This window comes from Oncorhynchus keta, chromosome 32 (genome assembly GCF_023373465.1).
Source record: "Oncorhynchus keta strain PuntledgeMale-10-30-2019 chromosome 32, Oket_V2, whole genome shotgun sequence".
In the NCBI taxonomy this organism is placed as follows: Eukaryota; Metazoa; Chordata; class Actinopteri; order Salmoniformes; family Salmonidae; genus Oncorhynchus; species Oncorhynchus keta.
Window position 1 is genome coordinate 34,115,873 of NC_068452.1, and position 71,514 is coordinate 34,187,386.

At 47.5% G+C, this 71,514-nt stretch overlaps 1 protein-coding gene and 1 long non-coding RNA gene across 3 annotated transcripts; one reads left to right on the forward strand and one right to left on the reverse strand.

Annotated features, from left to right (window-relative positions):
- Window positions 1–1,892: 1,892 nt before the first annotated feature.
- LOC127914543 (neurexophilin-1-like) lies at window positions 1,893–22,312 on the reverse strand. Of its 2 annotated transcripts, none has more exons than XM_052491555.1 (2): window positions 21,832–22,312; window positions 1,893–4,606 (listed from the first exon to the last, which is right to left on the reverse strand). In XM_052491555.1, the coding sequence occupies exons 1-2, from the start codon at window positions 21,883–21,885 to the stop codon at window positions 3,839–3,841; spliced, it is 822 nt and encodes a 273-aa protein (XP_052347515.1). In that variant the 5' UTR covers window positions 21,886–22,312; the 3' UTR covers window positions 1,893–3,838. The 2 variants fall into 2 exon arrangements, with proteins under 2 accessions (XP_052347515.1, XP_052347516.1); XM_052491556.1 differs by lacking the exon at window positions 21,832–22,312 and adding an exon at window positions 21,312–21,808.
- A 4,322-nt stretch (window positions 22,313–26,634) lies between these two features.
- LOC127914544 (uncharacterized) lies at window positions 26,635–27,518 on the forward strand. Its single transcript, XR_008088825.1, has 3 exons — window positions 26,635–26,850; window positions 26,893–27,144; window positions 27,299–27,518. It is a non-coding gene; the product is annotated as an uncharacterized LOC127914544 (long non-coding RNA).
- Window positions 27,519–71,514: the final 43,996 nt, after the last annotated feature.

The following is a 71,514-nucleotide window of genomic DNA, read 5'->3' on the forward strand; positions in this document are numbered from 1 at the left end:
TTTTTTATACAGAGGGGACAATAGAAGGAGCTGAATTCTCTACATCTCCTTCTCTCTCCTCCACTTTAATTAAAAGAGCTCTCTGAATCTCTCATTTCTCCCCCTCTCCCTCTCCCACTCCCACTTTCATTCTCTCTCTCTCTCTCTCTCTCTCTCTCTCTCTCTCTCTCTCTCTCTCTTTCTCTCTCTCCCTCTTTCTTTCTTTCTTTCTTTCTCAATCTATATTTTCTTTGTCATAGAGGTTACATAATTCAGGGAAAGAGAGAGGTGATGTTTGACAGAATGTCATACCTTTAGAATAAACATAAACATAAAACATAAACACATAAACATTGGGTGGGATAGCCTATCAGGATGACATAGGGGTGGGATAGCCCATCGGGATGACATAGGGGTGGGATAGCCTATCGGGATGACATAGGGGTGGGATAGCCTATCGGGATGACATAGGGGTGGGATAGCCTATCGGGATGACATAGGGGTGGGATAGCCTATCGGGATGACATAGGGGTGGGATAGCCTATCGGGATGACATAGGGGTGGGATAGCCTAATCGGGATGACATAGGGGTGGGATAGCCTATCGGGATGACATAGGGGTGGGGAGCGAGGGGTGGGATAGCCTATCGGGATGACATAGGGGTGGGATAGCCTATCGGGATGACATAGGGGTGGGATAGCCTATCGGGATGAAATAGGGGTGGGGAGAGAGGGGTGGGATAGCCTATCGGGATGGGATAGGGGTGGGATAGCCTATCGGGATGACATAGGGGTGGGGAGAGAGGGGTGGGATAGCCTATCGGGATGACATAGGGGTGGGATAGCCTATCGGGATGACATAGGGGTGGGATAGCCTATCGGGATGACATAGGGGTGGGATAGCCTATCGGGATGACATAGGGGTGGGATAGCCTATCGGGATGACATAGGGGTGGGGAGAGAGTGTGTGGGATAGCCTATCGGGATGACATAGGGGTGGGATAGCCTATCGGGATGACATAGGGGTGGGATAGCCTATCGGGATGAAATAGGGGTGGGGAGAGAGGGGTGGGATAGCCTATCGGGATGGGATAGGGGTGGGATAGCCTATCGGGATGACATAGGGGTGGGAGAGAGGGGTGGGATAGCCCATCGGGATGACATAGGGTGGGATAGCCTATCGGGATGACATAGGGGTGGGATAGCCTATCGGGATGACATAGGGGTGGGATAGCCTATCGGGATGACATAGGGGTGGGATAGCCTATCGGGATGACATAGGGGTGGGGAGAGAGTGTGTGGGATAGCCTATCGGGATGACATAGGGGTGGGATAGCCTATCGGGATGACATAGGGGTGGGATAGCCTATCGGGATGACATAGGGGTGGGGAGAGGGGTGGGATAGCCTATCGGGATGACATAGGGGTGGGATAGCCTATCGGGATGACATAGGGGTGGGGAGAGAGGGGTGGGATAGCCTATCGGGATGACATAGGGGTGGGATAGCCTATCGGGATGACATAGGGGTGGGGGGATGACATAGGGGTGGGATAGCCTATCGGGATGACATAGGGGTGGGATAGCCTATCGGGATGACATTGGGGTGGGGAGAGAGGGGTGGGATAGCCTATCAGGATGACATAGGGGTGGGATAGCCTATCGGGATGACATAGGGGTGGGATAGCCTATCGGGATGACATAGGGGTGGGGAGAGAGGGGTGGGATAGCCTATCGGGATGACATAGGGGTGGGATAGCCTATCGGGATGACATAGGGGTGGGATAGCCTATCGGGATGACATAGGGGTGGGATAGCCTATCGGGATGACATAGGGGTGGGGGAGAGGGGTGGGATAGCCTATCGGGATGACATAGGGGTGGGATAGCCTATTGGCATGACATAGGGGTGGGATAGCCTATCGGGATGACATAGGGGTGGGGAGAGAGGGGTGGGATAGCCTATCGGGATGACATAGGGGTGGGATAGCCTATCGGGATGACATAGGGGTGGGGAGAGAGAGGGATGGGATAGCCTATCGGGATGACATAGGGGTGGGATAGCCTATCGGGATGACATAGGGGTGGGATAGCCTATCGGGATGACATAGGGGTGGGATAGCCTATCGGGATGACATAGGGGTGGGATAGCCTATCGGGATGACATAGGGGTGGGGAGAGAGGGGTGGGATAGCCTATCGGGATGACATAGGGGTGGGATAGCCTATCGGCATGACATAGGGGTGGGATAGCCTATCGGGATGACATAGGGGTGGGGAGAGAGGGGTGGGATAGCCTATCGGGATGACATAGGGGTGGCATAGCCTATCGGGATGACATAGGGGTGGGGAGAGAGAGGGATGGGATAGCCTATCGGGATGACATAGGGGTGGGATTGCCTATCGGGATGACATAGGGGTGGGATAGCCTATCGGGATGACATAGGGGTGGGATAGCCTATTGGGATGACATAGGGGTGGGATAGCCTATCGGGATGACATAGGGGTGGGATAGCCTATCGGGATGACATAGGGGTGGGGAGAGAGGGGTGGGATAGCCTATCGGGATGACATAGGGGTGGGATAGCCTATCGGGATGACATAGGGGTGGGATGGCCTATCGGGATGACATAGGGGTGGGATAGCCCATCGGGATGACATAGGGGTGGGATAGCCTATCGGGATGACATAGGGGTGGGATAGCCTATCGGGATGACATAGGGGTGGGATAGCCTATCGGGATGACATAGGGGTGGGATAGCCTATCGGGATGACATAGGGGTGGGATAGCCTATCGGGATGACATAGGGGTGGGATAGCCTATCGGGATGACATTGGGGTGGGATAGCCTATCGGGATGACATAGGGGTGGGATAGCCTATCGGGATGACACAGGGGTGGGGAGAAAGAGGGGTGGGATAGCCTATCGGGATGACATAGGGGTGGGGAGAGAGAGGGGTGGGATAGCCTATCGGGATGACATAGGGGTGGGACAGCCTATCGGGATGACATAGGGGTGGGATAGCCTATCGGGATGACATAGGGTTGGGATAGCCTATCGGGATGACATAGGGGTGGGATAGCCTATCGGGATGACATTGGGGTGGGATAGCCTATCGGGATGACATAGGGGTGGGATAGCCTATCGGGATGACATAGGGGTGGGGAGAGAGAGGGATGGGATAGCCTATCGGGATGACATAGGCTATCCCACCCCTATCGGGATGACATAGGGGTGGGGAGAGAGAGGGGTGGGATAGCCTATCGGGATGACATAGGGGTGGGGAGAGAGAGGGGTGGGATAGCCTATCGGGATGACATAGGGGTGGGGAGAGAGAGGGGTGGGATAGCCTATAGGGATGACATAGGGGTGGGGAGAGAGAGGGGTGGGATATGGGAGCATTGGGAAAGATTGGGACAAGGGTCCATACAGAAACAAATGGAAGATGCCCTTTTGAAAGTAGAGTGCTACCTCGCCTGAATGACAGTGTGCAGTAGTTCACGAAAACATTCATAGACGTTTGTAGGTGTTTTCTGTATTTAGCAAAGTAGGTAGCGAAATTAGAGGTTTGAGTTGAGGTAAACGTGTGTGATGATGTTGGGCGTGCTAGTTACTACTGTTTCTTTCTGTCGATGAATGCTTCGTGACAGCACTCTAAATATCAATGCCTCAATGTGCATACTGTAATTTTTGCATATATACGTTTTTACAGGGTACAGTAGTCTGGCTACAGCGAGGGGTTGTCTGGTGAGGAGTTGCAGCAAATTACATAAAAAGTTGAATTCAGCTCAATCTGGTGGCCCCTCACCCTACAGAGTCACTCCCCCCCTCGTCCCTCCTCTCCCCCTCCTGTGTGTCCCCCTCTAGCCCGAGGGCAGGTAGGGCATCTCGTTGTGGTAGTTGTAGTCCGGGCAGACCTTCTGGACCAGGCGGTAGTCTGTACTGTAGAAGGAGATGTAGATACAGATGACCTTGAAGGGCTTGGAACAGATCCAGGAGACATGGCTCTGTGTCTGCTCCTGGAAGCAGGTCTTGGACGGGTCGTAGTTGCACAGCGACGTGCGCTTGCTGCGGTCCACCTTCTCATAGTCCACGCGGCAGTTGAAGATCTTAGAGTCCTTGGGGTAGACCACGCTCTGGCGCTCCAGGTCAAACTCCACCGCCTTGACCGGCGGCACCAGGCTGACTGAGATGTTGCCCTGGCCCGTGGAGTTGTGGCGGAAGTAGACGCTGAACGTTCCGTTGCCATGGTCCACGATCTTGCCGGTAATCAGCAGGTTGAGGCGCACCGTCTTGATATTAGAGTAAAAGTCTCCCCAGCCAAACATCTTCTTGAACTTGCCCGTCTTGACGATGGGCCGGCGTTTGACGCGGGAGGAAGTGGAGGTGTCTGGCTTCATCAGGTCACTACCCAGCATCTCCCAGAACTCCTGCTTGGAGAAGGGTATGGGTGAGCGGTAGGGCAGCTCCAGGGAGGTGGCATTGGCTGCCCGACTTTTACTCTGGAGCATCCAGCGACTCAGGGGGGAAAGGGGAGTCTGACTCCCCAGGAGACCCACCGTCTTAGAGGACGACCCGTCTGCTGAGGAGCTCTTGGGGCTTGGAGAGTCATCTTCTTGACCCAGGGCCAGCTGGAGATAAAGAGGGATAGGGAGAGAGAGAATGAGAAAAAGAGGTTTAATGTTAGAGAGGGGGAGAGTATGTGTTTGAGAGAGCAAGAGAGTGAGAGAAAGGGAGGGGGAGAGTGTGTGTTTGAGAGAGCAAGAGAGTGAGAGAGAGGGAGGGGGAGAGGGTGTGTGAGAGAGCAAGAGAGTGAGAGAGAGGGAGGGGAGAGGGTGTGTGAGAGAGCAAGAGAGTGAGAGAGAGGGAGGGGGAGAGGGTGTGTGAGAGAGAAAAAGGGTGAAAGGAAAGTGAGAAAGAGAGAGAGAGAGGGGGAGAAGGTGTGTGAGAGAGAAAATGGTGTTAGGGAAAGTGAGAAAGAGAGAGAGGGGGAGAGTGTGTGTTTGAGAGAGCAAGAGAGTGAGAGAGAGGGAGAGGGTGTGTTTGAGAGAGCAAGAGAGAGAGGGAGAGGGAGAGGGTGTGTGAGAGAGAAAAAGGGTGAAAGGAAAGTGAGAAAGATAGAGAGGGAGGGGGAGAGGGTGTGTGAGAGTGAAAAAGGGTGAAAGGAAAGTGAGAAAGAGAGAGAGGGAGGGGGAGAGGGTGTGTTTGAGAGAGCAAGAGAGTGGGAGGGAGAGAGGGTGTGAGAGAGAAAAGGGGTGAAAGGAAAGTGAGAAAGAGAGAGAGAGAGGGGGAAAGGGTGTGTGAGAGAGAAAAAGGGTGAAAGAGAAAGTGAGAAAGAGAGAGAGGGAGGGGAGAGGGTGTGAGAGAGAGAAAAAGGGTGAAAGGAAAGTGAGAAAGAGAGAGGGGGATAGGGTGTGTGAGAGAGAAAAGGGTGAAGGGAAAGTGAGAAAGAGAGAGAGAGAGGGGGAGAGGGTGTGAGAGAGCAAAAGGGTGAAAGGAAAGTGAGAGAGAGAGAGAGAGAGGGGAGAGGGTGTGTGAGAGAGAGAAAGGGTGAAAGGGAAAGTGAGAAAGAGAGAGAGAGAAAAGAGATGAAAAAAGGGGAAAGGGGAGTTATTATCAAGGGAGTAAAGAAACAAGGACAGAAAAGGAATGAAAGATGTAATCGATACTTAATTTAGCTCCTGGTGCTATAGATATCAACTGTGACATTCTATCAATGTTGTACTCTTATAAATGAATGTTTGAGTATGCAGGTGTATATGTTGCTGCTGTTCTGGTATATGTTGCTGCTGTCCTGTTCTCATTCTGGTGTCTATTCAAGTTGAGAACAGATATACCTTAACGTCTGGTTTTCAGACAAGCTATATTGCTCCCCAAGCAGCAGATGAAATAGAAATCGACTCCTATACCTTCATCTACTTGAGAGGCCCGGGGGGATGAAGGTACAGATTTAAGCCCCATAGTGCAGGCCTGAGTGGAGAAACAATTATTGCTTCGGTGCCTTCTGTGTGGGGTTGGAGGAGGGGCAGGCGAATAAACCTTGATGTGCAATTAAGGTTTTTTATGTTTTAATTAAAAAATCTGTATTGGCACACACACAAAACTGTCAGATGTTAACAGTGAGTGAGGAGAAAGGAGAGAGAGAGATAAGACAGTCGTGCTCGGCTCAGCCGTGGCTTTGTGGAGTGTGTGTGAGAGCAGGCTGTAATGAGTAATTATTAGATGGTAATGATCTATTAACAGGTAGGCACTGTCGACTGTGGGAGCCCGGAGTGCTCTTCTGTCCTTTTGATCTAACCGTGGAGAGGAGTCTGTTTGTGTCGCCATTCCTCTGTTTGTGTTAGTGTCATTATGCAATGGATGGTTGCCGGAATGTGTGTGGACAGTACCCTATTAGCGAGGCATAAGTGTGTGTGTGGGTGTGGGTATTTGTGTGCATGCTCTCTCTCTCTTTCTTTCTCTCTATCTCTCTCTCTCTCTCTCTCTCTCTCTCTCTCTCTCTCTCTCTCTCTCTCTCTCTCTCTCTCTCTCTCTCTCTGCCAGATAGAGCAGGGTTTTTGTCAGTGATCCCACTGTTATACAGTGATTCATAATGCATGCTGCTCTGTCTGTGCTCTGATCCATCCACTGTTTAGAGTGTCAGGGCTTCCTTATACCGGCTTAGTCAGGATTATTAAGTTTTACTCATTCTTACTCCATTTTATCCAGATTTCTACAGGCTCACTCAGATTTGTTCTCTTGCATTTCAGACAGTCTTGTAATATTGATTTTCTGTCGCTCTAAAACATGTATTTCCTTTCGTAACAACTTGCATTGCATTGCAGCAGTCTGTAGAGGATTCCCTATTGATGTTGTTGTGTTATGGTCTAGCTATGGACTCTGGAGGAGATGAGGAGTCCCCAGACCTCAGCCTTTCTGTCTGGTCCCTCTACGGCTGTTTGAGTTACCTGGGCTGGGCCACAGTCAACACTACACACCCCTGGTCTGGGTACCTGGGCTGGGCAGTCAACACTACACACCCCTGGTCTGGGTACCTGGGCTGGGCCACAGTCAACACTACACACCCCTGGTCTGTTTACCTGGGCTGGGCAGTCAACACTACACACCCCTGGTCTGTTTACCTGGGCTGGGCCACAGTCAACACTACACACCCCTGGTCTGTTTACCTGGGCTGGGCCACAGTCAACACTACACACCCCTGGTCTGTTTACCTGGGCTGGGCCACAGTCAACACTACACACCCCTGGTCTGTTTACCTGGGCTGGGCCACAGTGAACACTGTCTCCCATGTTTCCCACAGAGAGCTGACCCTCATTCAGACACAAACACATCAGCCTGACAAGGAACCCTGTTGGCTAAAATGTGATATTATTTGGCATTTCTGATAGCGTCCCTGAGAATCCCTCATTGGCTTCTTTAATAATGAATAAATACATGGAGCAGAAGACATATTGATTTGAATCTATTCAGAAGTCTTCTCTTGCCTGAAAGTGCGTGCCAGGCGCTATGACTGTGATTGCAAATACACGGTTTCCCCTTGTCCCTGAATGATGTGCCACTTTGGGTTTGACTCCTCTTCCTTCATGGGACGGTGTCTGGTGGGCAAAGAGCAGCACGCTGCCTGTCTGCCAGTCTCCCTAGGTGGCACTGCAGAGTCTCAGTGGTGGCCATCACAGTGCCCTCCAGGGTTGTGTGGAATGTGCCACTATATGAATCTTTATGACACTCTTGTGTTTACACTGAGCTCATTTCCCAGACACACAGTGATTCAGTGACTCAGACAGGCAGTGCCGGCAAGGAGAAGAGCTGAACAACAAACACATTGTCCCCCCTATAATACAATCTCACTGAGCCATAACTTGCATGAGATGTGTTCGTTTAAGGAGCTGAATATGTAAACCGAGCATTCGGGGTGAGTCAGGACGTGTGTGTTAGAGGTTAGGGAAGAGGGAGTGCTGCTGTAGAACAACCGATTGAAGTGCACAGCGTCAGTGTGGGAGACACGTTAGAACAGGCTTCATGGATGATTACTGGGGTAGTAAAACAATGAGGATGAGATCCCCCTCGCTTTAGAGCAGATGGTTAACGGCTTGAAGGAACGCTTGTGTAGAGTGAGTCACCATGCTGAAGGTTATACACTGGCCTGCTTCTGTTGACGGATGTCTGAAGTGAAAGATGGAAACACATGCTATGAGGCTGAATAGTGCTGTATAAGACTGACATAGCATGGCACAGCAGTTTGAAGAAGATGAATAGACCTGTTTAACAGCAGCTGTATTAGGCCGAGTTGTAATCCGAGGAGCAGTGTTGGTGTTAGGTTTCAAAGTACTTATGAAGCTTCATAAAGAGTGCTTATCAGCCGATCTGAGCTACACAAAGCTGAAATGAGGGCGAAGGTGCAATCAGGTCAGAGTCTACGGTTGTTGGCGGGGGGTGATTTTGTCGTCTGTCTGTCATGTGTGAGTCAGTGAAATGGTTGGAGGGAATGTGGGGGGTCTGCAGGCTCCATCACTGTGGTAATTGTGACGCATTAAGCGTTAGTGAGTACAGGCCTGGGGCCTCTCTCGCGGCAGGGGGTAGAGGAACGGGAGAGGATGAGAGGGAGGAAATGATCAACAAGAGCCCACCAGCTCCACAGGAAATGTTCAGACTATTAAAGTGACAGGTACACCATTTTACCCTCCCGTTCCCCTGGCGTCACGGCACACAGTTGCTAAAAGCCAGAACAGAGATTATGGAGAAAGTTAGCTCAAATCTCTGTTCTGTCACAGTGCTCAGGTGGTGATGAGAGGCCATTGTGTCAACTAGAGAAATACTGATACTGAAAATAGAGAGTTTTACCTATTCAGATGTGTCTTCTCATCAATATCCACACGTATCGAGACGGTGTATATGGTATTCGATCATATAGAGACACACAGCATGTGTTATTGCAGCACATCCTTCTCCTGGGCAGCAGTTGGCTTCAATAAGCTCTCAATTTTCCTCTGGCTGTTGAGTTGAAATCTTCATCTCTAATATGACATACATTTTTAATTACAGGCTCAAGCGCCTGCTCATATTTCCAGAGTGTTCACTGACGCTTTGTGGGGGGGTTTCCCTCCCACCAAACTCCAGACCTAATGCGTTCACTGTAGGAATATTCTCCTTCTGTTACATGATTAAAATCGGAGAGCGGCTGTGCCCTTATAACTAATTATTCCACTGGCTAGCGTGGACGGGAGGGCCGGGGGAGGGAAAGGTAATTTCACAAGAAACAAGGCGTTTGACTCTTAATTAATAATTTACGTCAGCTTCAAAGGGATCACCGGAGCTTAGCTCTGCGCTGGGTGGATGAACTCACTACATTCAGCTCTATGCTGGGTGGATGAACTCACTACATTCAGCTCTATGCTGGGTGGATGAACTCACTACATTCAGCTCTGCGCTGGGTGGATGAACTCACTACATTCAGCTCTGCGCTGGGTGGATGAACTCACTACATTCAGCTCTATGCTGGGTGGATGAACTCACTACATTCAGCTCTGCGCTGGGTGGATGAACTCACTACATTCAGCTCTATGCTGGGTGGATGAACTCACTACATTTAGCTCTGCGCTGGGTGGATGAACTCACTACATTCAGCTCTATGCTGGGTGGATGAACTCACTACATTCAGCTCTATGCTGGGTGGATGAACTCACTACATTCAGCTCTATGCTGGGTGGATGAACTCACTACATTCAGCTCTGCGCTGGGTGGATGAACTCACTAAATTCAGCTCTGCGCTGGGTGGATGAACTCACTACATTCAGCTCTGCGCTGGGTGGATGAACTCACTACATTCAGCTCTATGCTGGGTGGATGAACTCACTAAATTCAGCTCTGCGCTGGGTGGATGAACTCACTACATTCAGCTCTGCGCTGGGTGGATGAACTCACTAAATTCAGCTCAGCGCTGGGTGGATGAACTCACTAAATTCAGGTCTGCGCTGGGTGGATGAACTCACTACATTCAGCTCTATGCTGGGTGGATGAACTCACTAAATTCAGCTCTATGCTGGGTGGATGAACTCACTACATTCAGCTCTATGCTGGGTGGATGAACTCACTACATTCAGCTCTATGCTGGGTGGATGAACTCACTACATTCAGCTCTATGCTGAGTGGATGAACTCACTACATTTAGCTCTGCGCTGGGTGGATGAACTCACTACATTCAGCTCTATGCTGGGTGGATGAACTCACTACATTCAGCTCTGCGCTGGGTGGATGAACTCACTACATTCAGCTCTATGCTGGGTGGATGAACTCACTACATTCAGCTCTATGCTGGGTGGATGAACTCACTACATTCAGCTCTATGCTGGGTGGATGAACTCACTACATTCAGCTCTATGCTGGGTGGATGAACTCACTACATTTAGCTCTGCGCTGGGTGGATGAACTCACTACATTCAGCTCTATGCTGGGTGGATGAACTCACTACATTCAGCTCTATGCTGGGTGGATGAACTCACTACATTCAGCTCTATGCTGGGTGGATGAACTCACTACATTCAGCTCTGCGCTGGGTGGATGAACTCACTACATTCAGCTCTATGCTGGGTGGATGAACTCACTACATTCAGCTCTATGCTGGGTGGATGAACTCACTACATTCAGCTCTATGCTGGGTGGATGAACTCACTACATTCAGCTCTGCGCTGGGTGGATGAACTCACTACATTCAGCCACTTTCTCTCTGTTTTGAGCTCCTTACTCATTTTGGACAAGTTCAGTTCTACCATCCCACTGGACCCGCAGCTTCATTTAGTATGCTGAGGGAGAGACCTTGCTCTGAATTGGCTATCAAATTTGAACATTATAAGATATCGACAAGGCGGCTGAGTGGAGTGCGGTGCTGGAGCAGAATAGAGCAGGAGGAGAGCGAGAGCAGGGGTTGATGGGATAGAACTGATTAAAGCAGAGTTCTACTACTGTATATGCCCACCTGTCTGAGAGGACCTGAGTGGGGACTGGACTCTCTCTCCCTCTCTCTATCTCTCCCTCCCTCTAACTCTCTCTAACACACTCTCTCTCTGTGGTGATGCACTGTGGAATACTGGGCTTAACTTTCATTTGAGGTCATATCAGTGTACATAGTTAGAATTAACTGTCTTTTCTGTCTGGTTATAGTTCAAACATCAACAGTGTGTGGACATCTCCACCGACATTGTCACGGCTCCAACCGACATCATTCATCTCCTGCTACAGTACAATCTCAGTCTGTTCTAGAACAGTAAACAGAAAACCCATCCAGAGCAGAGCACTACCCTTGGAGACATATAGTACTCTAGTCCTTCAGATCACTTCAACATCTCGGGACTATACCCTGGAGGTCCCTAAGTCAGCTGGTTGTTGGAGTGGGTAGATACGTGTATGTATTTTCTCCCTCCCTACTGTAACCAAACAGTCCGTCACAGACTGGTGAGGTCAGCAGAATCCCCATCACCCCCTGATGATGTCACCAGGAGCACCCATCACAGACTGGTGAGGTCAGCAGAATCCCCATCACCCCCTGATGATGTCACCAGGAGCCCCCATCACAGACTGGTGAGGTCAGCAGAATCCCCATCACCCCCTGATGATGTCACCAGGAGCCCCCATCACAGACTGGTGAGGTCAGCAGAATCCCCATCACCCCCTGATGATGTCACCAGGAGTGCCCGTCACAGCCTGGTGAGGTCAGCAGAATCCCCATCACCCCCTGATGATGTCACCAGGAGCCCCCATCACAGACTGGTGAGGTCAGCAGAATCCCCATCACCCCCTGATGATGTCACCAGGAGTTCCCGTCACAGCCTGGTGAGGTCAGCAGAATCCCCATCACCCCCTGATGATGTCACCAGGAGTGCCCGTCACAGCCTGGTGAGGTCAGCAGAATCCCCATCACCCCCTGATGATGTCACCAGGAGTGCCCGTCACAGCCTGGTGAGGTCAGCAGAATCCCCATCACCCCCTGATGATGTCACCAGGAGTGCCCGTCACAGCCTGGTGAGGTCAGCAGAATCCTCATCACCCCCTGATGATGTCACCAGGAGTGCCCGTCACAGCCTGGTGAGGTCAGCAGAATCCCCATCACCCCCTGATGATGTCACCAGGAGTGCCCGTCACAGACTGGTGAGGTCAGCAGAATCCTCATCACCCCCTGATGATGTCACCAGGAGCCCCCATCACAGACTGGTGAGGTCAGCAGAATCCCCATCACCCCCTGATGATGTCACCAGGAGCCCCCGTCACAGACTGGTGAGGTCAGCAGAATCCCCATCACCCCCTGATGATGTCACCAGGAGCCCCCATCACAGACTGGTGAGGTCAGCAGAATCCCCATCACCCCCTGATGATGTCACCAGGAGCCCCCGTCACAGACTGGTGAGGTCAGCAGAAGCCCCATCACCCCCTGATGATGTCACCAGGAGCCCCAGTCACAGACTGGTGAGGTCAGCAGAATCCCCATCACCCCCTGATGATGTCACCAGGAGCCCCCGTCACAGACTGGTGAGGTCAGCAGAAGCCCCATCACCCCCTGATGATGTCACCAGGAGCCCCAGTCACAGACTGGTGAGGTCAGCAGAAGCCCCATCACCCCCTGATGATGTCACCAGGAGCACCCATCACAGACTGGTGAGGTCAGCAGAATCCCCATCACCCCCTGATGATGTCACCAGGAGCACCCATCACAGACTGGTGAGGTCAGCAGAATCCCCATCACCCCCTGATGATGTCACCAGGAGCCCCCGTCACAGACTGGTGAGGTCAGCAGTGAGTCTGTAATACCTATGTGTTTCAAACAGACCACTATAGTCCCTGTGCCCAAGAACACTAAGGTAACCTGCCTAAATGACTACCGCCCCATAGCACTCACGTCTGTAGCCAAGAAGTGCTTGAACGGCTGGTCATAACTCACATCAACACCATCATCCCGGATACCCTAGACCCACTACAATTTGCATACCGCCCCAACAGATCCACAGATGGCACAATCTCAATTGCACTCCACACTGCCCTTTTCTACCTGGACAAAAGGAACACCTATGTGAGAATGCTGTTAATTGACTACAGCTCAGCATTCAACACCATAGCACCCACAAAGCTCATCACTAATTTAAGGACGCTGGGACTAAACACCTCCCTCCACAACTAGATCCTGGACCTCCTGATGGGCCACCCCCAGGTGGTAAGGATAGGCAACAACACATGTGCTACGCTGATCCTCAACACGTGGCCACCTTAAGGGTGCATTCTTAGTCCCCTCCTGTACTCCCTGTTCACCCATGACTGCGTGGCCAAGCACGACACCATCATTAAGTTAGCTAACAACACAGCTGTGGTAGGCCTGATCACCGACAACGATGAGACAGCATATAGGGAGGAGGGCAGAGACCTGGCTGTGTTGTGCCAGGACAATAACCTCTCCCTTAACATGAGCAAGATAAAGAAGCTGATTGTGGACTACAGGAAAAGGAGGGCCGAACACTCCCCCATTTACATCAATGGGGCTGTAGTAGAGCGGATCGAGAGCTTCAAGTTCATCACCAACAAACAATTATTTTACAAACACAGTGAATAGGGCACGGAAATGCCTATTCCCCTTCAGCAGACTGAAAAGATTTGGCATGGGTCCCAGATCCTCAACAAGTTCTACAGCTGCACAATCGAGAGCATCCTGACCGGCCTGGTATGGTAACTGCTCGGCATCTGACCGCAAGGCGCTACAGAGGGTAGTGAGTATGGCCCAGTACATCACAGGGGCCAAGCTTCCTGCCATCCACGACCTATATACTAGGCAGTGTCAGAGGAAGGACCAAAAAATGGTCAAAGACTCCAGTCACCCTAGTCATAGACTGTTCTCTCTGCTACAGCACTGCAAGCGGTACCAGAACGCCAAGTCTTGGTCCAAAAGGCTCTTTAACCGCTTCTACCCCCAAACCATAAGACTGTTGAACAATGAATCAAATGTCTACCCAGACTATTTGCATTGACCTTCACCCTCCTCCCTTTTGTATATTGCTGTTACTCGCTGCTTATTATCTATGCATAGTTACGTTAGCCCTACCTGCATGTACATATTACTTCAACTACCTCGACTAACCTGTACCCCCGCACATTGACTTGGTACCGGTACCCCGTAAATAGCCTTTGTTATTTTGTTGTGTTCCTTTTTTTACTTTTGTTTATTTGGTAAATGTTTCTTAGCTCTTATTTTCTTCAAACTGCATTGTTGGTTAAGTAAGAATTTCACGGCAAGATCTACATCTGTATAATTTGATTTGACAATTGCGTTTGTTCAGAAAAGTGTTTTCTGTCTGTGGACAGGCAGCTTTGTGCCTGTTTGGTGATGTGTCACAGAGCACAATCTCCCTCTACCCATCATGCCTCTCTCTACTGCTGTATGTCAGTCAGTCAGGCAGCAGGGGATGCTGAGGGCCTGGGGGGCTGAGGGTGGCCTGAGGGCCAGCACTGGGGTACTCGCTGGGTGGGCAGGAGAATGGTGCACCTCTAAGGTAGTCCATGCCATGCCTGCGCATAACTCAAGCTGTTTTATAACCCCAGCAGGAAGTGACAGCCTGTCCATAATAACACCTTTTCTCAGCCTCTTCTCTAAAGCTCCTCTCATTCACTGTAGTGTGTCTGTCTAGCTCTTGTTTGTTGGAGGAATTATTGAAGTACAATAAGAATCTATTGTCCACAGGGAGGTGTTTTAATGTCTGTAACCTCTTGTTACACCGTGACCCTGCCTGCTCTTGTCTTGGACCTGGTCCATCTTGTAAAAGAGTTTTGATCTCAATGAAACCTGGATAGACAAAGGTTAAACAAAACAATCAATACAGAAAATGAGAGACAGAGATATGGCTATAGCTTATCTGTGTTTGTGAGGCCATAGTATAACTGTACTGTTTGTGACTGATTGATACTTCTGGGGCGGCAGGGTAGCCTAGTGGTTAGAACGTTGGACTAGTAACCAGAAGGTTGCAAGTTCAAATCCCCGAGCTGACAAGGTACAAATCTATGATTCTGCCCCTGAACAGGCAGTTAACCCACTGTTCCTAAGCCGTCATTGAAAATAAGAATTTGTTCTTAACTGACTTGCCTGGTAAAATAAAAATAAAATAAAAAAATACTGTTTGAAGCTGTGATTGAACCTGGAGACAGCAAGACAGAGGCAGGACTATAATGTGTCATCTAATGTGTTTGTGTTGATACAGCATTGCTGTATTATACAATATTTCTGTGGCCATGTGCAGTATGTGTCTCTCTGTCTCAGTTTGGAATGCTTTGGATGTATTGTTGTTGTACAGGGGGAGCATGGCTGGTGTTGTCCTGCTTAGTGAGGAATGAATCTGGGTGGACAAGGTCACTGACTGTGAAGGGAGGGCTGAGTATCTAAGAAAGATGACTCAAAGACTTTCTGACAAGACAAAAGAGGGGAAAAGAGGTGCATGTGGTTAAAATGACCTTCAGCCAATCTCTTAACCTCAAATAACACAACACGCTGTGGAAAGATGCTCTGTTTAATATCTTTCTTCAATATGAAGAGATGAAAATACGAACACCTAAAATTGCACTGGCAACTAGATGTCAGATATGTAATGATCCTATAGACTTCATAGTGGACAGGGGTAGAAAGGCTGGAGTGAAAACAGATCAGTGAGAACAGACCCTGATGCTCAACATATACATAAAGCTCATACAACACACAGCTGTATAAACATAGATCAGTCGTGTAGCTGCAGATGCCCGGCCTGTAACCAGAAAACATAGAGCTGTATAGATCACAGTGCTGTCTGCAGCGTAACTTCATTGAGAGAAGCCCCAGGTAATACTTAAGACGTCACACTGATGTTTCAGCACCATGGACAGGAATCGCAACTAACACGGGAACATAGAAGACGTTTTCAACACCATGGAAAGGGAGCGCAACTAATGCTAAAACCCACGAAAGTCCAGAGCCACTCCAGATCCTTGGACAGCACCTCAGATCTCTTACTGGGCGAATATTCCACACAGCTCTGTTGGCCTATGGCTACTCTCTGTTGTTCCCATTCCATTTCCCCTTAAACTTAGAATTGTAAAACTATAGTTAATACATTGGAAATCCTGATCTCTGACTACTGTATGTATAGTGTGTGACAATCTGTGGAGTGTGGAGAACATATGCAACCTCTCAAGGTCTCTGAGTACCTGAGGCTTCTAGCCTATAGAAGACCTTGTTCAATACGTGCCTGCCTCTCCAAAACTGGGTAGAGTGTGAGTTCACTGAATGCGTGTGTGTGAGAGCAGAGCTCCTTCATCCCTGGTGATCCCTGCTGTTTGAAGGTTACAATGCACATTTCAGACCAGTGCTCCATTGCAAATAACCCCTCACGCGTCCCTGTGGTGTATGTGTGTGGTGTGTGTGTGTGTGTGTGTGTGTGTGTGTGGGTGTGTGCATGCGTGAGTGAGAAAGCGAGATTGTGAATGTGTAATATACAGTATTGTCTTAGTTTTACCAGTACAATTCACTTCTTATCACTTGCATACTACTGCACCGAAACCCTCATCCATGCCTTCATCACCTCCCGACTGCACTACTGCAGCCCTCTCCTCCCTGGTATCCTCACCAAAATCACCAACAGATTCCAGTTGGTCCAGAATCACACCAGATCGACTGAACACATCACACCAATCCTCATCAATCTACACTGTCTCCCTGTGCAATCCTGTACTGACTTTAAGACACTCATCTTCACCTACAAATCCCTCCACAACCTGGCATCCACCGACCTCTCTGACCTTTTCCTAGTCTATGCCCCCTCTCGCTCCATCCGCTCCTCCACTGCTGGTCTCCTTTTCACCCCCTCATTCTGCCTCTCCACCATGGGTGCCCGGGCCTTCATCTGCTCGGCACCCAGGCTCTGGAATTCACTACGCCCACACATACAACATGAAGCCACAGTCATCTTATTCAAAAACCTCCTCAAAACACACCTCTTCATAGGAAGCCTATAACCTGTAGCCTATGATTCACTCTGTCCTACACACCTTCTCAGTATCCATGCCCCCCCCCAAACCCAAACCCTTACGCTAAACCCGTCCCTTTGCCTATTCCCAACCCTAGCCCCTAAATCCAAACCCGTCCCTTTGCCTATTCCAAACCCTACCCCCTAAACCCTTACCCTAAACCGTTCCCTTTGCCTATTCCCAACCAGGCCCCCTAAATCCAAACCCTTCCCTTTGCCTATTCCCAAACCCTTACCCCCTACCCCCTAAACCCAAACCCAACCCCCCCCCCTTTGCCTATTCCCAAACCTACCCCCTAAACCCAAACCCTTACCCTTCCCTTTGCTTATTCCCAACCCTTACCCTAAACCCAAACCCAAACCCCTCCCTTTGCCTATTCCCAAACCTACCCCCTAAACCCAAACCCTTACCCTTCCCTTTGCCTATTCCCAACCAGACCCCCTAAACCCAAACCCCTCCCTTTGCCTATTCCCAAACCTACCCCCTAAACCCAAACCCCTCCCTTTGCCTATTCCCAACCCTACCCCCTAAACCCAAACCCTTACCCTTCCCTTTGCCTATTCCCAACCCTACCCCCTAAACCCTTCCCTTTGCCTATTCCCAACCCTTACCCTAAACCCTTCCCTTTGCCTATTCCCAACCAGACCCCCTAAAAAACCCTCCCAACCCTACCCCTAAACCCAAACCCTTACCCTTCCCTTTGCCTATTCCCAACCCTACCCCTAAACCCTTCCCTTTGCCTATTCCCAATCCGACCCCTAAACCCAAACCCTTACCCTTCCCTTTGCCTATTCCCAACCAGACCCCTAAACCCAAACCCTCCCAACCCTACCCCCTAAACCCAAACCCTATTACCCTTCCCTTTGCCTATTCCCAACCCTACCCCCCCAAACCCTTCCCTTTGCCTATTCCCAACCAGACCCCTAAACCCAAACCCTTACCCTTCCCTTTGCCTATTCCCAACCCTTACCCTAAACCCTCCATTTTGCCTATTCCCAATCCGACCCCCTAAACCCAAACCCCTCCCTTTGCCTATTCCCAATCCGACCCCCTAAACCCAAACCCTACTACACTTGGTTTATATCCTCTACCCAAGCCCTCCCTCCTCATTTTATTTGTCCTGTTATGTCTGGTCCTTTGATTTTTAATTGCACATTGATTGTTACACTTGATTTGATGTAGACCTACTGTTAATGGAAAATGTCCTTGAGTGTCCTGAAAGGCGTCCACCAAATAAAATGTATTATTATTATTATTATTACTACTGTATTATTATTATTACTACTGTTACTACTACTACTGTTACTCCTCCATCTATTCTACGCTCCATCCATTTCAATCCCTCTCCTTCCCTCCGTCTTTCTCTGCCCCAACTCTTTCATTTCATTCTGTCTCTCTCCATACTCTCTGTTCTCGTTGTATGCTGTTCTACACATTTCTGTCCTTGTCTTTTTCTGTCCTATCCACACTAGGCTGTCCCTCGCCCTGTATTTGACTGCTAACTCTCCCTTTCTGCACTCTCTTCCTTATTCATCCCTTTAGTAACCCCAGTCATTATGGGCACAAGGCACACAGTGGATATGCTAGGAGCCAGACTCCCCTTACCTGTCTCTCGCTCTGTCTTTCTCTTTCTCTCTCGATCTGTGTGTGTGTGGTGTGTGTGTGCGCGTGTGAACCTATAGAAAGCACAATAACCCCTGATATTGCCTGTCATACTGTAAGGATCTAATGGTATTGCTATGAGACTAGTGGTGAGTTAATAGCCCTAATATAAACATTTAACCAACACATTAGTTGTAATAGGCTCTTGACTGTATAACACTGAATGCTCGAGCCATTTAGTCCATTAAAAACAAATGAATCCCATCTCTGAGCTGCATGCCATAGAATGAAACATTGTTAAACCTTCGCCAAAAACGTACTATAATTTCTCAGCATGGCAGTCAATTTTAAAGCACTCTGACGAAGACTGTTTATATTATTCATATCAACCAATGCTTGGCATAGTAATTAACATTTGAGATGCTAAATCCATCACATCATTGTTGCTTTCTTCGTGTTGATAGAGTATTAATAACCTTATTTCCATCCAGACAGAGTGGGTTTATACACCCTAGAGACAAAGGCTACACACTGATATTGAGTGGGGCGGTACAATAGGGAAATCAGCTGAATTTAAATATAAATGCATGGTCTATCATTATTAATCCGAGCTCTATTGTGTAATACGTTGGATAATTTATTAATTGCTCTATAATTTATCAATGTCATGCTGCTAATGAATTACTCAAGATTCCCTGCTGAGAGATGTGATGCGCCACGGTTTTTATATAGGCAACATGGTAGAATATTGATAGAAACTGCACTCCAATTAATTACATCATTAGTGCAATTCTGCTACATTTGAGAGTATGTGGCAAGCATGTGTGAACAGACACCTTGAAGAGTAAACATGCTCTCCGACTCCTAAAATCTCTCTCTTAGATGGGAGGAAATGGAGGGGAACATTTATTCAATTTGTCAAGTAATAGGGCCAATATCCTCTATTAATAATATGTCTTACGACCCAAATCCTTTACAAATGTTCAATCAATGAATAAAAATAATTTTGAGACGGTGGTACATTTGGCCTGATGATGACTTTTATTTTGAAGGATTCATAATTTCATTTTAATTTCACGTAGACTAAACAGTGGCCTATGTCTTTATTTAAAATAGGTTACCTACTTTAAGATGCACTCTCAAACTTTTGTATCATTTCAGCCAGTAGTTTTGGCTCAAGAGCCAAAAGTTGTCCCCGTTTTTTGTGTACTACCTCATCAAATTGTGTACCAAGTCATCCATTTCTTATGTTACGTCAAAGACAGCACAGTATGTTGGCAGAAACTGCTTCTCCAATAGAAATCCCTAATCACACTTCTAGGCAATGTCATGGTGATGTTGGCTAGTGGGCTGAAACAAGTCACTGAGTCTAAAAGGAACTGCAATGTCAAATCAAAGGCAGTGCTTCGATATAATGTTGAAAAGAAAAGGTGTCAGTTTGTCACTTTCACGAGGTTGGAGTAAAAATATGTTCAACTACTTAAGACGTTGGCTCGAATCTAGGTTGTGCCTTTAGATTTCAAGAAAATTAACAACTAAGGAAATTATGTCACTTCTCTCACTGACTTCTCAAACCCCAGCCTTCTCTGCTTGGTTTGTTTCACAAGTGTTCGCAGGAAGTCTTGCGATGTTGCACCTCTGGGTTTAGAAACTCTGTGGTTACATGCCGCAATATTTTTTTTTAATCATTTTTTGCATTTCTGAAGTTGAAGTTATTTCAAATTCTTACTATATTTTACGAATTTGTTGTGCTTAAAATCCTGGATTAGGCAACTACCCAGTGGGCAAAAACTGATTTAATCAACTTGTTTCCACGCCATTTCAATCAAATAAATTAATGTGATGACATTGAATCAATGTGGAAAACTGATTTGATTTGAAAAAAAATAATCAACATAAGGGGATTTCGTCTTTTTTCACCCAACCTTTATAACCTAAATCCAATGACATGGTGGCATGTTTTGTTGATTTCACCTTGACTTTACATTAGTTGCCAACTCAACGATAACTAGACGTTGAACTGACATCTGTGCCCAGTGAGTAATAACTATTTGAATAGTTTATTATTAGCCTACATTTCACCTGTAGATTACAATCTTTGTTCAGTCAGAAGCGCCCAAGGTTATTCAGTGTGTGTGCCTTTACAAAGCCACAAGGTCGGCCGCTCTGACACAAAGGTGTCACAACAGAACAGAACACAACACATCGAAGAAGCAACCTTGCGACAACACTTGAATTTAGCCTCCGTCATTCAGATTTTGGTCTTGATGCTACAATTTGCCTCTAAATTTGCCAAATTACATTGTTGCTCTGTATATAGATATACATGTAAAGCATGATCACGTAAATTTGTTTAGAAAATTAAAGTCTAGACTAAAATTGTGCACGCAACATGGTCAATAAACATGCCCAATAAGGCACTTAGTTTCATCTTGATGTTAGTTATGTTTATCTCATTAAAATCGTTAAATTTACCAGGACTCTAAATCCTGTGGTAATTACAGATCATTAATCACAACATCATTTTGATTGCGTATACACCAGGTTGCACAGTGTGATACCTGAAATGGCAACGGCTACAGTGCACTAACGTCGAATTGTGTTGCCTGCAATAAACAGCTAGTGGTCAATATAAAATTCTAGAAATTCCTTCTTTTTTTTTTTTTACTCAACCTTGCACAATGAAACATTAAAATATTGACCAGCCATTACCTGTATGGGGGACACGTTGCACTGTGTCTCATGCCAGGTAGCCTATTCGTCTCGCCTTTGTACCGTTATTAAGTTATCTTTCAATTTTTATTTAATAACATATAGTAATGATCGGTCAAAGAGAGTCAGTCCTCTTTCGTTGTCCATCAATAAATAATTTCAGCAACGGATAGAATAGGCTTCAACCGAGGAACTCCAATATGGAGTTTCGAGGCACACTTAATGCACCGGACCGTTGTCCGTGGCGCAGCATGCTATCCATGGCAACCGCTCACAGCTTACTCACTGTCGCGGGTCTCTGCCCTGGGAGAGGGAACCTTGTCGGGTCCAGTAGCTCGTGCGACACCATATGCACGGTTAATTCCCTTCACTTTTCGCCAAACAAATGAGTGGCACATGTCTGAAGGAAAAGGTAGCCTATTAACGACGGGGTGAATGAACATGGAACTATGGACACAGACACACATATGACTGGTGTAACTTTTTTACACTGCTGGGCACCGCCGCCCCTTTTGCTTACCAAGCACGCTGTTCCGTTAAGGAGAAGCAAGATAAAGCCGTGGTTGGAACGCATTTTTCTGCCGCGCGCAGTGCCTCAGATTCCCGCTTCAGCCCGAAGTCAGCTTTCCTTCACGAAGACGCTATTCCTCCCGCACTGTATTCCCCAAAGCTAAGATAGGGTCCCATGTCCAACGCAGGCTCAGCTGCTACACCTGGGCACCTTCAACTACACCTGTCCTTTTACTTTTCCCGGGTTTGAGTCCAATCACTAGAACATTGGAAATCCATGAGAATGTACCGCATTACCATCCACGAAAAATAGTGTATGCAATTCCTGCTCAACCTGCAACCGTGTGAGTGAGAATGAAGTAGATGCTATCTGTTCGGCTGTATCAGTGTATATCCACCGCGGTGAAGCCGAGTTGATTAATGGAATCCTTGGCGTTGCTCATATCAGCGTGTGTGGACTGACAAGGAATCGTACACTGGCATTGACGTTTAAACAGTCTCTCAGTCTGTCTCTCTCTCTCTCTCTCTCTCTCTCTCTCTCTCTCTCTCTCTCTCTCTCTCTCTCTCTCTCTCTCTCTCTCTCTCTGTCTCTCTGTCTCTCTCTCTCTCTCTCTCTCTGTCTGTCTCTCTGTCTCTCTCTCTCTCTCTCTCTGTCTCTCTCTCTCTCTCTCTCTCTCTCTCTGTGTCTCTCTCTCTCTCTCTGTCTCTGTCTCTCTGTCTCTCTCTCTCTCTGTCTCTGTCTCTGTCTCTCTCTCTCTCTCTGTCTGTCTCTCTCTCTCTCTCTCTCTCTCTCTCTCTCTCTCTCTCTCTCTCTGTCTCTCTCTCTCTCTCTCTCTCTCTGTCTCTCTCTCTCTCTCTCTCTCTCTCTCTCTCTCTCTCTCTCTCTCTCTGTCTCTCTCTGTCTCTCTGTCTCTCTCTCTCTCTCTCTCTCTCTCTCTCTCTCTCTCTCTCTCTCTCTCTCTCTCTCTCTCTCTCTCTCTCTCTCTCTCTCTCTGCCCCTCATGCCTGTGCCCCCAAATATCTCTCTCTCATGCCCTCACACTATTGCTCATCAGCAGTCAAGCAGAATATAGTCAAACCCACTGTGGTTCTACTAAACTAATTGAATGGTTTGCACTTTTGCACACATTATGTCAGTGGAACCAACATGTCATTATGTATGACAATGATGGCTGCTGTTTGGAAACCCATTTAATGCATTTAGGGAATTAAGATATTGATGCAAATGATTGGAATCAACTTTTCTATGATCTTCTGTAGACTAACAGACTGTCTCTGACCATTGTGTTTCACCTGCTATGTGCAACAGGTGGTGATCATGACCATGTCACAGTCACATTTCAGTGTTAACCAATGCCAACACACATGGGGCATACATAACGTTTTCCTCAATGACATCTGAAGGACAGGAACTTCCCTTGTTGGTTAGGGCCGGTTCTGACTCTGTTATACCAGTCCCAAAGCTGAATGGATCCCTTTTCATTCTGATGGACACATGAACGCTGTGAGCAGCTTGCTTGGCCCTGATGTAGTTTCCTGCAGGGTGTCTAGTCAATCTACAGCCTCGTTGAAGCTTATTGATGTACACAGTGAGCCTGGAGAGCACACGTGTGTCACCCGGTGCTGTGTGATTAATAAAAACATTTCCTGTAACACAGTTCATTAGGAGCAGGTTAATGGGCCGGACTACTGGATATCTGGCCACTTCAGCATATTACTGCTGCTGCTCACTGCTCGGCTCTACTTCCACTTCATTAGATAGAAACATAATGTCTGTCTGTCTGTCTGTCTGTCTGTCTGTCTGTCTGTCTGTCTGTCTGTCTGTCTGTCTGTCTGTCTGTCTGTCTGTCTGTCTGTCTGTCTGTCTGTCTGTCTGTCTGTCTGTCTGTCTGTCTGTCTGTCTGTCTGTCTGTCTGTCTGTCTGTCTGTCTGTCTGTCTGTCTGTCTATCAGTCTACCTTTTTTTCTATCTGATAGATGATATCTTTTCCTCAGTTTCCTGCTTTCCTCTGGATCTCTAATGTTACTTTACCCTTTGACCATTGTGAACTTTGGAGTTGTCTTTATCTGTTAATCCAGCTTGTTTGGCTATCTATTAAGGTGATGTTACAGGGTTAATTGATCTCAGTTCAGGGGTTAATTAGCTATAAATGTGTGATGGCCAGACTCTACCCTCATACAAGACTGAGGTCAGAGGTGAGAGGTCACTGGAGGATAAGGTCTCTGTGGAGTGTGTCAATCAGCCATATGACTGAGACATCAAAGAGAAGGAGGTCTCTGACATTTGCTCTCCTTTATCCATCTGACACACACACACACACACACACACACACACACACACACACACACACACACACACACACACACACACACACACACACACACACACACACACACACACACACACACACACACACACACACACACACACACACACACACACACACACACACACACACACACACACACACACACACACACATTCAATAGTCCCCCTTTCTATTCTCATTACGTACCACTAAATGCTGATGAAGGTTAAGAATGAGTACCCAGGCTCAGGAGGGCTCTAGATGTCAGATTATTTTAGACTCTATAAACTTCCCTCTTTTTAATTGTATTCTGCCTCAGAGGCCTCCCTGTGTATCAGAGAGGGTCATGGAAGAAGCAGCAAGCCGTCCATAAAGGGATATCAGCTCCCCAACCCACTATCTAGTGGAACACCAGCCATAATAAAGTGTCTTTAAATCAGCACTGTTTCATTCATACACACGCATTCACAACCACACATTGTTATAGGCCCATAACTCAGTTTCTTTACTCACTCAAGATAAGCAGAGGCTGAATGCTAAAATAAGTCATCATGCTACACCAGGGAATAGCATGTGTACCAATATATTCTCCCAGTCTAGTTTTATTCAAGACGTGAATCAGAATGGGGCGGCAGCGTAGCCTAGTGGATAGAGTTTTGGACTAGCAACCGTAAAGGTTGTAAGATCAAATCCCTGACTGTCAAGGTACAAATGTGTCGTTCTTCCCCTGAACAAGGCATTTAACCAACTGTTCCTAGGCTGTCATTGTTCTTAACTGACTTGCCTAGTTAAATAAGACATGCCAGACAGAAATGTGTGTTTGTGTAATATGTACTGAGTCTACTTTTCTTCCAGACTCCAACAATAGTTCTCTATCATGTAATCCTATTTCACTGTGTAATTCAATTTGAATGAGGCGCTGCAGGCGACAGCCAGGCAGAGGGAGCATGGTGAGAGCTGGTCTGGGGAATACTGGTGTGATCAGTGAGGTGTGGGTGCCCTCTAGTGTCCTAGGTTTGGACACACCCTGTTGACATAGTGGCTTAATTAAGGGTCAAACTCAAGCTGTCAGATCCAATGTTTTGGTTAATACTATATACTGAAACATTTATAATTTTAACTGAATGTTGGCCTTACTCAGTACATTTGTGTCTTAGTTTAATCCAGTCAACAATCTTTAGAAAACAGTAGCCATTTAAACAGTTGACACTAGAGGGAGCTATTGTAGCATGTGAATCTGTCAGGCATTTACCGGCAGTGATGCTGATGTAGGTACAGGTAACTGACAAAATAATGAAAACACTTGAGTAAATGAGGGATACAAAGTATATTGAAAGAAGGTGCTTCCACACAGGTGTGGTTCCTGAGTTATTTAAGCAATTAAAATCCCCTTATTCTTTGGGTCATGTTTAAAAATGTTGGCAGGCCATTATTTTGGTTTCCATGGCTATAGGATGACAATGCCCCCCATCCCCAGTCCACGAGTGCTCAAATCAAATCAAATTGTATTTGTCACATGCGCCGAATACAACCTTACAGTGAAATAAATACTTTACAACCCCTTAACCAACATTGCAGCAAGTAAATCCCACACAAAAGTAAGAGATAAGAATAACAAATAATTAAAGAGCAGCAGTAAATAACAATACCGGGGCTATATACAGGGGGTACTCACTGAATATTTTGATGAGCATGAAAACCACATGCCATGGGCGTCTCAGTCACCAGATCTCAACCCAATTGAACACTTATGGGAGATTCTGGAACGGTGCCTGAGACAGTGTTTTCCAACACCATCAACAGAACACCAAATGATGGAATTGCTTGTGGAAGAATAATGTTGCATCCCTACAATAGAGTTCCAGACACTTGTAGAATCTATGTCAAGGCACATTGAAGCTGTTCTGGCTCGTTGTGGCCCAACACCCTATTAAGACACTTTATGTTGATGATCCCTTTATTATGGCAGTTACTTGTATGTATGTAGGTGCATCTGACATGGGATAATGTAATATGTTACAAGGTAACATTTTTATTTAACTTGGCAAGTCAGTTAAGTAGAAGTTCTTATTTACAATGATGGCCTAAGAACAGTGGGTTAACTGCCTTGTTCAGAGCGACAGATTTCAACCCTGTCGGCTTGGGGATTCGATCTTGCAACCTTTACGGTTACTAGCCCGACACTCTAACCACTAGGCTACCTGCCGCCCCAACATGTCTGTGTATATTCTGTCTAATAGTATCTCCTGCTGTTAGAAACACATCATCTGAAATAATAGGGGAGTTTTTATTTTTGGCTGGGCCTTGGGTGGTTGGTTGGGATAAATCAAACTTCAACAGTCTCTGCCAAGTCTTCCAGCTAAGTGCTTCCCTCATCAGAGATTCTGTTTCACCTGTAATCTACAAGTCCTTTTTTTGTGAAAGGAAAATGCTGAGGAGAAACAAAATATAACGTCAGTAGAGGGGAAGGTGGTCTGGTTGTCATCAGCAGCAGTAGAGGGGAAGGTGGTCTGGTTGTCATCAGCAGCAGTAGAGGGGACTGTGGTCTGGTTGTCATCAGCAGCAGTAGAGGGGAAGGTGGTCTGGTTGTCATCAGCAGCAGTAGAGGGGAAGGTGGTCTGGTTGTCATCAGCAGCAGTAGAGGGGAAGGTGGTCTGGTTGTCATCAGCAGCAGTAGAGGGGAAGGTGGTCTGGTTGTCATCAGCAGCAGTAGAGGGGAAGGTGGTCTGGTTGTCATCAGCAGCAGTAGAGGGGAAGGGGAAGGTGGTCTGGTTGTCATCAGCAGCAGTAGAGGGGAAGGTGGTCTGGTTGTCATCAGCAGCAGTAGAGGGGAAGGTGGTCTGGTTGTCATCAGCAGCAGTAGAGGGGAAGGTGGTCTGGTTGTCATCAGCAGCAGTAGAGGGGAAGGTGGTCTGGTTGTCATCAGCAGCAGTAGAGGGGAAGGTGGTCTGGTTGTCATCAGCAGCAGTAGAGGGGAAGGTGGTCTGGTTGTCATCAGCAGCAGTAGAGGGGAAGGTGGTCTGGTCATCAGCAGCAGTAGAGGGAAGGTGGTCTGGCTGTCATCAGCAGCAGGTGGTCAGCAGCAGTAGAGGGGAAGGTGGTCTGGTTGTCATCAGCAGCAGTAGAGGGGAAGGTGGTCTGGTTGTCATCAGCAGCAATAGAGGGGAAGGTGGTCTGGTTGTCATCAGCAGCAGTAGAGGGGAAGGTGGTCTGGTTGTCATCAGCAGCAGTAGAGGGGAAGGTGGTCTGGTTGTCATCAGCAGCAGTAGAGGGGAAGGTGGTCTGGTTGTCATCAGCAGCAGTAGAGGGGAAGGTGGTCTGGTTGTCATCAGCAGCAGTAGAGGGGAAGGTGGTCTGGTTGTCATCAGCAGCAGTAGAGGGGAAGGTGGTCTGGTTGTCATCAGCAGCAATAGAGGGGAAGGTGGTCTGGTTGTCATCAGCAGCAGAGGGGAAGGTGGTCTGGTTGTCATCAGCAGCAGTAGAGGGGAAGGTGGTCCGGTTGTCATCAGCAGCAGTAGAGGGGAAGGTGGTCTGGTTGTCATCAGCAGCAATAGAGGGGAAGGTGGTCTGGTTGTCATCAGCAGCAGTAGAGGGGAAGGTGGTCTGGTTGTCATCAGCAGCAGTAGCAGGGAAGGTTGTCTGGTTGTCATCAGCAGCAGTAGCAGAGTTACACCTCTGTCTCTCTCTCTCTCTCTCTCTCTCTCTCTCTCTCTCTCTCTCTCTCACTTCAAGTCTCTGACAATCTCCTGGGATTTCACAACTAGAGGATCCACTTTTCACTGACAGTGTGTTGTTCTGTTATAACTCAATAGTTATCCTGCCCTGTGGTATTCCACGTGTGGCTGACTTTAAAGTCAACAAGGGCAAGGGAAGGTAGCCTAGCGGTTAGGAGCGTTGGGCCAGTTACCAAAAGGTTTCTGGATCAATTCCTTGAGCCGACTAGATGAAAAATCTGTCAATGTAATCTTGAGCAAGGCATTTTACCCTAGTTGCTCTGGATAAGAGTGTCTGCGAAATAACTAAAAGGCACTAAAACTTAAGTCGTTTTTTTGGGTAACTTTACTATTTATTTTTGACAACTTTTACTTTTACTTCACTACATTCCTGAAGAAAATAATGTAATTTTTGCTCCATACATTTTCCCTGACACCCAAACGTACTTTACAGGAAAATGGTCCACTTATCAAGAGAACATCCCAGGTCATCCCTATTGCCTCTGATCTGGCGGACTCACTAAACAGAGAACATCCCTGGTCATCCCTACTGCCTCTGATCTGGCGGACTCACGAAACAGAGAACATCCCTGGTCATCCCTACTGCCTCTGATCTAGCGGACTCACTAAACAGAGAACATCCCTGGTCGTCCCTACTGCCTCTGATCTGGCGGACTCACGAAACAGAGAACATCCCTGGTCATCCCTACTGCCTCTGATCTAGCGGACTCACTAAACAGAGAACATCCATGGTCATCCCTACTGCCTCTGATCTGGCGGACTCACTAAACAGAGAACATCCCTGGTCATCCCTACTGCCTCTGATCTGGCGGACTCACTAAACAGAGAACATCCATGGTCATCCCTACTGCCTCTGATCTGGCGGACTCACTAAACAGAGAACATCCCTGGTCATCCCTACTGCCTCTGATCTGGCGGACTCACTAAACAGAGAACATCCCTGGTCATCCCTACTGCCTCTGATCTGGCGGACTCACTAAACAGAGAACATCCCTGGTCGTCCCTACTGCCTCTGATCTGGCGGACTCACTAAACAGAGAACATCCCTGGTCGTCCCTACTGCCTCTGATCTGGCGGACTCACTAAACAGAGAACATCCCTGGTCATCCCTACTGCCTCTGATCTGGCGGACTCACTAAACAGAGAACATCCCTGGTCATCCCTACTGCCTCTGATCTGGCGGACTCACTAAACAGAGAACATCCCTGGTCATCCCTACTGCCTCTGATCTGGCGGACTCACTAAACAGAGAACATCCCTTGTCATCCCTACTGCCTCTGATCTGGCGGACTCACTAAACAGAGAACATCCCTGGTCATCCCTACTGCCTCTGATCTGGCGGACTCACTAAACAGAGAACATCCCTGGTCATCCCTACTGCCTCTGATCTGGCGGACTCACTAAACAGAGAACATCCCTGGTCATCCCTACTGCCTCTGATCTGGCGGACTCACTAAACAGAGAACATCCCTGGTCATCCCTACTGCCTCTGGTCTGGAGGACTCACTAAACAGAGAACATCCCTGGTCATCCCTACTGCCTCTGATCTGGCGGACTCACTAAACAGAGAACATCCCTGGTCATCCCTACTGCCTCTGATCTGGCGGACTCACTAAACAGAGAACATCCCTTGTCATCCCTACTGCCTCTGATCTGGCGGACTCACTAAACAGAGAACATCCCTGGTCATCCCTACTGCCTCTGATCTGGCGGACTCACTAAACAGAGAACATCCCTGGTCATCCCTACTGCCTCTGATCTGGCGGACTCACTAAACAGAGAACATCCCTGGTCATCCCTACTGCCTCTGATCTGGCGGACTCACTAAACAGAGAACATCCCTGGTCATCCCTACTGCCTCTGGTCTGGAGGACTCACTAAACAGAGAACATCCCTGGTCATCCCTACTGCCTCTGATCTGGCGGACTCACTAAACAGAGAACATCCCTGGTCATCCCTACTGCCTCTGGTCTGGAGGACTCACTAAACAGAGAACATCCCTGGTCATCCCTACTGCCTCTGATCTGGCGGACTCACTAAACAGAGAACATCCCTGGTCATCCCTACTGACTCTGGTCTGGAGGACTCACTAAACAGAGAACATCCCTGGTCATCCCTACTGCCTCTGACCTGGCGGACTCACTAAACAGAGAACATCCCTGGTCATCCCTACTGCCTCTGACCTGGCGGACTCACTAAACAGAGAACATCCCTATTGCCTCTGATCTGGCGGACTCACTAAACACAAATGCTTTGTTTGTAAATTAATGTCAGAGTGTTGTAGTGTGCCCCTGTCTATCCGTAAATTTAAAAAAAAACTAGAAATTGTGCTGTCTGGTTTGCATAATATGAGGAATTAGAAATTATAATTACTTTTACTTTTGATACGTAAGTACATTTTAGCAATTCCATTTACTTTTGATACTTAAGTATATTTAAAACCAAGTACTCTTGGAATTTTTCTCAAGTCATTTTTACTGGGTGACTTTCACTTTTACTTGAGTCATTTTCTATTAAGGTATCTTTACTTTGACTCAAGTATGACTTTTGAGTTTGTTTTCTACCACTGGTAAAAGGGGGAAAAGAAGAGTGGAGAAGTGGATTTGGAAAAAGGAAAGAGGATGGAAGGAGTTGTAAATCTCCAGCTCTGTTGAGGCTCAGGCTCCATTAATCCTGATAGATCCCTCCTTTATTTATGTTTCATTTCCTCCTCTCTTCCTCTGAGAGAGCAAGGGGAAGAGAACCCACCAGCCGTGGTTCTGCCTCTACTCTCTTCCTCTGAGAGAGCAAGGGGAAGAGAACCCACCAGCCGTGGTTCCGCCTCTACTCTCTTCCTCTGAGAGAGCAAGGGGAAGAGAACCCACCAGCCGTGGTTCTGCCTCTACTCTCTTCCTCTGAGAGAGCAAGGGGAAGAGAACCCACCAGCCGTGGTTCTGCCTCTACTCTCTTCTTCTGAGAGAGCAAGGGGAAGAGAACCCACCAGCCGTGGTTCAGCCTCTACTCTCTTCCTCTGAGAGAGCAAGGGGAGGAGAACCCACCAGCCGTGGTTCAGCCTCTACTCTCTTCCTCTGAGAGAGCAAGGGGAGAGAACCCACCAGCCGTGGTTCTGCCTCTACTCTCTTCCTCTGAGAGAGCAAGGGGAAGAGAACCCACCAGCCGTGGTTCTGCCTCTACTCTCTTCCTCTGAGAGAGCAAGGGGAAGAGAACCCACCAGCCGTGGTTCTGCCTCTACTCTCTTCCTCTGAGAGAGCAAGGGGAAGAGAACCCACCAGCCGTGGTTCTGCCTCTACTCTCTTCCTCTGAGAGAGCAAGGGGAAGAGAACCCACCAGCCGTGGTTCTGCCTCTACTCTCTTCCTCTGAGAGAGCAAGGGGAAGAGAACCCACCAGCCGTGGTTCCGCCTCTACTCTCTTCCTCTGAGAGAGCAAGGGGAAGAGAACCCACCAGCCGTGGTTCAGCCTCTACTCTCTTCCTCTGAGAGAGCAAGGGGAAGAGAACCCACCAGCCGTGGTTCTGCCTCTACTCTCTTCCTCTGAGAGAGCAAGGGGAAGAGAACCCACCAGCCGTGGTTCTGCCTCTACTCTCTTCCTCTGAGAGAGCAAGGGGAAGAGAACCCACCAGCCGTGGTTCTGCCTCTACTCTCTTCCTCTGAGAGAGCAAGGGGAAGAGAACCCACCAGCCGTGGTTCTGCCTCTACTCTCTTCCTCTGAGAGAGCAAGGGGAAGAGAACCCACCAGCCGTGGTTCTGCTCTACTCTCTTCCTCTGAGAGAGCAAGGGGAAGAGAACCCACCAGCCGTGGTTCTGCCTCTACTCTCTTCCTCTGAGAGAGCAAGGGGAAGAGAACCCACCAGCCGTGGTTCAGCCTCTACTCTCTTCCTCTGAGAGAGCAAGGGGAAGAGAACCCACCAGCCGTGGTTCAGCCTCTACTCTCTTCCTCTGAGAGAGCAAGGGGAAGAGAACCCACCAGCCGTGGTTCTGCCTCTACTCTCTTCCTCTGAGAGAGCAAGGGGAAGAGAACCCACCAGCCGTGGTTCTGCCTCTACTCTCTTCCTCTGAGAGAGCAAGGGGAAGAGAACCCACCAGCCGTGGTTCCGCCTCTACTCTCTTCCTCTGAGAGAGCAAGGGGAAGAGAACCCACCAGCCGTGGTTCCGCCTCTACTCTCTTCCTCTGAGAGAGCAAGGGGAAGAGAACCCACCAGCCGTGGTTCCGCCTCTACTCTCTTCCTCTGAGATAGCAAGGGGAAGAGAACCCACCAGCCGTGGTTCCGCTCTACTCTCTTCCTCTGAGAGAGCAAGGGAAGAGAACCCACCAGCCGTGGTTCCGCCTCTACTCTCTTCCTCTGAGAGAGCAAGGGGAAGAGAACCCACCAGCCGTGGTTCCGCCTCTACTCTCTTCCTCTGAGAGAGCAAGGGGAAGAGAACCCACCAGCCGTGGTTCCGCCTCTACTCTCTTCCTCTGAGAGAGCAAGGGGAAGAGAACCCACCAGCCGTGGTTCCGCCTCTACTCTCTTCCTCTGAGAGAGCAAGGGGAAGAGAACCCACCAGCCGTGGTTCCGCCTCTACTCTCTTCCTCTGAGAGAGCAAGGGGAAGAGAACCCACCAGCCGTGGTTCCGCCTCTACTCTCTTCCTCTGAGAGAGCAAGGGGAAGAGAACCCACCAGCCGTGGTTCCGCCTCTACTCTCTTCCTCTGAGAGAGCAAGGGGAAGAGAACCCACCAGCCGTGGTTCCGCCTCTACTCTCTTCCTCTGAGAGAGCAAGGGGAAGAGAACCCACCAGCCGTGGTTCCGCCTCTACTCTCTTCCTCTGAGAGAGCAAGGGGAAGAGAACCCACCAGCCGTGGTTCCGCCTCTACTCTCTTCCTCTGAGAGAGCAAGGGGAAGAGAACCCACCAGCCGTGGTTCCGCCTCTACTCTCTTCCTCTGAGAGCAAGGGGAAGAGAACCCACCAGCCGTGGTTCCGCCTCTACTCTCTTCCTCTGAGAGAGCAAGGGGGAAGAGAACCCACCAGCCGTGGTTCCGCCTCTACTCTCTTCCTCTGAGAGAGCAAGGGGGAAGAGAACCCACCAGCCGTGGGCCTCTACTCTCTTCCTCTGAGAGAGCAAGGGGAAGAGAACCCACCAGCCGTGGTTCCGCCTCTACTCTCTTCCTCTGAGAGAGCAAGGGGAAGAGAACCCACCAGCCGTGGTTCCGCCTCTACTCTCTTCCTCTGAGAGAGCAAGGGGAAGAGAACCCACCAGCCGTGGTTGACTCTCTTCCTCTGAGAGAGCAATGGGGAAGAGAACCCACCAGCCGTGGTTCCGCCTCTACTCTCTTCCTCTGAGAGAGCAAGGGGAAGAGAACCCACCAGCCGTGGTTCCGCCTCTACTCTCTTCCTCTGAGAGAGCAAGGGGAAGAGAACCCACCAGCCGTGGTTCCGCCTCTACTCTCTTCCTCTGAGAGAGCAAGGGGAAGAGAACCCACCAGCCGTGGTTCCGCCTCTACTCTCTTCCTCTGAGAGAGCAAGGGGAAGAGAACCCACCAGCCGTGGTTCCGCCTCTACTCTCTTCCTCTGAGAGAGCAAGGGGAAGAGAACCCACCAGCCGTGGTTCCGCCTCTACTCTCTTCCTCTGAGAGAGCAAGGGGAAGAGAACCCACCAGCCGTGGTTCCGCCTCTACTCTCTTCCTCTGAGAGAGCAAGGGAAGAGAACCCACCAGCCGTGGTTCCGCCTCTACTCTCTTCCTCTGAGAGAGCAAGGGGAAGAGAACCCACCAGCCGTGGTTCCGCCTCTACTCTCTTCCTCTGAGAGAGCAAGGGGAAGAGAACCCACCAGCCGTGGTTCCGCCTCTACTCTCTTCCTCTGAGAGAGCAAGGGGAAGAGAACCCACCAGCCGTGGTTCCGCCTCTACTCTCTTCCTCTGAGAGAGCAAGGGGAAGAGAACCCACCAGCCGTGGTTCCGCCTCTACTCTCTTCCTCTGAGAGAGCAAGGGGAAGAGAACCCACCAGCCGTGGTTCCGCCTCTACTCTCTTCCTCTGAGAGAGCAAGGGGAAGAGAACCCACCAGCCGTGGTTCCGCCTCTACTCTCTTCCTCTGAGAGAGCAAGGGAAGAGAACCCACCAGCCGTGGTTCCGCCTCTACTCTCTTCCTCTGAGAGAGCAAGGGGAAGAGAACCCACCAGCCGTGGTTCCGCCTCTACTCTCTTCCTCTGAGAGAGCAAGGGGAAGAGAACCCACCAGCCGTGGTTCCGCCTCTACTCTCTTCCTCTGAGAGAGCAAGGGGAAGAGAACCCACCAGCCGTGGTTCCGCCTACTCTCTTCCTCTGAGAGAGCAAGGGGAAGAGAACCCACCAGCCGTGGTTCCGCCTCTACTCTCTTCCTCTGAGAGAGCAAGGGGAAGAGAACCCACCAGCCGTGGTTCCGCCTCTACTCTCTTCCTCTGAGAGAGCAAGGGGAAGAGAACCCACCAGCCGTGGTTCCGCCTCTACTCTCTTCCTCTGAGAGAGCAAGGGGAAGAGAACCCACCAGCCGTGGTTCCGCCTCTACTCTCTTCCTCTGAGAGAGCAAGGGAAGAGAACCCACCAGCCGTGGTTACTCTCTTCCTCTGAGAGAGCAAGGGGAAGAGAACCCACCAGCCGTGGTTCCGCCTCTACTCTCTTCCTCTGAGAGAGCAAGGGGAAGAGAACCCACCAGCCGTGGTTCCGCCTCTACTCTCTTCCTCTGAGAGAGCAAGGGGAAGAGAACCCACCAGCCGTGGTTCCGCCTCTACTCTCTTCCTCTGAGAGAGCAAGGGAAGAGAACCCACCAGCCGTGGTTCCGCCTCTACTCTCTTCCTCTGAGAGAGCAAGGGGAAGAGAACCCACCAGCCGTGGTTCCGCCTCTACTCTCTTCCTCTGAGAGAGCAAGGGGAAGAGAACCCACCAGCCGTGGTTCCGCCTCTACTCTCTTCCTCTGAGAGCAAGGGGAAGAGAACCCACCAGCCGTGGTTCCGCCTCTACTCTCTTCCTCTGAGAGAGCAAGGGGAAGAGAACCCACCAGCCGTGGTTAACTCTCTTCCTCTGAGAGAGCAAGGGGAAGAGAACCCACCAGCCGTGGTTCCGCCTCTCTCTCTTCCTCTGAGAGAGCAAGGGGAAGAGAACCCACCAGCCGTGGTTCCGCCTCTACTCTACTCTCTTCCTCTGAGAGAGCAAGGGGAAGAGAACCCACCAGCCGTGGTTCCGCTCTACTCTCTTCCTCTGAGAGCAAGGGGAAGAGAACCCACCAGCCGTGGTTCCGCCAACTCTCTTCCTCTGAGAGAGCAAGGGGAAGAGAACCCACCAGCCGTGGTTCCGCCTCTACTCTCTTCCTCTGAGAGAGCAAGGGGAAGAGAACCCACCAGCCGTGGTTCCGCCTCTACTCTCTTCCTCTGAGAGAGCAAGGGGGAAGAGAACCCACCAGCCGTGGTTCCGCTCTACTCTCTTCCTCTGAGAGAGCAAGGGGAAGAGAACCCACCAGCCGTGGTTCCGCCTCTACTCTCTTCCTCTGAGAGAGCAAGGGGAAGAGAACCCACCAGCCGATGGTTCCGCCTCTACTCTCTTCCTCTGAGAGAGCAAGGGGAAGAGAACCCACCAGCCGTGGTTCCGCCTCTACTCTCTTCCTCTGAGAGAGCAAGGGGAAGAGAACCCACCAGCCGTGGTTCCGCCTCTACTCTCTTCCTCTGAGAGAGCAAGGGAAGAGAACCCACCAGCCGTGGTTCCGCCTCTACTCTCTTCCTCTGAGAGAGCAAGGGGAAGAGAACCCACCAGCCGTGGTTCCGCCTCTACTCTCTTCCTCTGAGAGAGCAAGGGGAAGAGAACCCACCAGCCGTGGTTCCGCCTCTACTCTCTTCCTCTGAGAGAGCAAGGGGAAGAGAACCCACCAGCCGTGGTTCCGCCTCTACTCTCTTCCTCTGAGAGAGCAAGGGGAAGAGAACCCACCAGCCGTGGTTCCGACTCTCTTCCTCTGAGAGAGCAAGGGGGAGAGAGAACCCACCAGCCGTGGTTCCGCCTCTACTCTCTTCCTCTGAGAGAGCAAGGGGAAGAGAACCCACCAGCCGTGGTTCCGCCTCTACTCTCTTCCTCTGAGAGAGCAAGGGGAAGAGAACCCACCAGCCGTGGTTCCGCCTCTACTCTCTTCCTCTGAGAGAGCAAGGGGAAGAGAACCCACCAGCCGTGGTTCCGCCTCTACTCTCTTCCTCTGAGAGAGCAAGGGAAGAGAACCCACCAGCCGTGGTTCCGCCTCTACTCTCTTCCTCTGAGAGAGCAAGGGGAAGAGAACCCACCAGCCGTGGTTCCGCCTCTACTCTCTTCCTCTGAGAGAGCAAGGGGAAGAGAACCCACCAGCCGTGGTTCCGCCTCTACTCTCTTCCTCTGAGAGAGCAAGGGAAGAGAACCCACCAGCCGTGGTTCCGCCTCTACTCTCTTCCTCTGAGAGAGCAAGGGGAAGAGAACCCACCAGCCGTGGTTCCGCCTACTCTCTTCCTCTCTCTTCCTCTGAGAGAGCAAGGGAAGAGAACCCACCAGCCGTGGTTCCGCCTCTACTCTCTTCCTCTGAGAGAGCAAGGGGAAGAGAACCCACCAGCCGTGGTTCCGCCTCTACTCTCTTCCTCTGAGAGAGCAAGGGGAAGAGAACCCACCAGCCGTGGTTCCGCCTCTACTCTCTTCCTCTGAGAGAGCAAGGGGAAGAGAACCCACCAGCCGTGGTTCCGCCTCTACTCTCTTCCTCTGAGAGAGCAAGGGAAGAGAACCCACCAGCCGTGGTTCCGCCTCTACTCTCTTCCTCTGAGAGAGCAAGGGGAAGAGAACCCACCAGCCGTGGTTCCGCCTCTACTCTCTTCCTCTGAGAGAGCAAGGGGAAGAGAACCCACCAGCCGTGGTTCCGCCTCTACTCTCTTCCTCTGAGAGAGCAAGGGGAAGAGAACCCACCAGCCGTGGTTCCGCCTCTACTCTCTTCCTCTGAGAGAGCAAGGGGAAGAGAACCCACCAGCCGTGGTTCCGCCTCTACTCTCTTCCTCTGAGAGAGAGGGGAGCAAGGGGAAGAGAACCCACCAGCCGTGGTTCCGCCTCTACTCTCTTCCTCTGAGAGAGCAAGGGGAAGAGAACCCACCAGCCGTGGTTCCGCCTCTACTCTCTTCCTCTGAGAGAGCAAGGGGGAAGAGAACCCACCAGCCGTGGTTCCGCCTCTACTCTCTTCCTCTGAGAGAGCAAGGGGAAGAGAACCCACCAGCCGTGGTTCCGCCTCTACTCTCTTCCTCTGAGAGAGCAAGGGGAAGAGAACCCACCAGCCGTGGTTCAGCCTCTACTCTCTTCCTCTGAGAGAGCAAGGGGGAAGAGAACCCACCAGCCGTGGTTCGCCTCTACTCTCTTCCTCTGAGAGAGCAAGGGGAAGAGAACCCACCAGCCGTGGTTCCGCCTCTCTTTGGGAAGAGAACCCACCAGCCGGGTTCTACTCTCTTCCTCTGAGAGAGCAAGGGGAAGAGAACCCACCAGCCGTGGTTCCGCCTCTACTCTCTTCCTCTGAGAGAGCAAGGGGAAGAGAACCCACCAGCCGTGGTTCCGCCTCTACTCTCTTCCTCTGAGAGAGCAAGGGAAGAGAACCCACCAGCCGTGGTTCCGCCTCTACTCTCTTCCTCTGAGAGAGCAAGGGGAAGAGAACCCACCAGCCGTGGTTCCGCCTCTACTCTCTTCCTCTGAGAGAGCAAGGGGAAGAGAACCCACCAGCCGTGGTTCCGCCTCTACTCTCTTCCTCTGAGAGAGCAAGGGGAAGAGAACCCACCAGCCGTGGTTCCGCCTCTACTCTCTTCCTCTGAGAGAGCAAGGGGAAGAGAACCCACCAGCCGTGGGAGCCTCTACTCTCTTCCTCTGAGAGAGCAAGGGGAAGAGAACCCACCAGCCGTGGTTCCGCCTCTACTCTCTTCCTCTGAGAGAGCAAGGGGAAGAGAACCCACCAGCCGTGGTTCCGCCTCTACTCTCTTCCTCTGAGAGAGCAAGGGAAGAGAACCCACCAGCCGTGGGAGCCTCTACTCTCTTCCTCTGAGAGAGCAAGGGGAAGAGAACCCACCAGCCGTGGTTCCGCCTCTACTCTCTTCCTCTGAGAGAGCAAGGGGAAGAGAACCCACCAGCCGTGGTTCAGCCTCTACTCTCTTCCTCTGAGAGAGCAAGGGGAAGAGAACCCACCAGCCGTGGTTCCGCCTCTCTCTCTTCCTCTGAGAGAGCAAGGGGAAGAGAACCCACCAGCCGTGGTTCCGCCTCTACTCTCTTCCTCTGAGAGAGCAAGGGGAAGAGAACCCACCAGCCGTGGTTCCGCCTCTACTCTCTTCCTCTGAGAGAGCAAGGGGAAGAGAACCCACCAGCCGTGGTTCCGCCTCTACTCTCTTCCTCTGAGAGAGCAAGGGAAGAGAACCCACCAGCCGTGGTTCCGCCTCTACTCTCTTCCTCTGAGAGAGCAAGGGGAAGAGAACCCACCAGCCGTGGTTCCGCCTCTACTCTCTTCCTCTGAGAGAGCAAGGGAAGAGAACCCACCAGCCGTGGTTCCGCCTCTACTCTCTTCCTCTGAGAGAGCAAGGGAAGAGAACCCACCAGCCGTGGTTCCGCCTCTACTCTCTTCCTCTGAGAGAGCAAGGGGAAGAGAACCCACCAGCCGTGGTTCCGCCTCTACTCTCTTCCTCTGAGAGAGCAAGGGAAGAGAACCCACCAGCCGTGGTTCCGCCTCTACTCTCTTCCTCTGAGAGAGCAAGGGGAAGAGAACCCACCAGCCGTGGTTCCGCCTCTACTCTCTTCCTCTGAGAGAGCAAGGGGAAGAGAACCCACCAGCCGTGGTTCCGCCTCTACTCTCTTCCTCTGAGAGAGCAAGGGGAAGAGAACCCACCAGCCGTGGTTCCGCCTCTACTCTCTTCCTCTGAGAGAGCAAGGGGAAGAGAACCCACCAGCCGTGGTTCCGCCTCTACTCTCTTCCTCTGAGAGAGCAAGGGGAAGAGAACCCACCAGCCGTGGTTCCGCCTCTACTCTCTTCCTCTGAGAGAGCAAGGGGAAGAGAACCCACCAGCCGTGGTTCCGCCTCTACTCTCTTCCTCTGAGAGAGCAAGGGGAAGAGAACCCACCAGCCGTGGTTCCGCCTCTACTCTCTTCCTCTGAGGGGGAGAGCAAGCCGTGGGGAAGAAGAGAACCCACCAGCCGTGGTTCCGCCTCTACTCTCTTCCTCTGAGAGAGCAAGGGGAAGAGAACCCACCAGCCGTGGTTCCGCCTCTACTCTCTTCCTCTGAGAGAGCAAGGGGAAGAGAACCCACCAGCCGTGGTTCCGCCTCTACTCTCTTCCTCTGAGAGAGCAAGGGGAAGAGAACCCACCAGCCGTGGTTCCGCCTCTACTCTCTTCCTCTGAGAGAGCAAGGGGAAGAGAACCCACCAGCCGTGGTTCCGCCTCTACTCTCTTCCTCTGAGAGAGCAAGGGGAAGAGAACCCACCAGCCGTGGTTCAGCCTCTACTCTCTTCCTCTGAGAGAGCAAGGGGAAGAGAACCCACCAGCCGTGGTTCCGCCTCTACTCTCTTCCTCTGAGAGAGCAAGGGGAAGAGAACCCACCAGCCGTGGTTCTGCCTCTACTCTCTCTTTCACTTTCCCATAACCACTGTTGGTCCCTGCGCTCACAGCCTTCCGTCTTTCTATGTGGTTTGTGAAAGATTGTGTCTGTGCATTGAGTGCCTATGTGTGTTTACTTTGTGTTTCCCCAGAGGTCTAGTTTTCCCGAAGCTGTCCCATGTTGAGTATCAGCCCCCTGTCTCCCCCTGGCTCTGCCTGCAAATCTAATGTTAATGTTGGGTAAGTGGACCACGGTGGGTTAATTGAGTTTAATAGAAAGTTAATGTGGGGTAAGTGGGCCACGGTGGGTTAATTGAGTCTAATAGAAAGTTAATGTTGGGTAAGTGGGCCACGGTGGGTTAATTGAGTCTCATAGAAAGTTAATGTGGGGTAAGTGGGCCACGGTGGGTTAATTGAGTCTCATAGAAAGTTAATGTTGGGTAAGTGGGCCACGGTGGGATAATTGAGTCTAATAGAAAGTTAATGTTGGGTAAGTGGACCACGGTGGGATAATTGAGTCTCATAGAAAGTTAATGTTGGGTAAGTGGGCCACGGTGGGTTAATTGAGTCTCATAGAAAGTTAATGTTGGGTAAGTGGACCACGGTGGGTTAATTGAGTCTCATAGAAAGTTAATGTTGGGTAAGTGGACCACGGTGGGATAATTGAGTCTCTTAGAAAGTTAATGTTGGGTAAGTGGACCACGGTGGGATAATTGAGTCTCATAGAAAGTTAATGTTGGGTAAGTGGACCACGGTGGGTTAATTGAGTCTAATAGAAAGTTAATGTTGGGTAAGTGGGCCACGGTGGGTTAATTGAGTCTCATAGAAAGTTAATGTGGGGTAAGTGGGCCACGGTGGGTTAATTGAGTCTCATAGAAAGTTAATGTTGGGTAAGTGGGCCACGGTGGGATAATTGAGTCTCATAGAAAGTTAATGTTGGGTAAGTGGACCACAGTGGGATAATTGAGTCTCATAGAAAGTTAATGTTGGGTAAGTGGACCACGGTGGGTTAATTGAGTCTCATAGAAAGTTAATGTTGGGTAAGTGGGCCACGGTGGGTTAATTGAGTCTCATAGAAAGTTAATGTTGGGTAAGTGGACCACGGTGGGATAATTGAGTCTCATAGAAAGTTAATGTTGGGTAAGTGGACCACGGTGGGGTAATTGAGTCTCATAGAAAGTTAATGTTGGGTAAGTGGACCACGGTGGGATAATTGAGTCTCATAGAAAGTTAATGTGGGGTAAGTGGACCACGGTGGGTTAATTGAGTCTCATAGAAAGTTAATGTTGGGTAAGTGGACCACGGTGGGTTAATTGAGTCTCATAGAAAGTTAATGTTGGGTAAGTGGGCCACGGTGGGTTAATTGAGTCTAATAGAAAGTTAATGTTGGGTAAGTGGGCCACGGTGGGTTAATTGAGTCTCATAGAAAGTTAATGTTGGGTAAGTGGACCACGGTGGGTTAATTGAGTCTCATAGAAAGTTAATGTTGGGTAAGTGGGCCATGGTGGGTTAATTGAGTCACAACAGGAGGACATAAGATTTTGAAAGCTTGTCATTTTTTTTCTTCTGTTATTGTCTAGGAGTGGATTACTTCCAATCATACTGACAGTCCAACCCAGTGCTCTGTGAAATGACTCCTTTAATTTCAGACATGTTTACTTTTTTCTTGTTCTGTGAAATCTATAGTCCAGATAGAGCTGTTACTATGTGGAGCAGAACCAGAGGCGTATACAGAGAAAGATGGAGAGAAAGAAGAAGTGAATGGGAGGCATATACAGAGAAAGATGGAGAGAAAGAAGAAGTGAATGGGAGGCATATGGAGAGAAAGATGGAGAGAAAGAAGAAGTGAATGGGAGGCATATAGAGAGAAAGATGGAGAGACAGAAGAAGTGAATGGGAGGCATATAGAGAGAAAGGTGGAGAGACAGAAGAAGTGAATGGGAGGCATATAGAGAGAAAGGTGGAGAGACAGAAGAAGTGAATGGGAGGCATATAGAGAGAAAGATGGAGAGACAGAAGAAGTGAATGGGAGGCATATAGAGAGAAAGATGGAGAGACAGAGAAGAAGTGAATGGGAGGCATATAGAGAGAAAGATGGAGAGACAGAAGAAGTGAATGGGAGGCATATAGAGAGAAAGACAGAGAGACAGAAGAAGTGAATGGGAGGCATATAGAGAGAAAGATGGAGAGACAGAAGAAGTGAATGGGAGGCATATAGAGAGAAAGATGGAGAGACAGAAGAAGTGAATGGGAGGCATATAGAGAGAAAGATGGAGAGACAGAAGAAGTGAATGGGAGGCATATAGAGAGAAAGATGGAGAGACAGAAGAAGTGAATGGGAGGCATATAGAGAGAAAGATGGAGAGACAGAAGAAGTGAATGGGAGACAGAAGAAGTGAATGGGAGGCATATAGAGAGAAAGATGGAGAGACAGAAGAAGTGAATGGGAGGCATATAGAGAGAAAGATGGAGAGACAGAGAAGAAGTGAATGGGAGGCATATAGAGAGAAAGATGGAGAGACAGAAGAAGTGAATGGGAGGCATATAGAGAGAAAGATGGAGAGACAGAGAAGAAGTGAATGGGAGGCATATAGAGAGAAAGATGGAGAGACAGAAGAAGTGAATGGGAGGCATATAGAGAGAAAGATGGAGAGACAGAAGAAGTGAATGGGAGGCATATAGAGAGAAAGATGGAGAGACAGAAGAAGTGAATGGGAGGCATATAGAGAGAAAGACAGAGAGACAGAAGAAGTGAATGGGAGGCATATAGAGAGAAAGATGGAGAGACAGAAGAAGTGAATGGGAGGCATATACAGAGAACGATGGAGAGACAGAAGAAGTGAATGGGAGGCATATAGAGAGAAAGATGGAGAGACAGAGAAGAAGTGAATGGGAGGCGTATAGAGAGAAAGATGAAGAGACAGAGAAGAAGTGAATGGGAGGCATATAGAGAGAAAGATGGAGAGACAGAAGAAGTGAATGGGAGGCATATACAGAGAAAGATGGAGAGACAGAAGAAGTGAATGGGAGGCGTATAGAGAGAAAGATGGAGAGACAGAAGAAGTGAATGGGAGGCATATAGAGAGAAAGATGGAGAGACAGAGAAGATGTGAATGGGAGGCATATAGAGAGAAAGATGGAGAGACAGAGAAGAAGTGAATGGGAGGCATATAGAGAGAAAGATGGAGAGACAGAAGAAGTGAATGGGAGGAATATACAGAGAACGATGGAGAGACAGAGAAGTGAATGGGAGGCATATAGAGAGAAAGATGGAGAGACAGAAGAAGTGAATGGGTGGCGTATACAGAGAAAGATGGAGAGACAGAAGAAGTGAATGGGAGGCATATAGAGAGAAAGATGGAGAGACAGAAGAAGTGAATGGGAGGCATATAGAGAGAAAGATGGAGAGACAGAAGAAGTGAATGGGAGGCATATAGAGAGAAAGATGGAGAGACAGAAGAAGTGAATGGGAGGCATATAGAGAGAAAGATGGAGAGACAGAAGAAGTGAATGGGAGGCATATACAGAGAAAGATGGAGAGACAGAAGAAGTGAATGGGAGGCATATAGAGAGAAAGATGGAGAGACAGAAGAAGTGAATGGGAGGCATATAGAGAGAAAGATGGAGAGACAGAAGAAGTGAATGGGAGGCATATAGAGAGAAAGATGGAGAGACAGAGAAGAAGTGAATGGGAGGCATATAGAGAGAAAGATGGAGAGACAGAAGAAGTGAATGGGAGGCATATAGAGAGAAAGATGGAGAGACAGAAGAAGTGAATGGGAGGCATATAGAGAGAAAGATGGAGAGACAGAAGATGTGAATGGGAGGCATATAGAGAGAAAGATGGAGAGACAGAAGATGTGAATGGGAGGCATATAGAGAGAAAGATGGAGAGACAGAAGAAGTGAATGGGAGGCATATAGAGAGAAAGATGGAGAGACAGAAGAAGTGAATGGGAGGCATATAGAGAAAGATGGAGAGACAGAAGAAGTGAATGGGAGGCATATAGAGAGAAAGATGGAGAGACAGAAGAAGTGAATGGGAGGCATATAGAGAGAAAGATGGAGAGACAGAAGAAGTGAATGGGAGGCATATAGAGAGAAAGATGGAGAGACAGAAGAAGTGAATGGGAGGCATATAGAGAGAAAGATGGAGAGACAGAAGAAGTGAATGGGAGGCATATAGAGAGAAAGATGGAGAGACAGAAGAAGTGAATGGGAGGCATATAGAGAGAAAGATGGAGAGACAGAAGAAGTGAATGGGAGGCATATAGAGAGAAAGATGGAGAGACAGAAGAAGTGAATGGGAGGCATATAGAGAGAAAGATGGAGAGACAGAAGAAGTGAATGGGAGGCATATAGAGAGAAAGATGGAGAGAGACAGAAGAAGTGAATGGGAGGCATATAGAGAGAAAGATGGAGAGACAGAAGAAGTGAATGGGAGGCATATAGAGAGAAAGATGGAGAGACAGAAGAAGTGAATGGGAGGCATATAGAGAGAAAGATGGAGAGACAGAAGAAGTGAATGGGAGGCATATAGAGAGAAAGATGGAGAGACAGAAGAAGTGAATGGGAGGCATATAGAGAGAAAGATGGAGAGACAGAGAAGAAGTGAATGGGAGGCATATAGAGAGAAAGATGGAGAGACAGAAGAAGTGAATGGGAGGCATATAGAGAGAAAGATGGAGAGACAGAAGAAGTGAATGGGAGGCATATAGAGAGAAAGATGGAGAGACAGAAGAAGTGAATGGGAGGCATATAGAGAGAAAGATGGAGAGACAGAGAAGAAGTGAATGGGAGGCATATAGAGAGAAAGATGGAGAGACAGAAGAAGTGAATGGGAGGCATATAGAGAGAAAGATGGAGAGACAGAAGAAGTGAATGGGAGGCATATAGAGAGAAAGATGGAGAGACAGAAGAAGTGAATGGGAGGCATATAGAGAGAAAGATGGAGAGACAGAAGAAGTGAATGGGAGGCATATAGAGAGAAAGATGGAGAGACAGAAGAAGTGAATGGGAGGCATATAGAGAGAAAGATGGAGAGACAGAAGAAGTGAATGGGAGGCATATAGAGAGAAAGATGGAGAGACAGAAGAAGTGAATGGGAGGCATATAGAGAGAAAGATGGAGAGACAGAAGAAGTGAATGGGAGGCGTATACAGAGAAAGATGGAGAGACAGAAGAAGTGAATGGGAGGCATATAGAGAGAAAGATGGAGAGACAGAAGAAGAAGTGAATGGGAGGCATATAGAGAGAAAGATGGAGAGACAGAAGAAGTGAATGGGAGGCATATAGAGAGAAAGATGGAGAGACAGAAGATGTGAATGGGAGGCATATAGAGAGAAAGATGGAGAGACAGAAGAAGTGAATGGGAGGCATATAGAGAGAAAGATGGAGAGACAGAAGAAGTGAATGGGAGGCATATAGAGAGAAAGATGGAGAGACAGAAGAAGTGAATGGGAGGCATATACAGAGAAAGATGGAGAGACAGAAGAAGTGAATGGGAGGCATATAGAGAGAAAGATGGAGAGACAGAAGAAGTGAATGGGAGGCATATAGAGAGAAAGATGGAGAGACAGAAGAAGTGAATGGGAGGCATATAGAGAGAAAGATGGAGAGACAGAGAAGTGAATGGGAGGCATATAGAGAGAAAGATGGAGAGACAGAAGAAGTGAATGGGAGGCATATAGAGAGAAAGATGGAGAGACAGAAGAAGTGAATGGGAGGCATATAGAGAGAAAGATGGAGAGACAGAAGAAGTGAATGGGAGGCATATAGAGAGAAAGATGGAGAGACAGAAGAAGTGAATGGGAGGCATATAGAGAGAAAGATGGAGAGACAGAAGAAGTGAATGGGAGGCATATAGAGAGAAAGATGGAGAGACAGAAGAAGTGAATGGGAGGCATATAGAGAGAAAGATGGAGAGACAGAAGAAGTGAATGGGAGGCATATAGAGAGAAAGATGGAGAGACAGAAGAAGTGAATGGGAGGCATATAGAGAGAAAGATGGAGAGACAGAAGAAGTGAATGGGAGGCATATAGAGAGAAAGATGGAGAGACAGAAGAAGTGAATGGGAGGCATATAGAGAGAAAGATGGAGAGACAGAAGAAGTGAATGGGAGGCATATAGAGAGAAAGATGGAGAGACAGAAGAAGTGAATGGGAGGCATATAGAGAGAAAGATGGAGAGACAGAAGAAGTGAATGGGAGGCATATAGAGAGAAAGATGGAGAGACAGAAGAAGTGAATGGGAGGCATATAGAGAGAAAGATGGAGAGACAGAAGAAGTGAATGGGAGGCATATAGAGAGAAAGATGGAGAGACAGAAGAAGTGAATGGGAGGCATATAGAGAGAAAGATGGAGAGACAGAAGAAGTGAATGGGAGGCATATAGAGAGAAAGATGGAGAGACAGAAGAAGTGAATGGGAGGCATATAGAGAGAAAGATGGAGAGACAGAAGAAGTGAATGGGAGGCATATAGAGAGAAAGATGGAGAGACAGAAGAAGTGAATGGGAGGCATATAGAGAGAAAGATGGAGAGACAGAAGAAGTGAATGGGAGGCATATAGAGAGAAAGATGGAGAGACAGAAGAAGTGAATGGGAGGCATATAGAGAAGAAAGATGGAGAGACAGAAGAAGTGAATGGGAGGCATATAGAGAGAAAGATGGAGAGACAGAAGAAGTGAATGGGAGGCATATAGAGAGAAAGATGGAGAGACAGAAGAAGTGAATGGGAGGCATATAGAGAGAAAGATGGAGAGACAGAAGAAGTGAATGGGAGGCATATAGAGAGAAAGATGGAGAGACAGAAGAAGTGAATGGGAGGCATATAGAGAGAAAGATGGAGAGACAGAGAAGAAGTGAATGGGGAGGCATATAGAGAGAAAGATGGAGAGACAGAAGAAGTGAATGGGAGGCATATAGAGAGAAAGATGGAGAGACAGAAGAAGTGAATGGGAGGAATATAGAGAGAAAGATGGAGAGACAGAGAAGAAGTGAATGGGAGGCATATAGAGAGAAAGATGGAGAGACAGAAGAAGTGAATGGGAGGCATATAGAGAGAAAGATGGAGAGACAGAAGAAGTGAATGGGAGGCATATAGAGAGAGAAAGATGGAGAGACAGAGAAGAAGTGAATGGGAGGCATATAGAGAGAAAGATGGAGAGACAGAAGAAGTGAATGGGAGGCATATAGAGAGAAAGATGGAGAGACAGAAGAAGTGAATGGGAGGCATATAGAGAGAAAGATGGAGAGACAGAAGAAGTGAATGGGAGGCATATAGAGAGAAAGATGGAGAGACAGAAGAAGTGAATGGGAGGCATATAGAGAGAAAGATGGAGAGACAGAAGAAGTGAATGGGAGGCATATAGAGAGAAAGATGGAGAGACAGAAGAAGTGAATGGAGGCATATAGAGAGAAAGATGGAGAGACAGAAGAAGTGAATGGGAGGCATATAGAAGAAAGATGGAGAGACAGAAGAAGTGAATGGGAGGCATATAGAGAGAAAGATGGAGAGACAGAAGAAGTGAATGGGAGGCATATAGAGAGAAAGATGGAGAGACAGAAGAAGTGAATGGGAGGCATATAGAGAGAAAGATGGAGAGACAGAAGAAGTGAATGGGAGGCATATAGAGAGAAAGATGGAGAGACAGAAGAAGTGAATGGGAGGCATATAGAGAGAAAGATGGAGAGACAGAAGAAGTGAATGGGAGGCATATAGAGAGAAAGATGGAGAGACAGAGAAGAAGTGAATGGGAGGCATATAGAGAAAGATGGAGAGACAGAGAAGTGAATGGGAGGCATATAGAGAGAAAGATGGAGAGACAGAGAAGAAGTGAATGGGAGGCATATAGAGAGAAAGATGGAGAGACAGAAGAAGTGAATGGGAGGCATATAGAGAGAAAGATGGAGAGACAGAAGAAGTGAATGGGAGGCATATAGAGAGAAAGATGGAGAGACAGAGAAGAAGTGAATGGGAGGCATATAGAGAGAAAGATGGAGAGACAGAAGAAGTGAATGGGAGGCATATAGAGAGAAAGATGGAGAGACAGAAGAAGTGAATGGGAGGCATATAGAGAAAGATGGAGAGACAGAAGAAGTGAATGGGAGGCATATAGAGAGAAAGATGGAGAGACAGAAGAAGTGAATGGGAGGCATATAGAGAGAAAGATGGAGAGACAGAAGAAGTGAATGGGAGGCATATAGAGAGAAAGATGGAGAGACAGAAAAGAAGTGAATGGGAGGCATATAGAGAGAAAGATGGAGAGACAGAAGAAGTGAATGGGAGGCATATAGAGAGAAAGATGGAGAGACAGAGAAGTGAATGGGAGGCATATACAGAGAAAGATGGAGAGACAGAAGAAGTGAATGGGAGGCATATAGAGAGAAAGATGGAGAGACAGAAGAAGTGAATGGGAGGCATATAGAGAAAGATGGAGAGACAGAAGAAGTGAATGGGAGGCATATAGAGAGAAAGATGGAGAGACAGAGAAGAGTGAATGGGAGGCATATAGAGAGAAAGATGGAGAGACAGAAGAAGTGAATGGGAGGCATATAGAGAGAAAGATGGAGAGACAGAAGAAGTGAATGGGAGGCATATAGAGAGAAAGATGGAGAGACAGAGAAGTGAATGGGAGGCATATACAGAGAGAAAGATGGAGAGACAGAGAAGTGAATGGGAGGCATATACAGAGAAAGATGGAGAGACAGAAGAAGTGAATGGGGAGGCATATAGAGAGAAAGATGGAGAGACAGAGAAGTGAATGGGAGGCATATAGAGAGAAAGATGGAGAGACAGAGAAGTGAATGGGAGGCATATAGAGAGAAAGATGGAGAGACAGAGAAGTGAATGGGAGGCATATAGAGAGAAAGATGGAGAGACAGAGAAGTGAATGGGTGGCATATAGAGAGAAAGATGGAGAGACAGAGAAGTGAATGGGAGGCATATAGAGAGAAAGATGGAGAGACAGAGAAGTGAATGGGAGGCATATACAGAGAAAGATGGAGAGACAGAAGAAGTGAATGGGAGGCATATAGAGAGAAAGATGGAGAGACAGAGAAGTGAATGGGAGGCATATAGAGAGAAAGATGGAGAGACAGAAGAAGTGAATGGGAGGCGTATACAGAGAAAGATGGAGAGACAGAAGAAGTGAATGGGAGGCATATAGAGAGAAAGATGGAGAGACAGAAGAAGTGAATGGGAGGCATATAGAGAGAAAGATGGAGAGACAGAAGAAGAAGTGAATGGGAGGCATATAGAGAGAAAGATGGAGAGACAGAAGAAGTGAATGGGAGGCATATAGAGAGAAAGATGGAGAGACAGAAGAAGTGAATGGGAGGCATATAGAGAGAAAGATGGAGAGACAGAAGAAGTGAATGGGAGGCATATAGAGAGAAAGATGGAGAGACAGAAGAAGTGAATGGGAGGCATATAGAGAGAAAGATGGAGAGACAGAAGAAGTGAATGGGAGGCATATAGAGAGAAAGATGGAGAGACAGAAGAAGTGAATGGGAGGCATATAGAGAGAAAGATGGAGAGACAGAAGAAGTGAATGGGAGGCATATAGAGAGAAAGATGGAGAGACAGAGAAGTGAATGGGAGGCATATAGAGAGAAAGATGGATAGACAGAGAAGAAGTGAATGGGAGGCATATAGAGAGAAAGATGGAGAGACAGAAGAAGTGAATGGGAGGCATATAGAGAGAAAGATGGAGAGACAGAAGAAGTGAATGGGAGGCATATAGAGAGAAAGATGGAGAGACAGAAGAAGTGAATGGGAGGCATATAGAGAGAAAGATGGAGAGACAGAGAAGTGAAGAGGAGGCATATAGAGAGAAAGATGGAGAGACAGAAGAAGTGAATGGGAGGCATATAGAGAGAAAGATGGAGAGACAGAAGAAGTGAATGGGAGGCATATAGAGAGAAAGATGGAGAGACAGAGAAGTGAATGGGAGGCATATAGAGAGAAAGATGGAGAGACAGAAGAAGTGAATGGGAGGCATATAGAGAGAAAGATGGAGAGACAGAATGAAGTGAATGGGAGGCATATAGAGAGAAAGGTGGAGAGACAGAAGAAATGAATGGGAGGCAATAGAGAGAAAGATGGAGAGACAGAAGAAGTTTTGAATGGGAGGAATACAGAGAACGATGGAGAGACAGAGAAGAAGTGAATGGGAGGCATATAGAGAGAAAGATGGAGAGACAGAAGAAGTGAATGGGAGGCATATAGAGAGAAAGATGGAGAGACAGAAGAAGTGAATGGGAGGAATATACAGAGAACGATGGAGAGACAGAGAAGAAGTGAATGGGAGGCATATACAGAGAACGATGGAGAGACAGAAGAAGTGAATGGGAGGAATATACAGAGAACGATGGAGAGACAGAGAAGAAGTGAATGGGAGGCATATAGAGAGAAAGGTGGAGAGACAGAAGAAGTGAATGGGAGGAATATACAGAGAACGATGGAGAGACAGAGAAGAAGTGAATGGGAGGCATATAGAGAGAAAGATGGAGAGACAGAGAATAAGTGAATGGGAGGCATATAGAGAGAAAGATGGAGAGACAGAATAAGTTAATGGGAGGCATATAGAGAGAAAGATGGAGAGACAGAAGAAGTGAATGGGAGGCATATAGAGAGAAGGATGGAGAGACAGAGAAGAAGTGAATGGGAGGCATATAGAGAGAAAGATGGAGAGACAGAAGAAGTGAATGGGAGGCATATAGAGAGAAAGATGGAGAGACAGAAGAAGTGAATGGGAGGCATATAGAGAGAAAGATGGAGAGACAGATGAAGTGAATGGGAGGCATATACAGAGAAAGATGGAGAGACAGAAGAAGTGAATGGGAGGCATATAGAGAGAAAGATGGAGAGACAGAAGAAGTGAATGGGAGGCATATAGAGAGAAAGATGGAGAGACAGAAGAATGTGAATGGGAGGCGTATAGAGAGAAAGATGGAGAGACAGAAGAAGTGAATGGGAGGCATCCAGAGAGAAAGATGGAGAGACAGAGAAGATGTGAATGGGAGGCATATAGAGAGAAAGATGGAGAGACAGAAGAAGTGAATGGGAGGCAATATACAGAGAAAGATGGAGAGACAGAAGAAGTGAATGGGAGGCATATAGAGAGAAAGATGGAGAGACAGAAGAAGTGAATGGGAGGCATATAGAGAGAAAGATGGGAGAGACAGAAGAAGTGAATGGGAGGCATATAGAGAGAAAGATGGAGAGACAGAAGAAGATGAATGGGAGGCATATAGAGAGAAAGATGGAGAGACACAGAAGTGAATGGGAGGCATATACAGAGAAAGATGGAGAGACAGAAGAAGTGAATGGGAGGCATATAGAGAGAAAGATGGAGAGACAGAAGAAGTGAATGGGAGGAATATACAGAGAAAGATGGAGAGACAGAAGAAGTGAATGGGAGGCATATAGAGAGAAAGATGGAGAGACAGAGAAGATGTGAATGGGAGGCATATAGAGAGAAAGATGGAGAGACAGAAGAAGTGAATGGGAGGCATATAGAGAGAAAGATGGAGAGACAGAAGAAGTGAATGGGAGGCATATAGAGAGAAAGATGGAGAGACAGAGAAGTGAATGGGAGGCATATACAGAGAACGATGGAGAGACAGAGAAGTGAATGGGAGGCATATACAGAGAAAGATGGAGAGACAGAAGAAGTGAATGGGTGGCGTATAGAGAGAAAGATGGAGAGACAGAGAAGTGAATGGGAGGCATATAGAGAGAAAGATGGAGAGACAGAGAAGTGAATGGGAGGCATATAGAGAGAAAGATGGAGAGACAGAGAAGTGAATGGGAGGCATATAGAGAGAAAGATGGAGAGACAGAGAAGTGAATGTGGCATATAGAGAGAAAGATGGAGAGACAGAGAGAAGTGAATGGGAGGCATATAGAGAGAAAGATGGAGAGACAGAGAAGTGAATGGGAGGCATATACAGAGAAAGATGGAGAGACAGAAGAAGTGAATGGGAGGCATAGAGAGAAAGATGGAGAGACAGAGAGAAGTGAATGGGAGGCATATAGAGAGAAAGATGGAGAGACAGAAGAAGTGAATGGGTGGCGTATACAGAGAAAGATGGAGAGACAGAAGAAGTGAATGGGAGGCATATAGAGAGAAAGATGGAGAGACAGAAGAAGTGAATGGGAGGCATATAGAGAGAAAGATGGAGAGACAGAAGAAGTGAATGGGAGGCATATAGAGAGAAAGATGGAGAGACAGAGAAGTGAATGGGAGGCATATAGAGAGAAAGATGGAGAGACAGAAGAAGTGAATGGGAGGCATATAGAGAGAAAGATGGAGAGACAGAGAAGAAGTGAATGGGAGGCATATAGAGAGAAAGATGGAGAGACAGAAGAAGTGAATGGGAGGCATATAGAGAGAAAGATGGAGAGACAGAAGAAGTGAATGGGAGGCATATAGAGAGAAAGATGGAGAGACAGAAGAAGTGAATGGGAGGCATATAGAGAGAAAGATGGAGAGACAGAAGAAGTGAATGGGAGGCATATAGAGAGAAAGATGGAGAGACAGAAGAAGTGAATGGGAGGCATATAGAGAGAAAGATGGAGAGACAGAAGAAGTGAATGGGAGGCATATAGAGAGAAAGATGGAGAGACAGAGAAGTGAATGGGAGGCATATAGAGAGAAAGATGGAGAGACAGAAGAAGTGAATGGGAGGCATATAGAGAGAAAGATGGAGAGACAGAAGAAGTGAATGGGAGGCATATAGAGAGAAAGATGGAGAGACAGAGAAGTGAATGGGAGGCATATAGAGAGAAAGATGGAGAGACAGAAGAAGTGAATGGGAGGCATATAGAGAGAAAGATGGAGAGACAGAAGAGTGAATGGGAGGCATATAGAGAGAAAGATGGAGAGACAGAGAAGTGAATGGGAGGCATATAGAGAGAAAGATGGAGAGACAGAAGAAGTGAATGGGAGGCATATAGAGAGAAAGATGGAGAGACAGAAGAAGTGAATGGGAGGCATATAGAGAGAAAGGTGGAGAGACAGAAGAAGTGAATGGGAGGCATATAGAGAGAAAGGTGGAGAGACAGAAGAAGTGAATGGGAGGCATATAGAGAGAAAGATGGAGAGACAGAAGAAGTGAATGGGAGGAATATACAGAGAAAGATGGAGAGACAGAGAATAAGTGAATGGGAGGCATATAGAGAGAAAGACGGAGAGACAGAAGAAGTGAATGGGAGGCATATAGAGAGAAAGTGGAGAGACAGAAGAAGTGAATGGGAGGAATATACAGAGAACGATGGAGAGACAGAGAAGAAGTGAATGGGAGGCATATACAGAGAACGATGGAGAGACAGAAGAAGTGAATGGGAGGAATATACAGAGAAAGATGGAGAGACAGAGAAGAAGTGAATGGGAGGCATATAGAGAGAAAGGTGGAGAGACAGAAGAAGTGAATGGGAGGCATATAGAGAGAAAGATGGAGAGACAGAAGAAGTGAATGGGAGGAATATACAGAGAACGATGGAGAGACAGAGAATAAGTGAATGGGAGGCATATAGAGAGAAAGATGGAGAGACAGAATAAGTTAATGGGAGGCATATAGAGAGAAAGATGGAGAGACAGAAGAAGTGAATGGGAGGCATATACAGAGAACGATGGAGAGACAGAGAAGAAGTGAATGGGAGGCATATAGAGAGAAAGATGGAGAGACAGAAGAAGTGAATGGGAGGCATATAGAGAGAAAGATGGAGAGACAGAAGAAGTGAATGGGAGGCATATAGAGAGAAAGATGGAGAGACAGATGAAGTGAATGGGAGGCATATACAGAAAGATGGAGAGACAGAAGAAGTGAATGGGAGGCATATAGAGAGAAAGATGGAGAGACAGAAGAAGTGAATGGGAGGCGTATACAGAGAAAGATGGAGAGACAGAAGAAGTGAATGGGAGGCATATAGAGAGAAAGATGGAGAGACAGAGAAGATGTGAATGGGAGGCATATAGAGAGAAAGATGGAGAGACAGAAGAAGTGAATGGGTGGCGTATAGAGAGAAAGATGGAGAGACAGAAGAAGTGAATGGGAGGCATATAGAGAGAAAGATGGAGAGACAGAAGAAGTGAATGGGAGGCATATAGAGAGAAAGATGGAGAGACAGAAGAAGTGAATGGGAGGCATATAGAGAGAAAGATGGAGAGACAGAAGAAGTGAATGGGAGGCATATAGAGAGAAAGATGGAGAGACAGAAGAAGTGAATGGGAGGCATATAGAGAGAAAGATGGAGAGACAGAAGAAGTGAATGGGAGGCATATAGAGAGAAAGATGGAGAGACAGAAGAAGTGAATGGGAGGCATATAGAGAGAAAGATGGAGAGACAGAAGAAGTGAATGGGAGGCATATAGAGAGAAAGATGGAGAGACAGAAGAAGTGAATGGGGAGGCATATAGAGAGAAAGATGGAGAGACAGAAGAAGTGAATGGGAGGCATATAGAGAGAAAGATGGAGAGACAGAGAAGTGAATGGGAGGCATATAGAGAAAGATGGAGAGACAGAAGAAGTGAATGGGAGGCATATAGAGAGAAAGATGGAGAGACAGAGAAGTGAATGGGAGGCATATAGAGAGAAAGATGGAGAGACAGAAGAAGTGAATGGGAGGCATATAGAGAGAAAGATGGAGAGACAGAAGAAGTGAATGGGAGGCATATAGAGAGAAAGATGGAGAGACAGAGAGAAGTGAATGGGAGGCATATAGAGAGAAAGATGGAGAGACAGAAGAAGTGAATGGGAGGCATATAGAGAGAAAGATGGAGAGACAGAAGAAGTGAATGGGAGGCATATAGAGAGAAAGATGGAGAGACAGAGAAGTGAATGGGAGGCATATAGAGAGAAAGATGGAGAGACAGAAGAAGTGAATGGGAGGCATATAGAGAGAAAGGTGGAGAGACAGAAGAAGTGAATGGGAGGCATATAGAGAGAAAGATGGAGAGACAGAAGAAGTGAATGGGAGGAATATACAGAGAACGATGGAGAGACAGAGAATAAGTGAATGGGAGGCATATAGAGAGAAAGACGGAGAGACAGAAGAAGTGAATGGGAGGCATATAGAGAGAAAGGTGGAGAGACAGAAGAAGTGAATGGGAGGAATATACAGAGAACGATGGAGAGACAGAGAAGAAGTGAATGGGAGGCATATACAGAGAAAGATGGAGAGACAGAAGAAGTGAATGGGAGGAATATAGAGAGAAAGATGGAGAGACAGAGAATAAGTGAATGGGAGGCATATAGAGAGAAAGACGGAGAGACAGAAGAAGTGAATGGGAGGCATATAGAGAGAAAGATGGAGAGACAGAAGAAGTGAATGGGAGGAATATACAGAGAACGATGGAGAGACAGAGAAGAAGTGAATGGGAGGCATATAGAGAGAAAGATGGAGAGACAGAAGAAGTGAATGGGAGGAATATACAGAGAAAGATGGAGAGACAGAGAAGAAGTGAATGGGAGGCATATAGAGAGAAAGGTGGAGAGACAGAGAAGAAGTGAATGGGAGGCATATAGAGAGAAAGATGGAGAGACAGAAGAAGTGAATGGGAGGAATATAGAGAGAACGATGGAGAGACAGAGAATAAGTGAATGGGAGGCATATAGAGAGAAAGGTGGAGAGACAGAAGAAGTGAATGGGAGGAATATACAGAGAACGATGGAGAGACAGAGAAGAAGTGAATGGGAGGCATATAGAGAGAAAGATGGAGAGACAGAGAAGAAGTGAATGGGAGGCATATAGAGAGAAATATGGAGAGACAGAAGAAGTGAATGGGAGGAATATACAGAGAATGATGGAGAGACAGAGAAGAAGTGAATGGGAGGCATATAGAGAGAAAGATGGAGAGACAGAAGAAGTGAATGGGAGGCATATAGAGAGAAAGATGGAGAGACAGAAGAAGTGAATGGGAGACATATAGAGAGAAAGATGGAGAGACAGAAGAAGTGAATGGGAGGCATATAGAGAGAAAGATGGAGAGACAGAAGAAGTGAATGGGAGGCATATAGAGAGAAAGACGGAGAGACAGAAGAAGTGAATGGGAGGCATATAGATAGAAAGATGGAGAGACAGAAGAAGTGAATGGGAGGCATATAGAGAGAAAGATGGAGAGACAGAAGAAGTGAATGGGAGGCATATACAGAAAGATGGAGAGACAGAAGAAGAAGTGAATGGGAGGCATATACAGAGAAAGATGAAGAGACAGAGAAGTGAATGGGAGGCATATAGAGAGAAAGATGGAGAGACAGAGAAGTGAATGGGAGGCATATAGAGAGAAAGATGGAGAGACAGAAGAAGTGAATGGGAGGAATATACAGAGAACGATGGAGAGACAGAGAAGAAGTGAATGGGAGGCATATAGAGAGAAAGATGGAGAGACAGAATAAGTTAATGGGAGGCATATAGAGAGAAAGATGGAGAGACAGAAGAAGTGAATGGGAGGCATATACAGAGAAAGATGGAGAGACAGAAGAAGTGAATGGGAGGCATATAGAGAAAGATGGAGAGACAGAAGAAGTGAATGGGAGGCATATAGAGAGAAAGATGGAGAGACAGAAGAAGTGAATGGGAGGCATATAGAGAGAAAGATGGAGAGACAGATGAAGTGAATGGGAGGCATATACAGAGAAAGATGGAGAGACAGAAGAAGTGAATGGGAGGCATATAGAGAGAAAGATGGAGAGACAGAAGAAGTGAATGGGAGGCATACAGAGAGAAAGATGGAGAGACAGAAGAAGTGAATGGGAGGCATATAGAGAGAAAGATGGAGAGACAGAGAAGATGTGAATGGGAGGCATATAGAGAGAAAGATGGAGAGACAGAAGAAGTGAATGGGTGGCGTATACAGAGAAAGATGGAGAGACAGAAGAAGTGAATGGGAGGCATATAGAGAGAAAGATGGAGAGACAGAAGAAGTGAATGGGAGGCATATAGAGAGAAAGATGGAGAGACAGAAGAAGTGAATGGGAGGCATATAGAGAGAAAGATGGAGAGACAGAAGAAGTGAATGGGAGGCATATAGAGAGAAAGATGGAGAGACAGAAGAAGTGAATGGGAGGCGTATACAGAGAAAGATGGAGAGACAGAAGAAGTGAATGGGAGGCATATAGAGAGAAAGATGGAGAGACAGAAGAAGTGAATGGGAGGCATATAGAGAGAAAGATGGAGAGACAGAAGAAGTGAATGGGAGGCATATAGAGAGAAAGATGGAGAGACAGAAGAAGTGAATGGGAGGCATATAGAGAGAAAGATGGAGAGACAGAAGAAGTGAATGGGAGGCATATAGAGAGAAAGATGGAGAGACAGAAGAAGTGAATGGGAGGCATATAGAGAGAAAGATGGAGAGACAGAAGAAGTGAATGGGAGGCATATAGAGAGAAAGATGGAGAGACAGAGAAGTGAATGGGAGGCATATAGAGAGAAAGATGGAGAGACAGAAGAAGTGAATGGGAGGCATATAGAGAGAAAGATGGAGAGACAGAAGAAGTGAATGGGAGGCATATAGAGAGAAAGATGGAGAGACAGAGAAGTGAATGGGAGGCATATAGAGAGAAAGATGGAGAGACAGAAGAAGTGAATGGGAGGCATATAGAGAGAAAGATGGAGAGACAGAAGAAGTGAATGGGAGGCATATAGAGAGAAAGATGGAGAGACAGAGAAGTGAATGGGAGGCATATAGAGAGAAAGATGGAGAGACAGAAGAAGTGAATGGGAGGCATATAGAGAGAAAGGTGGAGAGACAGAAGAAGTGAATGGGAGGCATATAGAGAGAAAGATGGAGAGACAGAAGAAGTGAATGGGAGGAATATACAGAGAACGATGGAGAGACAGAGAATAAGTGAATGGGAGGCATATAGAGAGAAAGACGGAGAGACAGAAGAAGTGAATGGGAGGCATATAGAGAGAAAGGTGGAGAGACAGAAGAAGTGAATGGGAGGAATATACAGAGAACGATGGAGAGACAGAGAAGAAGTGAATGGGAGGCATATACAGAGAAAGATGGAGAGACAGAAGAAGTGAATGGGAGGAATATAGAGAGAAAGATGGAGAGACAGAGAATAAGTGAATGGGAGGCATATAGAGAGAAAGACGGAGAGACAGAAGAAGTGAATGGGAGGCATATAGAGAGAAAGGTGGAGAGACAGAAGAAGTGAATGGGAGGAATATACAGAGAACGATGGAGAGACAGAGAAGAAGTGAATGGGAGGCATATAGAGAGAAAGATGGAGAGACAGAAGAAGTGAATGGGAGGAATATAGAGAGAAAGATGGAGAGACAGAGAAGAAGTGAATGGGAGGCATATAGAGAGAAAGTGGAGAGACAGAAGAAGTGAATGGGAGGCATATAGAGAGAAAGATGGAGAGACAGAAGAAGTGAATGGGAGGAATATACAGAGAACGATGGAGAGACAGAGAATAAGTGAATGGGAGGCATATAGAGAGAAAGGTGGAGAGACAGAAGAAGTGAATGGGAGGAATATACAGAGAACGATGGAGAGACAGAGAAGAAGTGAATGGGAGGCATATAGAGAGAAAGATGGAGAGACAGAGAAGAAGTGAATGGGAGGAATATACAGAGAAAGGTGGAGAGACAGAAGAAGTGAATGGGAGGAATATACAGAGAACGATGGAGAGACAGAGAAGAAGTGAATGGGAGGCATATAGAGAGAAAGATGGAGAGACAGAGAAGAAGTGAATGGGAGGCATATAGAGAGAAATATGGAGAGACAGAAGAAGTGAATGGGAGGCATATAGAGAGAAAGATGGAGAGACAGAAGAAGTGAATGGGAGGCATATAGAGAGAAAGATGGAGAGACAGAAGAAGTGAATGGGAGGCATATAGAGAGAAAGATGGAGAGACAGAAGAAGTGAATGGGAGGCATATAGAGAGAAAGATGGAGAGACAGAAGAAGTGAATGGGAGGCATATAGAGAGAAAGATGGAGAGACAGAAGAAGTGAATGGGAGGCATATAGAGAGAAAGACGGAGAGACAGAAGAAGTGAATGGGAGGCATATACAGAGAACGATGAAGAGACAGAGAAGAAGTGAATGGGAGGCATATACAGAGAAAGATGGAGAGACAGAGAAGAAGTGAATGGGAGGCATATAGAGAGAAAGGTGGAGAGACAGAAGAAGTGAATGGGAGGCATATAGAGAGAAAGATGGAGAGACAGAAGAAGTGAATGGGAGGAATATACAGAGAACGATGGAGAGACAGAGAATAAGTGAATGGGAGGCATATAGAGAGAAAGGTGGAGAGACAGAAGAAGTGAATGGGAGGAATATACAGAGAACGATGGAGAGACAGAGAAGAAGTGAATGGGAGGCATATAGAGAGAAAGATGGAGAGACAGAGAAGAAGTGAATGGGAGGCATATAGAGAGAAAGATGGAGAGACAGAAGAAGTGAATGGGAGGCATATAGAGAGAAAGATGGAGAGACAGAGAAGAAGTGAATGGGAGGCATATAGAGAGAAAGATGGAGAGACAGAAGAAGTGAATGGGAGGCATATAGAGAGAAAGATGGAGAGACAGAAGAAGTGAATGGGAGGCATATAGAGAGAAAGATGGAGAGACAGAGAAGAAGTGAATGGGAGGCATATAGAGAGAAAGATGGAGAGACAGAAGAAGTGAATGGGAGGCATATAGAGAGAAAGATGGAGAGACAGAGAAGAAGTGAATGGGAGGCATATAGAGAGAAAGATGGAGAGACAGAAGAAGTGAATGGGAGGCATATAGAGAGAAAGATGGAGAGACAGAAGAAGAAGTGAATGGGAGGCATATAGAGAGAAAGATGGAGAGACAGAGAAGAAGTGAATGGGAGGCATATAGAGAGAAAGATGGAGAGACAGAAGAAGTGAATGGGAGGCATATAGAGAGAAAGATGGAGAGACAGAAGAAGTGAATGGGAGGCATATAGAGAGAAAGATGGAGAGACAGAAGAAGTGAATGGGAGGCATATAGAGAGAAAGATGGAGAGACAGAGAAGAAGTGAATGGGAGGCATATAGAGAGAAAGATGGAGAGACAGAAGAAGTGAATGGGAGGCATATAGAGAGAAAGATGGAGAGACAGAGAAGAAGTGAATGGAGGCATATAGAGAGAAAGATGGAGAGACAGAAGAAGTGAATGGGAGGCATATAGAGAGAAAGATGGAGAGACAGAGAAGAAGTGAATGGAGGCATATAGAGAGAAAGATGGAGAGACAGAGAAGAAGTGAATGGGAGGCATATAGAGAGAAAGATGGAGAGACAGAAGAAGTGAATGGGAGGAATATAGAGAGAAAGATGGAGAGACAGAGAAGAAGTGAATGGAAGGCATATAGAGTGAAAGATGGAGAGACAGAGAAGAAGTGAATGGAAGGCATATAGAGAGAAAGATGGAGAGACAGAGAGAAGTGAATGGAGGCATATAGAGTGAAAGATGGAGAGACAGAGAAGAAGTGAATGGGAGGCATATAGAGAGAAAGATGGAGAGACAGAAGAAGAAGTGAATGGGAGGCATATAGAGAGAAAGATGGAGAGACAGAAGAAGTGAATGGGAGGCATATAGAGAGAAAGATGGAGAGACAGAAGAAGAAGTGAATGGGAGGCATATAGAGAGAAAGATGGAGAGACAGAAGAAGTGAATGGGAGGCATATAGAGAGAAAGATGGAGAGACAGAGAAGAAGTGAATGGGAGGCATATAGAGAGAAAGATGGAGAGACAGAAGAAGTGAATGGAGGCATATAGAGAGAAAGATGGAGAGACAGAAGAAGTGAATGGGAGGCATATAGAGTGAAAGATGGAGAGACAGAGAAGAAGTGAATGGGAGGCATATAGAGTGAAAGATGGAGAGACAGAGAAGAAGTGAATGGGAGGCATATAGAGAGAAAGGTGGAGAGACAGAAGAAGAAGTGAATGGGAGGCATATAGAGAGAAAGATGGAGAGACAGAAGAAGTGAATGGGAAGGCACATAGAGAGAAAGATGGAGAGACAGAGAAGAAGTGAATGGGAGGCATATAGATGAAAGATGGAGAGACAGAAGAAGTGAATGGGAGGCATATAGAGAGAAAGATGGAGAGACAGAGAAGAAGTGAATGGAAGGCATATAGAGTGAAAGATTGAGAGACAGAAGAAGTGAATGGAAGGCATATAGAGTGAAAGATGGAGAGACAGAAGAAGTGAATGGGAGGCATATAGAGAGAAAGGTGGAGAGACAGAAGAAGTGAATGGAAGGCATATAGAGAGAAAGATGGAGAGACAGAGAAGAAGTGAATGGGAGGCATATAGAGAGAAAGATGGAGAGACAGAAGAAGTGAATGGGAGGCATATAGAGAGAAAGATGGAGAGACAGAGAAGAAGTGAATGGGAGGAATATAGAGTGAAAGATGGATAGACAGAGAAGAAGTGAATGGGAGGCATATAGAGAGAAAGATGGAGAGACAGAGAAGAAGTGAATGGGAGGAATATAGAGTGAAAGATGGATAGACAGAGAAGAAGTGAATGGGAGGCATATAGAGAGAAAGATGGAGAGACAGAGAAGAAGTGAATGGGAGGCATATAGAGAGAAAGATGGAGAGACAGAAGAAGTGAATGGGAGGCATATAGAGAGAAAGATGGAGAGACAGAGAAGATGTGAATGGGAGGCATATAGAGAGAAAGATTGAGAGACAGAAGAAGTGAATGGGAGGCATATAGAGAGAAAGATGGAGAGACAGAGAAGAAGTGAATGGGAGGCATATAGAGAGAAAGATGGAGAGACAGAAGAAGTGAATGGGAGGCATATAGAGAGAAAGATGGAGAGACAGAGAAGAAGTGAATGGGAGGCATATAGAGAGAAAGATGGAGAGACAGAAGAAGTGAATGGGAGGCATATAGAGAGAAAGATGGAGAGACAGAAGAAGTGAATGGGAGGCATATAGAGAGAAAGATGGAGAGACAGAGAAGAAGTGAATGGGAGGCATATAGAGAGAAAGATGGAGAGACAGAAGAAGTGAATGGGAGGCATATAGAGAGAAAGATGGAGAGACAGAAGAAGTGAATGGGAGGCATATAGAGAGAAAGATGGAGAGACAGAAGAAGTGAATGGGAGGCATATAGAGAGAAAGATGGAGAGACAGAGAAGAAGTGAATGGGAGGCATATAGAGAGAAAGATGGAGAGACAGAAGAAGTGAATGGGAGGCATATAGAGAGAAAGATGGAGAGACAGAAGAAGTGAATGGGAGGCATATAGAGAGAAAGATGGAGAGACAGAGAAGAAGTGAATGGAGGCATATAGAGAGAAAAGATGGAGAGACAGAAGAAGTGAATGGGAGGCATATAGAGAGAAAGACGGAGAGACAGAGAAGAAGTGAATGGGAGGCATATAGAGAGAAAGATGGAGAGACAGAAGAAGTGAATGGGAGGCATATAGAGAAAGATGGAGAGACAGAAGAAGAAGTGAATGGGAGGCATATAGAGAGAAAGATGGAGAGACAGAAGAAGTGAATGGGAGGCATATAGAGAGAAAGATGGAGAGACAGAGAAGAAGTGAATGGAAGGCATATAGAGTGAAAGATGGAGAGACAGAAGAAGTGAATGGGAGGCATATAGAGAGAAAGATGGAGAGACAGAAGAAGTGAATGGGAGGCATATAGAGAGAAAGATGGAGAGACAGAGAAGAAGTGAATGGGAGGCGTATAGAGAGAAAGATGGAGAGACAGAAGAAGTGAATGGGAGGCATATAGAGAGAAAGATGGAGAGACAGAGAAGATGTGAATGGGAGGCATATAGAGAGAAAGATGGAGAGACAGAAGAAGTGAATGGGAGGCATATAGAGAGAAAGATGGAGAGACAGAGAAGAAGTGAATGGGAGGAATATAGAGAGAAAGATGGAGAGACAGAGAAGAAGTGAATGGGAGGCATATAGAGAGAAAGACAGAGAGACAGAGAAGAAGTGAATGGGAGGCATATAGAGAGCAAGATGGAGAGACAGAGAAGAAGTGAATGGGAGGCATATAGAGAGCAAGATGGAGAGACAGAAGAAGTGAATGGGAGGCATATAGAGAGAAAGATGGAGAGACAGAGAAGATGTGAATGGGAGGCATATAGAGAGAAAGATGGAGAGACAGAAGAAGTGAATGGGAGGCATATAGAGAGAAAGATGGAGAGACAGAAGAAGTGAATGGGAGGCATATAGAGAGAAAGATGGAGAGACAGAAGATGTGAATGGGAGGCATATAGAGAGAAAGATGGAGAGACAGAAGAAGTGAATGGGAGGCATATAGAGAGAAAGATGGAGAGACAGAAGAAGTGAATGGGAGGCATATAGAGAGAAAGATGGAGAGACAGAGAAGATGTGAATGGGAGGCATATAGAGAGAAAGATGGAGAGACAGAAGAAGTGAATGGGAGGCATATAGAGAGAAAGATGGAGAGACAGAAGAAGTGAATGGGAGGCATATAGAGAGAAAGATGGAGAGACAGAAGAAGTGAATGGGAGGCATATAGAGAGAAAGATGGAGAGACAGAAGAAGTGAATGGGAGGCATATAGAGAGAAAGATGGAGAGACAGAGAAGATGTGAATGGGAGGCATATAGAGAGAAAGATGGAGAGACAGAAGAAGTGAATGGGAGGCATATAGAGAGAAAGATGGAGAGACAGAGAAGAAGTGAATGGGAGGAATATAGAGTGAAAGATGGATAGACAGAGAAGAAGTGAATGGGAGGCATATAGAGAGAAAGACAGAGAGACAGAGAAGAAGTGAATGGGAGGCATATAGAGAGAAAGATGGAGAGACAGAAGAAGTGAATGGGAGGCATATAGAGAGAAAGATGGAGAGACAGAGAAGATGTGAATGGGAGGCATATAGAGAGAAAGATGGAGAGACAGAAGAAGTGAATGGGAGGCATATAGAGAGAAAGATGGAGAGACAGAAGAAGTGAATGGGAGGCATATAGAGAGAAAGATGGAGAGACAGAGAAGATGTGAATGGGAGGCATATAGAGAGAAAGATGGAGAGACAGAAGAAGTGAATGGGAGGCATATAGAGAGAAAGATGGAGAGACAGAAGAAGTGAATGGGAGGCATATAGAGAGAAAGATGGAGAGACAGAAGAAGTGAATGGGAGGCATATAGAGAGAAAGATGGAGAGACAGAAGAAGTGAATGGGAGGCATATAGAGAGAAAGATGGAGAGACAGAGAAGAAGTGAATGGAAGGCATATAGAGTGAAAGATGGAGAGACAGAGAAGATGTGAATGGGAGGCATATAGAGAGAAAGACAGAGAGACAGAGAAGAAGTGAATGGGAGGCATATAGAGAGAAAGATGGAGAGACAGAAGAAGTGAATGGGAGGCATATAGAGAGAAAGATGGATAGACAGAGAAGAAGTGAATGGGAGGCATATAGAGAGAAAGATGGATAGACAGAGAAGAAGTGAATGGGAGGCATATAGAGAGAAAGATGGATAGACAGAGAAGAAGTGAATGGGAGGCATATAGAGAGAAAGATGGATAGACAGAGAAGAAGTGAATGGGAGGCATATAGAGAGAAAGATGGATAGACAGAGAAGAAGTGAATGGGAGGCATATAGAGAGAAAGATGGAGAGACAGAGAAGATGTGAATGGGAGGCATATAGAGAGAAATACATTTACATTTACATTTAAGTCATTTAGCAGACGCTCTTATCCAGAGCGACTTACAAATTGTCCTGGATCAAGATCCCTGCTGCCTAACTTTGTTTTGTGCATTTGGAAAGAAACAGTGTGCACTGCCAGTAATAGCATATACCCTAGTATGGTACAGGAACGGTATGAAGATCTGGATGCTGCCCAACCCTAAGCCCAACACTCAATTATTGCCTTCTGAAGAGATGTTGAGTTCACACAGTGTTCAAATAACGAGGGAAGAGGGAATTTAAAAAATATACCCAGAATGAAATCTCTCCGCACCAAAGACGAAGATACATTTATACAAACAGCATGGACAATCAATATACCTAATGGCAGTAGAAAGATTGTGTTCAACACTAAGTAGTTTTTAATGAATGAAGAACACTCACTTTCCATGTAGAACTTTTAACAAGATGTGGCTAGGGGGAGTTAGCATGCAAGTCTATCCCAGCCTAGAGGCCTCGTGGCTGGGCTATGAATTCACATTACCTGCCCTCTGTGGGCGACAGCTCCTTGAGGTCCTCCAGAGTGGGTGCTACGCCCAGTAGCTTCTTGTAAAGGACCAGGGGGAAGTGGAGGTCCACCACGGTGCTGTTATAGATGGCCAGCCCACAAATGATCCCTATCAGATTGAACCAGTTGTACTCCACAAAACACCTATCCTAGGTATTCCTTGAAGAGGTGGGGTTTCAGGTGTCTCCGGAAGGTGGTGATTGACTCCGCTGTCCTGGCGTCGTGAGGGAGTTTGTTCCACCATTGGGGGGCCAGAGCAGCGAACAGTTTTGACTGGGCTGAGCGGGAACTGTACTTCCTCAGTGGTAGGGAGGCAAGCAGGCCAGAGGTGGATGAACGCAGTGCCCTTGTTTGGGTGTAGGGCCTGATCAGAGCCTGGAGGTACTGAGGTGCCGTTCCCCTCACAGCTCCGAGGCAAGCACCATGGTCTTGTAGCGGATGCGAGCTTCAACTGGAAGCCAGTGGAGAGAGCGGAGGAGCGGGGTGACGTGAGAGAACTTGGGAAGGTTGAACACCAGACGGGCTGCGGCGTTCTGGATGAGTTGTAGGGGTTTAATGGCACAGGCAGGGAGCCCAGCCAACAGCGAGTTGCAGTAATCAAGACGGGAGATGACAAGTGCCTGGATTGGGAGCGCCGCTTCCTGTGTGAGGCAGGGTCGTACTCTGCGGATGTTGTAGACATGAAGACAGGAACGGGACACTGCCTTGATGTTAGTTGAGAACGACAGGGTGTTGTCCAGGATCACGCCAAGGTTCTTAGCGCTCTGGGAGGAGGACACAATGGAGTTGTCAACCGTGATGGCGAGATCATGGAACGGGCAGTCCTTCCCGGGAGGAAGAGGAGCTCCGTCTTGCTGAGGTTCAGCTTGAGGTGGTGATCCGTCATCCACACTGATATGTCTGCCAGACATGCAGAGATGCGATTCGCCACCTGGTCATCAGAAGGGGGAAAGGAGAAGATTAATTGTGTGTCGTCAGCATAGCAATGATAGGAGAGACCATGTGAGGTTATGACAGAGCCAAGTGACTTGGTGTATAGCGAGAATAAGAGAGGGCCTAGAACAGAGCCCTGGGGGACACCAGTGGTGAGAGCGCGTGGTGAGGAGACAGATTCTCGCCACGCCACCTGGTAGGAGCGACCTGTCAGGAGGACACAATCCAAGCGTGGGCCGCGCCGGAGATGCCCAACTCGGAGAGGGTGGAGAGAGGAGGATCTGATGGTTCACAGTATCGAAGGCAGCCGATAGGTCTAGAAGGATGAGAGCAGAGGAGAGAGAGTTAGCTTTAGCAGTGCGGAGCGCTCCGTGATACAGAGAAGAGCAGTCTCAGTTGAATGACTAGTCTTGAAACCTGACTGATTTGGATCAAGAAGGTCATTCTGAGAGAGATAGCGGTAGAGCTGGCCAAGGACAGCACGCTCAAGAGTTTTGGAGAGAAAAGAGAGAAGGGATACTGGTCTGTAGTTGTTGACATCGGAGGGATCGAGTGTAGGTTTTTTTCAGAAGGTGCAACTCTCGCTCTCTTGAAGACGGGAGGGACGTAGCCAGCGGTCAGGGATGAGTTGATGAGCGAGGTGAGGTAAGGGAGAAGGTCTCCGGAAATGGTCTGGAGAAGAGAGGAGGGGATAGGGTCAAGCGGGCAGGTTGTTGGGCGGCCGGCCGTCACAAGACGAAGATTTCATCTGGAGAGAGGGGAGAAAGAGGTCAGAGCATAGGGTAGGGCAGTGTGAGCAGTGAAAGGTGTCGTTTGACTTAGCAAACGAGGATCGGATGTCGTCGACCTTCTTTTCAAAATGGAGAAGTCATCTGCAGAGAGGGAGGAGGGGGGAGGATTCAGGAGGGAGGAGAAGGTGGCAAAGAGCTTCCTAGGGTTAGAGGCAGATGCTTGAATTTAGAATGGTAGAAAGTGGCTTTAGCAGCAGAGACAGAGGAGTAAAATGTAGAGAGGAGGGAGTGAAAGGATGCCAGGTCCGCAGGGAGGCGAGTTTTTCCTCCATTTCCGCTCGGCTGCCCGGAGCCCTGTTCTGTGAGCTCGCAATGAGTCGTCGAGCCACGGAGCGGGAGGGGAGGACCGAGCCGGCCTGGAGGATAGGGGACATAGAGAGTCAAAGGATGCAGAAAGGGAGGAGAGGAGGCAGAATCAGGAGATAGGTTGGAGAAAGTTTGAGCAGAGGGAAGAGATGATAGGATGGAAGAGGAGAGAGTAGCGGGGGAGAGAGAAGAAGGTTGGGACGGCGCGATACCATAGAGTGAAAGTAGGGGCAGTGTGGGAAGTGTTGGATGAGAGCGAGAGGGAAAAGGATACAAAGGTAGTGGTCGGAGACTTGGAGGAGTAGCAATGAGGTTAGTGGAAGAACAGCATCTAGTAAAGATGAGGTCAAGCGTATTGCCTGCCTTGTGAGTAGGGGGAAGGTGAGAGGGTGAGGTCAAAAGAGGAGAGGAGTGGAAAGAAGGAGGCAGAGAGGAATGAGTCAAAGGTAGACGTGGGGAGGTTAAAGTCGCCCAGAACTGTGAGAGGTGAGCCGTCCTCAGGAAAGGAGCTTATCAAGGCATCAAGCTCATTGATGAACCTCCGAGGGAACCTGGAGGGCGATAAATGATAAGGATGTTAAGCTTGAAAGGGCTGGTAACTGTGACAGCATGGAATTCAAAGGAGGCGATAGACAGATGGGTAAGGGGAGAAAGAGAGAAAGACCACTTGGGAGAGATGAGGATCCCGGTGCCACCACCCCGCTGACCAGAAGCTCTCGGGTGTGCGAGAACACGTGGGCGGACGAGGAGAGAGCAGTAGGAGTAGCAGTGTTATCTGTGGTGATCCATGTTTCCGTCAGTGCCAAGAAGTCAAGGGACTGGAGGGAGGCATAGGCTGAGATGAACTCTGCCTTGTTGGCCGCAGATCGGCAGTTCCAGAAGCTACCGGAGACCTGGAACTCCACGTGGGTCGTACGCGCTGGGACCACCAGATTAGGTGGCCTTGCCACGCGGTGTGGAGCGTTTGTATGGTCTGTGCAGAGAGGAGAGAACAGGGATAGACAGACACATAGTTGACAGGCTACAGAAAAGGCTACGCTAATGCAAGGAGATTGAATGACAAGTGGACTACACGTCTCGAATGTTCAGAAAGTTAAGCTTTACGTAGCAAGAATCTTATTGACTAAAATGATTAAAATGATACAGTACTGCTGAAGTAGGCTAGCTGGCAGTAGCTGCGTTGTTGACACTACGCTAATCAAGTCGTTACGTTGAGTGTAATAGTTTCTACAGTGCTGCTATTCGGGGGCTAGCTGGCTAGCTAGCAGTGTTGTTTACGTTACGTTGCGTTAAAAGAACGACAATAGCTGGCTAGCTAACCTAGAAAATCGCTCTAGACTACACAATTATCTTTGAAACAAAGACGGCTATGTAGCTAGCTATGTAGCTAGCTACGATCAAACAAATCAAACCGTTGTACTGTAATGAAATGAAAATGTGATACTACCTGACCGGGTTGTTGAATTCGAAACAGTAGACGTGTGTGTGGTGACGTTGGCTAGCTGTTAGCTGTTAGCTGTTGGCTAGCTAGCAGAGTCTCCTACGTTAAGGACGACAAATAGCTGCAGAGCGAAGTGCGAATGCGACCGCTCACTCCAACCCGGAAGTTCAATAATATGGAGAGACAGAAGAAGTGAATGGGAGGCATATAGAGAGAAATATGGAGAGACAGATGAAGTGAATGGGAGGCATATAGAGAGAAATATGGAGAGACAGATGAAGTGAATGGGAGGCATATAGAGAGAAATATGGAGAGACAGATGAAGTGAATGGGAGGCATATAGAGTGAAAGATGGAGAGACAGAAGAAGTGAATGGGAGGCATATAGAGAGAAATATGGAGAGACAGATGAAGTGAATGGGAGGCATATAGAGTGAAAGATGGAGAGACAGAAGAAGTGAATGGGAGGCATATAGAGAGAAAGATGGAGAGACAGAGAAGAAGTGAATGGAAGGCATATAGAGAGAAAGATGGAGAGACAGAAGAAGTGAATGGGAGGCATATAGAGAGAAAGATGGAGAGACAGAAGAAGTGAATGGGAGGCATATAGAGAGAAAGACAGAGAGACAGAGAAGATGTGAATGGGAGGCATATAGAGAGAAAGATGGAGAGACAGAAGAAGTGAATGGGAGGCATATAGAGAGAAAGATGGAGAGACAGAGAAGATGTGAATGGGAGGCATATAGAGAGAAAGATGGAGAGACAGAAGAAGTGAATGGGAGGCATATAGAGTGAAAGATGGAGAGACAGAAGAAGTGAATGGGAGGCATATAGAGTGAAAGATGGAGAGACAGAAGAAGTGAATGGGAGGCATATAGAGAGAAAGATGGAGAGACAGAAGAAGTGAATGGGAGGCATATAGAGAGAAAGATGGAGAGACAGAAGAAGTGAATGGGAGGCATATAGAGAGAAAGATGGAGAGACAGAAGAAGTGAATGGGAGGCATATAGAGAGAAAGATGGAGAGACAGAGAAGATGTGAATGGGAGGCATATAGAGAGAAAGATGGAGAGACAGAAGAAGTGAATGGGAGGCATATAGAGTGAAAGATGGAGAGACAAGAAGTGAATGGGAGGCATATAGAGAGAAAGATGGAGAGACAGAAGAAGTGAATGGGAGGCATATAGAGAGAAAGATGGAGAGACAGAAGAAGTGAATGGGAGGCATATAGAGAGAAAGATGGAGAGACAGAGAAGATGTGAATGGGAGGCATATAGAGAGAAAGATGGAGAGACAAAAGAAGTGAATGGGAGGCATATAGAGAGAAAGATGGAGAGACAGAGAAGATGTGAATGGGAGGCATATAGAGTGAAAGATGGAGAGACAGAAGAAGTGAATGGGAGGCATATAGAGAGAAAGATGGAGAGACAGAGAAGATGTGAATGGGAGGCATATAGAGAGAAAGATGGAGAGACAGAAGAAGTGAATGGGAGGCATATAGAGAGAAAGATGGAGAGACAGAAGAAGTGAATGGGAGGCATATAGAGAGAAAGATGGAGAGACAGAAGAAGTGAATGGGAGGCATATAGAGAGAAAGATGGAGAGACAGAGAAGATGTGAATGGGAGGCATATAGAGAGAAAGATGGAGAGACAGAAGAAGTGAATGGGAGGCATATAGAGAGAAAGATGGAGAGACAGAAGATGTGAATGGGAGGCATATAGAGAGAAAGATGGAGAGACAGAAGAAGTGAATGGGAGGCATATAGAGAGAAAGATGGAGAGACAGAGAAGAAGTGAATGGGAGGCATATAGAGAGAAAGATGGAGAGACAGAGAAGAAGTGAATGGAAGGCATATAGAGAGAAAGATGGAGAGACAGAGAAGAAGTGAATGGGAGGCATATAGAGAGAAAGATGGAGAGACAGAAGAAGTGAATGGGAGGCATATAGAGAGAAAGATGGAGAGACAGAGAAGAAGTGAATGGGAGGCATATAGAGAGAAAGATGGAGAGACAGAAGAAGTGAATGGGAGGCATATAGAGAGAAAGATGGATAGACAGAGAAGAAGTGAATGGGAGGCGTATAGAGAGAAAGATGGAGAGACAGAAGAAGTGAATGGGAGGCATATAGAGAGAAAGATGGAGAGACAGAGAAGAAGTGAATGGGAGGCATATAGAGAGAAAGATGGAGAGACAGAAGAAGTGAATGGGAGGCATATAGAGAGAAAGATGGAGAAACAGAAGAAGTGAATGGGAGGCATATAGAGAGAAAGGTGGAGAGACAGAGAAGATGTGAATGGGAGGCATATAGAGTGAAAGATGGAGAGACAGAAGAAGTGAATGGGAGGCATATAGAGAGAAAGATGGAGAGACAGAGAAGATGTGAATGGGAGGCATATAGAGAGAAAGATGGAGAGACAGAAGAAGTGAATGGGAGGCATATAGAGAGAAAGATGGAGAGACAGAGAAGAAGTGAATGGGAGGCATATAGAGAGAAAGATGGAGAGACAGAGAAGATGTGAATGGGAGGCATATAGAGAGAAAGACGGAGAGACAGAAGAAGTGAATGGGAGGCATATAGAGAGAAAGATGGAGAGACAGAAGAAGTGAATGGGAGGCATATAGAGAGAAAGATGGAGAGACAGAGAAGAAGTGAATGGGAGGCATATAGAGAGAAAGATGGAGAGACAGAGAAGAAGTGAATGGGAGGCATATAGAGAGAAAGATGGAGAGACAGAAGAAGTGAATGGGAGGCATATAGAGAGAAAGATGGAGAGACAGAGAAGAAGTGAATGGGAGGCATATAGAGAGAAAGATGGAGAGACAGAAGAAGTGAATGGGAGGCGTATAGAGAGAAAGATGGAGAGACAGAGAAGAAGTGAATGGGAGGCATATAGAGAGAAAGATGGAGAAACAGAAGAAGTGAATGGGAGGCATATAGAGAGGGAGGCATATAGAGAGAAAGGTGGAGAGACAGAGAAGAAGTGAATGGAAGGCATATAGAGTGAAAGATGGATAGACAGAGAAGAAGTGAATGGGAGGCATATAGAGAGAAAGATGGAGAGACAGAGAAGAAGTGAATGGAGGCATATAGAGAGAAAGATGGAGAGACAGAGAAGAAGTGAATGGGAGGCATATAGAGAGAAAGATGGAGAGACAGAGAAGAAGTGAATGGGAGGCGTATAGAGAGAAAGGTGGAGAGACAGAGAAGAAGTGAATGGAAGGCATATAGAGTGAAAGATGGATAGACAGAGAAGAAGTGAATGGGAGGCATATAGAGAGAAAGATGGAGAGACAGAGAAGAAGTGAATGGGAGGCATATAGAGAGAAAGATGGAGAGACAGAGAAGAAGTGAATGGGAGGAATATAGAGAGAAAGATGGAGAGACAGAAGAAGTGAATGGGAGGCATATAGAGAGAAAGATGGAGAGACAGAAGAAGTGAATGGGAGGCATATAG

Coding starts and splice junctions, on each gene's coding strand:
- LOC127914543 (XM_052491555.1), bottom strand. CDS start 21,885: ATGCGTTCCAACCACGGCTTTATCTTGCTTCTCCTTAACGGAACAGCG. Junction 4,607..21,831: donor TTAACGGAACAGCGTGCTTG/GTAAGCAAAAGG, acceptor CTTTATCTCCAG/CTGGCCCTGGGTCAAGAAGA.